The following is a 72,089-nucleotide window of genomic DNA, read 5'->3' as shown; positions in this document are numbered from 1 at the left end:
TCGGAGTATAGCCACGTACGGTGCTCCCGTTTGGGCTGATCGCCCGATGAGCCGCGGGGTCAAGGCCCTTCTGCGCTCCGCGCAAAGGGCGCCCGCGGTGAGGGTGGTTAGGGGGTACCGTACGGTCTCCTGGGCCGCAGCGACGGCTCTTGCCGGCGATCCGCCTTGGGATCTTGTGGCGTCGGTTCTCGCCGAGGTGTTCTCTTACGTCTCGGGTAGGAGGGCTCTCGGAGAGAACCCTTCGACAGAGGAGATCCGGGCGGTTCGCCGGCAGGGGGAGTCGCGCCTTATGCGGGAGTGGGGGGAGGACCTGGCGGGGCAGCCGTACGGTAAACGTACAACGGCTGCGCTCCGTCCGGTCCTAGAGCGTTGGATGAGGCGGAAACGCAAGCCTCTCACTTTCCGTCTGACGCAGGTTTTCACCGGGCACGGCTGCTTCGGTGACTACTTGTGTCGGGTGGCCAGGAGAGAGCCGGAAGGAGGCTGCCATGAGTGCGGCGCTGCGGTGGACACAGCCCAGCACACCCTCGAGGTGTGCCCGAGATGGGCTGCGCAGCGCCAAGACCTTGTGGCGGCACTCGGCGGAGTGGACTTGTCGCTTTCGAGTGTCGCGGAGAAGATGCTCGAGAGTGACAGGTCCTGGATGGCGGTGTCCTCCTTCTGTGAGACGGTCATGTCCACGAAGGAGGCATCTGAGCGGGAACGGGAGGTTGCGGCTGATGCACCCTCCCTCCGCAGACGACGGACGGGGGCGCGCCGGGGGCGATATCAACGCCTCCTCCAATAGCGCCCCTGCGCCCCGGGCTGGGGTCGGGCTGGTAACCCGGCTCCTGTGAAAGCCCGGCGTCGTCGGGGCGGTCCTAATTGCCGGGATCGCCCCGTTTCTCCGAGGGAGTAAGTCCGGTCTTTGCCAGGACCGGCCAGTCGCTGGTGTGCCCTGTCGCTGACAGATCCGGGGTGCACCAACATAGCGGCCGATGGCTTTCGCAGTGGTTTTAGTGAGTAGGGACCTGCCCAGGTCGAGTCTCACACATCCTCTCCGGCCCCACCAAGGCCGGTGAGACGGCTCGTAAAAAGAGTTTCCCTGCGTCATCAAAAAAAAAAAAAAAAAAGGGAGACAGTTAGACCTTAATAACTTTTTACGTAGAACTGACACTAACGTACAACTTTTTAAAAGCAAATTTTTAATACTTTTTTATTTGATTTCTGCATTTTCTCAATCTATGTAAACACAATCAGCCAGTCAGATGGGGTATCTTGAATTTTATTCTGTCAGCGGAAGTTATTCTTGTGAATCTTTTTCATCTCGTATCCCCAATAGGTTGGTAAGGTAAGGGTTGGGAGACTATGCCGTTTCAATCTGGAGTGAGTGATGTTTGTTGGGCCAACTAGGTTGGAAGCCATTTCATTGACGTGAAGTGATATTCTCATCTGATAACTTTCACTCTATCGAGCGATCTTCTGTTTGGTGGTAGCAATATTGAGGTCTTCGTGCATTTATTTGTTGCTAACAAAGAAGGGTATGTCTAGCATGGGTCTTGTGTCTTGATTTGAAATCTTTCGAGATTCTTTACGTTGTTACGCTAGCAGTACCCCATAGCTGGATTCCGTAAGTGCAGAATGGTTTAAGAATGTCTTGTAAATAGCTATCTTGCGTTCATGTGAGAGGTTCCACTTGGTTTTCGTGTCCTGTTGTTTACGCTTGCTCCAGATATGCTTCCTCCAAGTGAGTTTTTTATCAAGATGTATTTTCAAATTTCTGATATCTTCAGCCTAAGGAATTTCCTCATTATATAGTTTTATTGGGGGGCCGGTCTGCCTTCTCAGGGTGAAGGTGACATGTGTAGATTTTGCTAATACGCCATCTATCCATCCATTTTTCAACCTTTTAGATGTGGGGTTATATATTGGCTGACGCCATGTTGGGATCCTCGTGAACTGACAGAAGGGCTGTGTCATCTGCATAGGTGGCAGTTATTGTGTCGGGATGTGTTGGAAGATCCGTAGTGAAAAGTAAGAACAGAACTAGTCCCAGTATACTCCCTTGTGGTACTCCTGAGATTATTTTATTTAGACGTGTAACTTCACTGTTAAATTTTACCTCAAGGCATCTACCGTTTAAGTATTACCAAAGGATTGGAAAGAAGGAGTAAGGCCGCAGCTTTTCAGTTTGAAAAAGAGTCGTTTATGGCACGCTCTGTCGAATGCGTGACTGATATCCAGGAAGACAGCAGAGCAGAATTTTTTAAATTCCATTGCACGATTTATAGTATTCGTAATACGGTGGATCCATCCAATGGTTCCGTGTTCCTCTCGGGTACCAAACTAGTGAAGAGCAATAGCTTCCGGTAGATAGAGGCGCATTCTGATTAGCAATATTTTTTTGAAAAGTTTTTTCAGTACAGGGTGTAAGCTTAATGGTACGTACAAGCTAGTTTCGTGAAAGGGTTTGCATAGTTTTGGTGTCATAATAACTTGCGCAATTTTCCACTGAGCAAAATAATAAAAAACTTCTAATCTTGTTACGACTAGTGCTTTTTAGTGATAGACTCATTAGCAGTGGGGCTTCTAGATATTCAGAGATTTCTTTATCGTGTTCTAGATCTTTGCTTGTTAGGGGGCTGTCGATGGTTTTTAGTGCTCTGCGAACACTTGAACTTCTTCAAGTTCTATTTTTGCCCATTTTCCTTCAGAAGCTTTTGCATAGGTGGAATATGTTCTTCCGGTCTTTTAAGTCTTTTTGTTATTTTACATAGTGAGTAGTTAATATCTTTATTAGGAGTTAGTTCAAACAGTTGTTTTTGTAGGTGCCCGTTTGCTTTCTGGGAGATCATGTGTTACAATTCTTCGGAGGTATTGTTGAAAGCTTTTTTGTCGCAGAGATATTATGTACAGTGCCATTTTTTTTTAAGTCTTCCTTTATAAATTTATCGTCCATGAGTTTGGGTGAGTGGGGTTTTTATGTTGTTTTCAGTCTAAAAAAAGTTGTACAGTCTTTGACAGCTGTGTGTATCAGCTTATTGTGAGTTTAGATGGCTGTTTCAACCTTACCTGTTACTAAATGGTAATTTAAATTTGATAAATTCTGATATTATGGTTCTGTACTTGTCCTAGTCTGTTTTGTATTTGTGGTTATACAAGTTATACTTGTTTATACTCAGAATGGCCCTACATATTTATAATTACTGGTGTGTGGTCTGATAATAGGTCTGCAGTTTCTTCTATGATTATTTTTCTGAACGGGATATTTTTAACGATAATGAGATCCAAGAAATCTGCTATATTTTCTGGGTCTAGGCCAATATGTGGGAACATCATGTAAAGAGCAATTAGGATTAAAATCATTCGTGATTGCATAAAGATGCTGACCTATGTCGAGGTTAGCTTGTAGCCTCTGAAACTTGTTTTGCATTTCAATCTCCACCGCAAATCTATCTGCGTCCTAGTGTGTTAAACTAAGCCTTGACAGAAGTTAGTAACTAGCAGAATATGTTGTTTCCGTCTTGTATTATAATCTAAATTGCCTGTATCTGTATAGTTTTACTTTCCCCAAAAAAAAAAAAAAAAATAATTTTTGACATGTAAATTACCCGAAGGGGTTTTTTATGTCAAATGGGGCAAACGAGCAGACGGCCTACCTGATAGAAGTAGTACCGTCACCTATGGACATCCGTAACAAAATTGCGGATGCGTCGACACCCTTTTTTAGGGAAATGGGAGTGGAAAGCGTGGGAAAAGGGAAAGGGCAACCGGCTCTCTCACTCTTCCGACGAAACGCAGCCTTATAAGACTATTTCACACCGATCTTCTGTGAGAAGGTGGTACTTCCCCGGTCGAGCGAGCCCATGTTCGAGGTGCAGTAATTTGACCACCAGGCTCTACCACCTACAGACCTATAAAAACATAGAGTGGTTCACGGTGTAAAATAATAATTTTTAAATTGCTATGTCAACTCTTTCGAGTATCAGGAAAAGTTCAAGCTCCTGTCGACGTTCTGTCAGTCCATTGGCATTCCAGGTATCCGACTTGTGATTAATTGGATCATAGGATCCATCATGTTGGCTAACATAATGCTTATTATGTCTTAAAATTTGTTGAAAATGATGTCCAATATTTGCCGAAATTATTTACGTCATTCATATCGGTTGGCAATTCTACCATGTTTATCGGTTTCGTTGCTTATGCATATGTACATAAGTACGTCAAAAATTTCGCGGAATAGTTCGCGGAATGGAGGGAAAAAAGTCACTTTTTTACTTGTACTACTTGTCACACTCATTAAGGGTAAAAATACCAAGTAACATAAATATAAGGTTGTTATTCAGTAATATACAATTTAGGAGGAAGTCCGTTTAAAGAAGAAACAACTTGGAAAAAATGATAGGAGTGCCACTTACAACCATTGGAAACAAACAGTCTAAACAGGACACCAGGTTGTGTCGCAAAATGCGCAAACCACCCCCAAAGAAATTCAAAGTATCTCCGTCAGCTGGAAAAGTCATGGCCATTTTTTTCTGGGATACAGAAAAAAATGGCCATGGGAGAGAAGTCTTCTTATTGACTACAAAGAAAAGGGCACCTCTATAACTAGAGAGTATTACGCTACACTATAAGAATGTCTGAGATTCTGTGAGTTTGTATTGGTTGTATTTTGTGCAGCCTTTGTAGCTTGCTGGGTACCTTTCTTGGCACTTGGCGGAAGTTGCCTGGATTTCCGGTCTTTTTAAACAACTTATTAGCGAGTGTTCTTCCCCCCATTCATTATATTATTTTTATTGACATTAATAAAGATGAAGCAAATTTACATTCAAAATATATTTAAAAATGCATAATTTATAACGAATACGAATGATTCAATAATTTAACGTTATTTGAATTGAATAAATTTTGCGGTTATTTAAATAGTTGTGGTATGATATTGATTTAAATATGTATGTAAATGTGCCGACGTTACAACAGCTATCATTATATTTTTATTGCGCATATTAAACTTTACCAACACATTTAACATACATATATACAGATAAAATAAATTTTGTTTATTAAAGCATCGGGTGCGACAAGAAGTCTCATTTAAGATCTTGTACACAGTACAACATTTTCATTCTTTGACCCAAATCTCCCTCAACACAAATTCTTATGTTTTAGTCACACTTTCTATTTTGTCAATTGGTAATAAAAATGCGTTTCATATAATAATTTCAGGGTCAGACGAAAAAAAGTTAAACGGTTCTATAACTTAAGTTTCTAATGCGCACGTAACTTGTTTGAATCTCAATGTGACTCAATGGTTTGTCTAAGAAATATTTTACTGTAATTCCTACACTATCGGCATTGAATCGATATAGCAGTTATTAAAAAGTTATTTACATGTATACGCCATTCAGTATATAGAAAATAGGTTCATTACTATAATTCTTCATTGTATGCCACCAATTTCTTTTGATGTATTTTAAAATTTCTTTTGTATCGCTGAATTGGAAGTTGATGAAAATTTACATTTGATAACTATTGCGTACAAATGTAATTACTTTTGATAAACTGTAACCTATTTTAATCTTACAAATGGACACAATTTTAATCAGGGAGGAGTGACAATTTAACATTTAATATAAAACTCACATTAAGGTCTCTATAATGAATATTACGTTTCAAGTATTTTCATATAATTTGACAAGTCTTTCATTCAAATAAACATTATTGGCTTTTTTTTAAAACAAAAATAGCTAGAACTTATTTAAAACGTTACTTAGAGTGATAGACGATTATGAAATATTTAACTATACTATATAATTATTATTATTAAGGTAAAAAAGTATTTTATACAATTTTAGAAAACGAATCTTAAAATTAACACCGACTTATTTTTATTAACAGTAATTATTTTAATAAAAACAAAAACAAACCAAGAAGATCTCCCAATATTTCAACACTAAAAAATTTGTTTTATATATTATCCTAGAAAACATCTGTATCACATAATAAAAACTAATTACGTAAAAATATAGTAGACTGCAAATCATTCCACAACTGTACAAATAATAATCTTTGAAACTGTTTAATTAAAACAAAAAGCAACACAATCGGTGTTGCCTAAATGTTAAGTAAATTATAACGTGGTTAAATCTCGGCTGGAATTCCTTTCCAGATTGTCAAGAATGTGAGCCTTTGAGCACGACGGCGGTATGCAAGCTTTGATAATGTAGGCAAGGAGTTAAGGTTTTTTATTGGAAATATTTTGTGTAAGTTAGGTGTTTCAGAAAACTGGTTTCTTTTAAACTTAATATTTAACATTTGCAACAAACATGTAGAAGAAGGATGTTCCTTACAATTGTGGTATTTATATTCCATGATAATACTCCTAAGTCTATTCGTGTGCTTACATTTTTAAAAGGTCAAGTAATACTTTTATACAAATAGAAACAAAAGAAGAAATGATATTATAACAATAAATTCAATCCCGACCTACCCGTCACTTATTATCCTGAAGGTCACACGATACAAGAGTCGTGTTCGCACGTACGCCGCTTTTTTATTGTTTCGCATTGTTCCTTTTGAAAATAAATCGAAACTGAGGGGTTGCGTGCTCGGTATATGTATTTTGCATGAGAAAGCGCTACTTTGCTAGGAGTCGGCGCAAAAAGGTGCGTGATTTTTGTTGTATAGAGAGAAATTTATGACCATAGTAGGCTATAACTATTAGATACTTTGGAATAAGAATTTTCATATAAGTATCTTTTATAGAGAAAGTGCAGTAGAACTTTATTGAAGGCTATTGTAATAAACAATTGATTTGGTCGCTACTGCATTCATTTGCTATCTCTTTTAAGTCAACTGATGTTACTTTACTAGCAAACACTAATTTGCTTCATTAATAAGCGTAAATAATTACTTTATATTAGTTAATAAAATAAAAAAAAACGTCACCTAATAATTATCGGCCAAACAAAGGTTTCATTTTTTAGCTAATTTAATTAAAGGTTATATTGAGAACAGTGTTTTGCTTCGTTTGTTTTCCATTCCGTACTTGATGATCTACAAAACATTAGTCATCACTTCTTGACTTTCTTCCTATTATAAGCCTAATGTACACTTTTTTTATTAGAATTTGACTATTGGGCTATTAGAGATTTATTCATAAAATAAATGGTCTTGATAAAAATCCTAACAATAAGAAAGTAAATAAACCTCATAAGTCGTCGTTAATACATCAATAAAAAAATATTTACAAGTAAAGCGATATGGAGTCCTAATAATTTACATACCGTATCTTATTTACTTTCTTATATCTCTGAAGTGAAGACTAGGTACTCTTTGTGGACGCCATATGTTGCTTCAACTATCACTTACGTTTACCCAAGTTTTTGCTTTACTGGTAATGGTGTCCATTATTTCCGTTTCAGAGTACAATGAATTTAAGAATAATAATTATTTTTTTATCTAATTACCAACCAAACAACAGTTAGTTTTTCTAACAATATTATTATCTTTATTATAACAGATTGCTAAGTTAGATTTGAAACAATTTAATTAGGCCTACAAGTTCAACAAGCGAATATCCAACAATTTCAATGGCTCAAGTATCTGTTAAATCATCACGGACAAACGGTTCCCAATTGCTCTGTCCCATTAAAAGGTTCGTTTTATTGCTGAAATCACCGCAGCCCGTGTAATGTTCATCGAATACACCGAAATTGCTTTCGAGAATTGGGACATTTGAGCAAAGTCGAGTGTACCGTGATAATTCCAGTCTGTTCCGTAAAATTCATGATGAAGAAGCAAAATCGTTATCAAAAATTATTTTGTCCTGGAGAGATAACGGTTTATTATAATATATAATAAGCACTATTTAGCACGGTTTATCATAATAAAGAGGATCTGAACGAATTAATAAAAATAAAAACCGATTACCATTTGCTTCGTTTTACAAAAAAGCGTAATTTGTTATTAGAAACAATATACCAATAAACTTTTTTGGACTGAGACAGCGAGAAGAGATGTAAACAAAAAATAAAGTTTATGAACTTTTAATACCCTTCCTTAATATTTCGTAGTAGAATTTATTTCAAAGCAGGAATATAAATTAAAAAGCTGATATGTTGTAGTACAACATATTGCAAAATAGGTATTGTGAGTCATCGCTATTGTTTCATTCATCAACGTATACATGTATTTGCTTTAGAAGCAATTACTAACGTTTGTTTAAAAAAAAATGTTAGGCGCATTTCCAATCTTCTATGTTACAGCTGCAACAGTTTTATTTGAAATCCGGTCATCGCTGTTAGTTTTGATAGCAACAGTACTATTATTTATTTGTTGGTAAATATTTATTTGTCACATTGTCGATATTTTTTACAATGTTTAGTATTGTAATAAAAGGTGACATATTTAAAAAAAAATCAAAACTTTAAATTTTGTACCAATATTATTTTTAATATTCAATTTTAATTGTTTCACTTTTGATGATTAGCGAAGATAATTTTAAAACATTTTTTTTTCTAAATATTTGTCTGTTATAACAAAATAGTAATATAGTGAAATAGTATATAATGGTAACAGGCGAGTCAGATTTGTTTCTCGATAATTACATGCAATTTCGGAGAGAATCTCTCCGTCTCACGGCTATGAATCCGATACGAATCTTGATGAACGAAACCGCAATTGGAATCAAATGAAAGTACAAAATAGAGAAAACATTTATCATAGATCCTCTAAAATTATAAATATTGAGCATTACTGCTTATTATCGATTTTAATAAGTTTTTACAATTATATTTTTTATACTCAAACAAAATTTATTTGTATTTAGACAAAATATAATTATTAATTTGAGTTTTAATGTAGATATAATTATTGTCTGTATAACTCAACTTCTTAGTGGGTACGATAATTTAATCGCTAAAGCGACTTGAAAGGGACTTCCTGGAAACTGAAAAATCAAATTTGACTTGATTTATTTGTAATGCTTTATAATTGTTTAACTTTACAAGCTTTCATTTCACTTGCAACACGGTTTTATGTATGTCTGTATGTGTGTTTGCACGTATGTATGTATGTTTATAATTCATTCATAGTATAGCTGGCAACTCAATTTTGGAGCAGATATCTTCAACCGATTGTGCTGAAATTTTGTATACAAATCAGGTTTGGATGGTTTTGTTCGTGACGTCATGCCTAATCCAACATGGCGACGTATCCAAGATGGCGGTCTAGTTATTTTTAACGCACTTCTACTATGTGGTTATCAAATAAAAGGGTTTTGCTAAAATTTAATCAAAATATCTTAAAAATATTTTTTTCTTTTAAATATATTAACTTTCTTTTTAAGTTTGTTCACACTTGATTGATTTATTGAAGTGGTAAATATGTAAAACGCATGCCTTTTTATATTTGCAATGAATTTTTCTGTTAGTTAGATATACATATACAATATTTTTTTATGATATCTTGGCGCGATAACAAATTGAAAAAAAATTAAAAGCAATTAGACGGGACAATAGTGACAAAACTTTAGCAAACAATTTTGTTATATAATTCTTGCGATGAAATTTGAGTACTTTTAGCATTCGTTGCGTAAAGCATTTCGGAATCAATTAGAAGTTGCGGTAATAGTGATTGTACTGTGTGACAAATTAACCTTCTCCTTTTGTTATTTACAGATTTAGTTTTAGTAACTCCCTTGTAGTGAATATGATGCTAAATAAAATATACCTTATATTTCATTTATTGTATTACTTCGTACTAGGTTTTTAGAATCACGCTTCGTCTTTTTAAAAGAAACCAGAAATCGTTTGAAGATCTCTTGTACTTTTAAAAATATATATTTATTTGACCATATAGAGTTGGTAAATGTCACAATTTAATAAAAAAATAATTTTATTTTATGCTTTGGTAAGTTTCATAATCGAGAATATATATGAGGTATAATTTTGAAGTGGAATATCATGAAATCGGTACCTTTTAATGTTTCTTTTCTTTGTAGTTTTCTTTTCCAGACAGACTTCATCTGCAGTTGTTTCTCTCGACTGTGCAGTTTTGTGTCGCGAATGTTCAAAAGTACACATATTCAAAGGGTGAATTAGCCATTTAACTTTGCATACACATATTGTTTGAGAAATTTTTGGTCCACGTTGTTCTCAGGCTTTGTTCGTTTTTTTTTTTAAACTTCACTTAAAGTCTTTTTTAGGAATTTAACATTTATAGAACATTATAAGCCTATAAGTTTCTTCTTGCAACACTTCTTTTAGAATTTAAATAGTACATATGTTAAAGTTGACATATCTTTCGTTTTAATTTTATGTCCTAATATAATGTCTTTTGCAGTATAACTCTTATACTAATCCAGGCGACTAACATAAAAAAATAAAGAACAAAAATTATCATTAAATATATTCGAAATTTAGAATTAAAATAAAGTTTTAATCACTTTATTTAATTTTATATGGCTTACAACAAAAACCTGTTGTGTTGACCGTATTTCAATTACGAGCATGTGTTAAACTTGTCAGCATAAATTCACTGGCATCAAAGACGTTAAATAAACTTATCACTGCCTACTGTCAAACGGCCCCAAGCAAAGCAACTTGGTACAATATAATTACTCAAAAGCGACGGGTGCAATGGTGTTTATATTCCACCCTATCTCTATGTAAGTACCAAGAGCCTATTGAAAAACTTTTCGACACTTTGACATCCTAAGCCCATAGTTTCTAGTGGAAAATTTGCTTTACACACAGATTGTCATACCAATTATTTTGCATAATATAATGTATTACAATGTTCAATGGAAGTATTATGTTTATTACAAGAAATTATTTGAATACGATCAGATAAATCATTAATTTTTTGTTTTGTAAAGAGAAATTATAAAATATTATAACAGATAATCTTCAGCCTATAAATATTATAGTTTTCATTACATACACAGTTTTGAAAAGGTATTAAATCTCAAATTTTAATAAATTTTTGAGAGGGTTGCGTTAATTCTCGTTGAATTGACATTTTAAGAAAAAAAATTTAAGATAAAAAAGTAATACAATATAAAATGTTTTTCTTTGTATAGCGAATTAAATGGCAGGTTCATCAATGAGGAAAAAAATTCCGAACTTTTAAATTTAGACACTAATTTTTTTTTTTTCACAATAGTCAATTTGACTGTAAAATTATTTTTGGTTCTAGCACTTTTTTTGATATTTGGAATATTTAAGTTTTGTAGAACGAAATTAAGCAAGTTAATATATTAACTACAATACGAAATATGTATCAATGCTATTTACAATAATAGGTATAAAAGTATATTAAAAAATAATTAAATTTTATTGTATTATTTTGAGATTTCGGTATTAAGTGGAACTTTTTCATAAGTATTCGTACAACGAAATATTTCAAACTAAAAATATTTGCAACAGTGAAATAAATACAATGTATTTACTAATTTTTTTTTGTGAAAATTAGCAAACGAGCAGACGGCCTACTTGGTGGGCAGTAGCCACCGTCGTCCATGGACAACCGCAACATTTCTGTTGCGGATGTATTGCTAACCTTGGTTCTTTAGGAATAGGGAGGGGTGAGCAAAAAGGAAATGACAGGAAAAGGTGGGAATAGGGAAAGGGCATCCGGCTCACTCATTAGGACGAAACGCAGCCTTTAAAGGCTACTTCACGCCGATCTTCTGTGAGAGGGTGGTACTTCCCCGGTCGAGCCAGCCCATGTTAGATCTGTAGTTACATGACTACAGCTAGGCTCTATCACCCAATTGTAATTGCATTGAATTATGATGAATTTGATGCAATAAATTGGCTTCGCCCAAAACAGATGTTATTTCTAAATGAATTTAAGTGCCTGTGCTTACAATATGAAATTTATTCTCAATATTTCATATTACCTTTTCAGCTATTAATTTGAGCTTTTGAACAGTAGTTAATTAAAATGGTTGGAACAGGATCCAATTTAAATATATATTTTAAACAAAAATGGCAGTTGTCAATCTTAAAAGATGAGATGCAGAGAACATACTTTGTAATTGAGACTTTACAATTGTTTTTTTTATATGTAATAAATAAAAAAAATTCAAATACTCAACGTCTCCCAGGATGGGCCTTTAAAACCATTAAGGGATTTGTACGCTTGCTCTCTATGAGAAGATTATTACCAATTTTAGTTGAGTGTCCTAGTGTCACTCTTATCGGTGTCATTCGATTTGAGGCTAGATATTTAACAGAGATTGAATTAAAGAAATAATGTTTGATTACCTCAAAGGGAAAAAAATTAATCTCAAAAGACATCCATAGCGCCTTTCAATTCAATAATTTCCTTATTGATTTTAGTTCAATCAAAGTAATAATAACAAAAATATGCAAAACAAATTTATATCTCATATAAAACATTAAACACGAAATAACAGTTGTTCTTGTTAGAGTTTAGTTTTATATTACAATCATTTATTTTGGTAAGGGAACTTTGTATTGATTTAATTATATAGGCGCTGTCTCGGATCTAAGTAATTACCTTTCCGATATATCTTGAATCCTACAGTCTGTTTAATAATTATTTTGTGTTATGTCGAATATCAATAACAAACTACGCAGACTACAAAAAGTTGTGTAATTATAATTAACTACGCACTTCCTCCGTGAACATTTATTTAGCGAACCTTGACGTGATGTTAATTGGATGAAAAGTTTTCGTCATAATAATTTAATATTTTTATTTTTAATACCACAGAAACTTACGGTCATATTTTTTTTTTCTACTAGTGGAATAGTAAAAAATGTTATTGATTTTTATTTCATAACAAATAAATTCTCATTAAAGTTGGACGACATCTACCTCAGACATTATGAGATATTTTAAATTTCTTCATAGGAATTTCCAACTACAATGAATCATATTTTATTAGATTTATCAGTTATATAATTCAAGATTTCTATAAAGTTTATATAGTTGCCAGTCGATTCAACGTTTCGCAATGGAAAGTTTGACAGGCTTCCCTTATTTAAACGCTCTAGAGAAACAGTTTCTAGAAACAATGAATTTTTCATGAATCACTGATGTACTGTTCAGTTTTAATCCCACTTTTAATATATTTAACCGAAATATTTAATTCTTTTGACTCTTTTTATTCTTTATTATTAATGACGGATGAAATTTTTGCTGAAAGGTAAGTGCTGCTAGCAATAGTACATACATTTTTTGGATTACTTTGTATGCAATAAGAATAACTTATTAAATGGAGGACTTTTTTTAATCTATAAGACTAATTACATTTTATTCAAAATAATGTTTCAAAAGGTTATTGTTCTTTTGGACGAATTTAAGGAAAATTAATTAAGAAGACTAGATAATATTAATTGAAAAAAAAGAGAATTGAATTTTGAATTGAAACTAAGAGGATTGTGAGGGAAAAAATATTTTACAAATTTTATATGAAATTTTAAACTGAAGTATATTCTATAATAGATTTCAAATTTATTAAATTATAAAGAATAACCATATTAGATCGAAAAACACAAAGTGTCATCATTATTGTCAGTGTAGATTGAATTAGAAAAAATAATTTGGACTTTAGTGATTGATACCGCAATAATGTGAGCGACAATAATAAATTGAGACAACAACTATGTAAACATGCCTCTCAAACCGCATCAACTAACTTCAAAACAATTCGTCAATTAAGCCCTCCCTCTGCAAAGCAAGCATATACACAATTTAGGTTCACAATATAATATGAGACACATTGTTTACATTTGAGACAGTTTCTGAGATAATATTTAAAACATTTCTGAAGTTAAACCTACTATATGAGAAGGATTCCTTATAATTTATTGCTCATTGATGGCCAGAGTATCAAATCTGGAACTTCTAAATTATTAAGATACGTACTCAAAATGCTTTAGAATTTGCTGCCAAAGTTATTTAATAAATATAGATATATAATAAATAACTTTGTTCATACACATGACTAACCACAATGTTTCTTCTACAAATTTGTTTCAGAAAACCTTTTATACTGAAGTTCATACTTCATTTTAATATATACCACCCTTGAACAGTACTAACAATATTAAATATCGATCGATCCACAAAAATTATATCCACTACTCATATCGTAAATGTTTAATTATATTAAAGTTTACGTTTAAAACTGAAGGTGACACATAGTTATTTAGAATAATTTGTTATAGCTTTAGAGGAAGTTCTCAAATAGAGACAAGAATTCCAAGTCGGTGTAGAATGTCAAATGCGATCAAACTTGTCGGAGTTGTGGCGTGCACTAACAATTCGAGTAATTGCATTGAATTATACGTTTGTATCGATCTCACTGCACCCCGTCTTTTACAATGGGTATTTATTGAGTTATTAAAGAGAACCTTTATGATGTTTTCACAGCGGTTTATCACTTTATTTTATCGTGCATGCAATATCATGATGCCTCATTATTACGGAAAAAGCTTTAGTGAATATAAGCCAAGTTAAATGATTATAAACTAAGGTGTAAAAATCGGGTATAGTAATCATTTATTCCATTGAAAACATCGATTTTTTTTTTCAAGTTCGTTCAATTATTGGATAACAATAGGTAGAAATTTTGGAGTATTATTGTTCAAGCAATATAGAGTATACGATGTTCTCATTCACAGAAGTCACGAAATCCCTAAAATTTACATTTCCAGATTGAGTCGTCTTACAATCTGCGTTTCGTGTTCCGTATACCTAAGCCTTTAAAGCTTTCACCTTGGAAGTAAGGTAAGCTTGTCCGTGGAAGCTTCGAAAGTAAATGTAGTATTTAAATACATAGATTATTTTATATTAGAAATGTTGAAGAAAAAGGATAAAATAAATGGAGGGATTAGTATTAGTATGGGGATAAAATTAGTAGAGTAAAAAAAACATATTTTAAATTCCATATTTCTTAAATTCAAATAATAAAATTTAATTCAATTTAAAAATATGTAGGCTGTTATAAATTTTATATTTTAAAAAGCCTATATAAAATTAAGAAATGACAAACATACATACCTGTTGTTACATATATATATATACACATAAAAAGCCTGATGATTGTAACGGCTATTATTTTTAAAACGTTAATTACTGCCCTTTCATGAGAACCGATTTATACATAGCTATTATAATACCCTTGTAGACCTATCCTTTGTTCCATTTGTGACAATTTTTAAAAAGAACATTAATGCTCTCGGTTGAAACAATGAAATCTTTATATTGTTTTTAATCTTTCAATATGGGTTCCTTTGACATTAATTGTTTTTTTATTTCTTTCTTAATTTTTTTAACATCATAACTTATAATGACGTTATTGGAAGTTAATTCATAAATAAACTCTTTGTATAATAAAAAGATTGAGGTTGACTTTTTCGATGACCTGAGTGTGTTGTGGAAAGTTAAGTTTGAGTCGGAAATTTCAACTAAATACTGTCTACTCTTCTCTAAGTTATATTTTTTATTACGTTGTATTATCTATATATTATTGAATTTGATTTAGATTAGTTATACTTGTTATTCTGGTTAAAATATGACAAGACTGTTTAAAAAAAAAATATCCTTTATTCAATTCGACAAAATCCGTCGTATTTTCTTCACTTAGTACTCAAGATTATAAAATTCGTCTAACAAATAAAAGCGTTTACATTGCCAAAATATACCACAATTCCAGTGCTAATGAAGCTATGGCATAAAAAAAAAACTATACATAATATATAATTGGCAACGAATTTGTTGTTCTATTTACTAATATAAACAGTTTTATTACTTATTATTTTCCTGACTAATATCTAAAATGTGGTGATTTCATTAAAACAGCTTCATTATACATGATTATTGTATGGGTCTGACGACTTAATCATGGTACTAAATTACAATATATAATATAAGTTTTTAATACTATATGTGAGAGCGAGGGGATCCTCGTGGAACCTTGGCCAAGACCCTAGTCCTTTAAAAGACTTTCGAGTCTGGGCGTTAAGTACCGATGACGATGGACAGGCTTCCATTTTGAAGCAAAGATAGTCTTTACTCAAAATGATACTTGTTTATTGCTAACAAATTCTTACAATGAATGTCAAGAATTGTATAGCGGAGATTCTACCACTGTGACTCCTAAGAGCGACCAATGTAGAATGAATTCAGTACGATTATGCTTTGACTTTTATATGGTAAATTCTGTATTACAATTGTGGGTACTTGGAAAAAACTAATCACCTGATGTATTAATAAAATTATTAACATCGATGAAGTGGGTAATTTGAAAACAATTATAATGAACGAAAACACGAAAAGGAATATTTTCGATACGAGAAGGCTGTCGGCGCGACACGGCCATACTGACGGTTGGTGCGTGCTCAGCGCCAACGTCTAGTTCTCATAATATATTGTGACTTCGAAATCAAATCTAAATATTTCTAGAAATTTCTTTCGATTTTCGATGTAAGGATGCGACTAGAATTTTGGAGAGGTCTATATGTGCATACACTACACGTGTTATGCCATCGGTTTGTAGAATTTTGTAGATGTGATGTGCATACACTACACGTGTCATGCTATCGGTTTGTAGAATCTTGTAGGTGTGATGTGCATACACTACACGTGTCATGCCATCGGTTTGTAGAATTTTGTAGATGTGATGTGCATGCACTATGTGTCATGACATCGGTTTGTAGAATTTTGTAGATGTGATGTGCATACACTACACGTGTCATGCCATCGGTTTGTAGAATTTTGTAGATGTGATGTGCATACACTACACGTGTTATGCCATCGGTTTGTAGAATTTTGTAGATATGATGTGCATACACTACACGTGTCATGCTATCGGTTTGTAGAATTTTGTAGATATGATGTGCATGCACTACGTGTCATGACATCGGTTTGTAGAATCTTGTAGGTGTGATGTGCATACACTACACGTGTCATGCCATCGGTTTGTAGAATTTTGTAGATGTGATGTGCATGCACTATGTGTCATGACATCGGTTTGTAGAATTTTGTAGATATGATGTGCATACACTACACGTGTCATGCTATCGGTTTGTAGAATTTTGTAGATATGATGTGCATGCACTACGTGTCATGACATCGGCTTGTAGAATCTTGTAGGTGTGATGTGCATACACTACACGTGTCATGCCATCGGTTTGTAGAATTTTGTAGATGTGATGTGCATGCACTATGTGTCATGACATCGGTTTGTAGAATTTTGTAGATGTGATGTGCATACACTACACGTGTCATGCCATCGTTTTGTAGATGTGATGTGCATACACTACACGTGTCATGCCATCGTTTTGTAGAAGTTTGTAGATTCAGATGCGCATATCCTGTACGTGTCAGAGAACCTGTAAAGTTTTGGAGAATTTGGTAGATGTTGTTTCAGTTGATATTCGTAAGCTTGTTGTCATCAAACTCATCAATCTGCGACACTGCCATCCGTTCGTGTGGGTTAGTTGCTTTTTGCAAATTTTCGTGGTTTTCCTCTTCCTGTAACATGCTTAGAAAAATAACGGTTATTATTAAATCTCTTAGGGTTCGCCAAGACCTAGGTCTAATGTTATATTCCCATCTATGTTTATAAAATTTAGATATTCTAATGGAGCAGTGATGATAATGGAGCAATGATGACGTCGTGTCAGTAAAGTTAATGGAGAAATGCTAATGTTTTATGACTTGTAAAATTTTAACGTTAGCTAAAGTACAATGCAATATGCCATTCAGAAGTTACCAATTTCTTGATCAACACGAAACAATTTTTCAAGATGGATTGAAGCACTTTACTGATCCATTTGCTCGGCTAATACCTGGCTATACGGAGTAAATACTAATTCCAAAACGATCACAGAAAGTTTTAACCTCTCCTAACAACTTACTACCCCTGTCAACGATTATATTTCTTTTGGTATACCAAGTTTACTAGCAACGTACACGCGGATGACTTCAAATGCCGAAGAGTGATTTGGTATGGAAAGCAATCTGAGTTGTCTTGATACTGACAAACTTAAACATTTTCATCCATATTATGACCCGAGGGTAATAATATTCACCAGTGATTCTTTAAAATGGACAAGATTCGGACTGAATTCAGCATTCTGTAGTCTATCACATTTCTTATATTCAACACCAAAATCAAAATTATGAAGGAAATCTCACCAACGGTGAATACGTGAAAGAAGAGCATCAGTAGTTCGTATTCTCCTATAACCGACAGCGTGCTGTCTTTTGTTTTAGGACTTGAATGAGTACTGCCCTATAACCAAGAGAGCTTGCCACGACATATGTTTCTATAGAAGGGTTTTCTTAAAATATGGAGACAACAGGCTCAGCCGTTAGGAATTATATTATCATATTACGAGTCATCTCTTGTTCGTGAATCGAATTCCAACTATACTTTTCTTGGTTAAGGCGTTATGATGTATACAGAAATTGGGAATAGACTTTCTAAAACTCCTTGCAAGACCGTTGAATTGTATTTCTTGGTTAATGGTTCTGGAAATATTTTTTTTTTCGGCTGGGACGCACTTTTCCTTTTGAAATTACGTTACAGAGTTATTCAACACACTTTTTAGATGAAAGAGCACTCAATATTAATCGAAAAACTACCGAAGCCATCGGCGAACATATGTTCAAAAAGAGCAAGCAGATGATTTATTTTCGTCTAAGGTATTAACTATTTTTATTACGTCTATAAGTCTGAATCAATATCAACATTTATGAATGACTACGTTGAAGTTTTTAAATGGATCATTTTTAAGAACGAAACAAATACCAACCCCATATGTAACAATAATTGTGAGGCCGGTTTTTTTTTTTTCTAAAAATTTGTTCCCAAGAACATCTCAACAGAAAGGTCATGAGCTGACAAAACATAAATAAACCGATTATAGTATTATCCGAAAGGAATATGACCAGAACCGAACCGACTCCATCTAGTTCGTTAGTAAATGACGACCAAGGATTTTTTTTTTTTTTTTTTAAAGAAGCTCTAATAACGGCACAACCAGTACCACTATCAAAAAGGGCAGTAAGAGATAAATTTTGAACTTATTTTACCATAGTGGTGAATGTAGGACTGCTATGTTCACTTATTGCGAGGAAATAACTTTAGTAATTGACATTACTGTTGCAGTAGCATCCTAAGGGTGACGTTGTTTTGCATCTATAGCAAAATAAGCCCGATCCGATGATAAAATGATAAGATCTAATAATAGTTTGAAGTGAAACGGGAGGTTTCTTGTGATAACCATCGTTAACTCGACTTTTTAATCTTGCAATGGCAGCTACAAAAATCAGTTTAGGTACGGAATGAGTACTTACGTTCTTAATTTTTGTCACCTGCATTTTCAATAGCAGCTTCCACAAACGGCATTTTTTTTTTTGACTTAATTTGTCGTTGGTAACTCTTCGCCATATGTTTCGAACTTCTTGAAGAAAGGAAATTACTTTCATCCGAACTTCCTACTCGTTCAAAGATTCTGGTTCCTCAATAGGAAATAAGATGCCCCAACGTCTTCATCTCAAAAATTGTGGTGCAACGGTTCTCGAGTCTTCAAAAACGTGCGGAGTTGTATGTTGAACCATGCGATTTCATGTAGACGATCCGGCGGTTGAAAGTGTGGCGTAAGACGTCCCTGCTTCTGATGTGAGAGCGAGGGGATCCTCGTGGAACCTTGACCAAGACCCTAGTCCTTTAAAAGACTTTCGAGTCTGGGCGTTAAGTACCGATGACGATGGACAGGCTTCCATTTTGAAGCAAAGATAGTCTTTACTCAAAATGATACTTGTTTATTGCTAACAAATTCTTACAATGAATGTCAAGAATTGTATAGCGGAGATTCTACCACTGTGACTCCTAAGAGCGACCAATGTAGAATGAATTCAGTACGATTATGCTTTGACTTTTATATGGTAAATTCTGTATTACAATTGTGGGTACTTGGAAAAAACTAATCACCTGATGTATTAATAAAATTATTAACATCGATGAAGTGGGTAATTTGAAAACAATTATAATGAACGAAAACACGAAAAGGAATATTTTCGATACGAGAAGGCTGTCGGCGCGACATATATTTAATTTTTTTTAGGACATCATTTGTAATATGAAGTAATTTTTTATTGTTCCATATTCAACTTTTGACAGATACGGGTTAGGATATCATAAAAGATAATCAAGTTTATACCCGCCCTATACGTTTAAGCATTTGGTAAACTCCATAATGTGTACCGTAAAAAACCATAACAATCTCAAATCCAACGAACTATTCTGTAAACAGGTACGAATTCATTATTCAAAAGCTAAAGCTTAAATTTGCCAAGAGATTTCCAATATATAATAAACAGCATCCCAATTATAAAGACTCGAACGTTTCAAATGCTAATTCCCCGCCTCTCAAATAAATCGAGCATTCACAAATTTGTATTGATTCCAACTTGGGTGGTACTGCTATTTTAATGGTCCTATAATTCAAGTTGTTATCAAATATATACATGATTTTATAAAATCTCAATTATTTAATAATTTTGAATTAGAAATATATTTAAATATGAACCCCAAATTGTACTGGTATTATCAAAGTTGCAAATAATACAACTTAAACATAATTTAGCTTCTACAAACAAAGTCATCAGTCGCTTATAATTGGTAATCATAATATTAGCAAGTATATTGCGAAATATTACGACGACATCGTAACTCCCTAATTCACATAATCTTCTCGCACATCCCTTTTCAAACTCACCCTTTATCTTAACAAGTACAATTACTGTCTTAAGATGTTAAAATCTTACATATTATAGTATAGACTAAATTTAAATGACATTGAACAAAATAATGACAAAGAATAACAAGATATATCTATCTCAAGATTGAAACGTGGCAATTTTATTAAATGTGGTATTTATATAAATAAACATAACTAATATTATTTATGTACATCTATTTATTTATGGAAGAACACTAAAATGAACAAAACAGTATAATATAAAAACAATGAAAAACCATGAATTTTGTTGATGAAAAATGGTAGTGATAATATTCAATAAAAAATATTTTTGTACATAAAAAAATGTTTTTTTTTTGGAATAAACAATTTAAACAACACATTTTTTATCATACATTTACAGAACTTTTATACAAATTTTGTGTTTAGTAACATTAAATACATGAAGCTGGGACAACAAAAAAAAACATAAAGTGTGTTCTAAAATTAATATGGAAGTAGAAATTTTAAGGAATGTTAACACTGAATGTTGATATGTGACCTTTCATTATTATTATTTGTGCTTAGTAACGAAATCAGGAGAAAAATCTTATCGAATACATCCGTTATGTCATTCACTTTAAAAATTTTGCAGTTTCATGCGATAATGGGGCAACGCCTATGATAATCATAAAAGAAAAATGGAATAAATTCTAGCTATACCCATTCGCTTTTGAATTTTTCATTACCACTCAGCAACAATGCACTAAATGACCTATGATTTTTCTCTCTAGCTGCCATCAGAGTCCGTCATTTTCTTTAGCGAATAGTACAAAGGTTAAAATAATTGGACTGAAATAATCGTTTAGACCAATTCCATAATCAAGTCACGTAACGAACTTAGTCGCGAACATCGTCTTCACCCACCCCGTCTTACTGTTTTACTTAAAAATATTCTAATTAGTTAAATTCTTGTAACCGTCTTATCTTATCGTGGTTACAATTTGATTTATGTAACTTGATATTCGTAAATGAAATTTTAAGATTTTTAGTAACCACAGAAAAAAGAACTAAACGTTGATTTGTATCACTTTGTTTCCGCCCCGATTAATTTGAACAAGGTAGATTTATACTTCTATATCTGAACTAGATAGAATTTCTATTTTATTTTAACAATATTACACCTCATGTCCATGATCTGTGCATTACACCATAGGAAATGTGTTTTATATATCTTAAAATTTAAAAAATATACGAAATTATTAAGAAAAAAATCAAAAGACAAGCAGTTTTCATTTGCAATTACTTAAAATTATAAATTTTAACATTAATCGCATTAAGGTAATGAAATTTTTTTAGGGATATAAGACGCCATTTATAGTTTTATTGAATTTGGGATCGTCAATTGTCATAATATAGGAATATCCTTGTATGTAACTGATAACTGACGATGGCACTTGATAACCTTGTATGTGGAACTACCAGTTATTTTATGTTCTTAAATATAATAAACTTTATAATATGGACAGCAAAACCAATTATTTTATATTTTGTGATTTCAAAAAAAAAAAAAAATTACGAAACAGAACTTGATCATTTCTACCTACTTAATAAGTAACTGTAATATAATCAGAATATGCACATTTTTGAAGCCAAAGAAATATTGACTATGGATTATTGGACATCTTTTGACTCGTTTTTCCCATTTTTAAAATTTTGTTAGTTTTTTGTCTAGCTAATGAAGTAGATACAATATAAGATAGGACATATATATAATGGGCACATTTACTGTTTGCGTGTATTCAAATGTATGTGTTTAAATGTACAGAACTTACTTACTAATATTATTTTTTATAGTTAAGCTTTTTTAAATGCTTACATTAATTAATTATTAATATTATATTGCAAAAATACTGACACATTTCCTAAATTTACTTACTACTTCACTGCTACTTTTGACCTTTTTCAATTACTATCATGAAAAACATAAACACACATACTCGTAACAATTAAAATATAAATATAAATTCTGTAAGTAATTATAGGTTACATATTGAAGGTTCGAGAATCTAGAGGCTTCAGGTTTATTTTAAGCGATAAATTTGAATTTCCTGTTTCTTTTCCACGCTTTTACAAATGAATTATAATACTACTTCATTTAACTATGTTAAAAACTTAGATTACTTGTTTTTTTTTCAATTCTATTTATTTCAGTTCATTCTTTCTAAACAAAAACCATGAAACTTTTAAGTTACCAACTGTGATTTTTAATATACTGTAATACTTGAAGTAAATAGAAACTAAGCTGGGTAGGTTCCATTTTGTATTATGAAAGTGCAAGTACTAAATGTACTTATTAGCACAAAGCAGCCGGTAACACATCGCTGAAATACACGGGGTATAAGCGTGCCCTGAGGTTACATTTAATAAGCTGAAAGCGAGATAACAATATATTGGTATATAAACATATCCAATTACTGCAAAACTCAGTTTAGTAAATATATATTTTCATGACAACTACTATAAATATGTAGTCTTTAAGTAATTGAATGTTTGGAGTTTACATGCAAAAATAATATTTTTATTTATATAAATATTTATTTTAATTTGTTTTCATCAAGGCTTTTTTCTAAAGCAATCCTAAATTATTTGCAATAAAATCAATTGTTAACGTTTTGCCTTGTTTATCGCTTAGTAAAAGGGTAGTAGTCACTTTGGCAGTGTCTTACTAACACCGTTTTCACCTCGAAGTTAAAATTGTAAGTAGTTAGGTTACCTTAGAGATGTAAGCAAACTGGCTTAATGTTTTGAGAACATGAAGAAGGAGGAAGATGCGAGTGGTTGCGATGAGGTTGTACTAGCAAAAAAATTAGGCCAATACTTATGTTCGCTCTAGCCAATAGTACAAAAAGAGCGTTGGAATTAAAGAGTACAATTCCTTTTCATAATGTAATCTATAGAATGCCGAGAGCCTGGATACTTTGCTCCTGTCTGAAGACTGACTCTATTTGCTTAAACCCAATAGTAGTCACAAATAAATATTATTATACTTGTTTTCACGGAGACCAAAATCGTGAGATGTCATTTGGCAACATCTGGCCAAATATGAAAAGTATGCCACGCAAGACAGGATGTGATCTGTTTTTTCTAGAAAAAAATAAGCTACCACAGAGTAAAGTATCCCCGGAGTTTTGTTAAGATACTAGTTTGTTCTCTCTTGGAATCATTGCACTGCCCAAAGCTAAGGTGAAAAAATCATTGAATTAAACGATCGAAATCGAAACTCGATCGAAGACGGTCGATTTATTCCCAGAATACACTCTGAAAAGTATGAATCTCTGAAAATGTTGTAAAGTGTAAAGACATTCTTGAGTATTGAAGTCAAAATTCACAAGATTGACATCGTCTCCCTCAGAGACTATGCATTCCATTTACTTTTATAAAAATTCAGGAAAAAAGTTTCTAATATATAAAGCTGATGGCCAGTCATTTTCCTCTGACGCTTAGTCATTTTAGTGTTAAGGAGGGAAAGAACAAAGGATCTAGTAAGTGATCCTGTTTCTATAAAACAACAAACAAAAACATTATCTTTTTTTTTGTTAGTGTAACTTGTGAGTCGTAGGGCTTATTACTTATTAACTAACTTATTTTGAACTCAATCTCAAAAATGCATTCAATTTTTGAGGTGCCTGAACACTGTTTATTTCTGATTTTGTCTCTATAGTAAACATTTTAGACGAAGTTCTGTCACATGGTTATTATATTGTTCATTCGATTTGGGTTGCTGAAATATATTGCGCGTTTCTACTTTTGCATTTCTTTAACTTATATTGTCGACACATAATTTTAAGGTCAAATACTTTTTTGTCTCTAAAAAGGTCTCGATGGGCGCTATTACGTATAATGGACTTCAGTACTAAAAGTTATTATTATACAAGAACGTTTTAAAAAGATTCAACCGAAATTTGAACAGATGAATACTGTTAGTCAACGGTCCTCGCCGAGAGCATAGATATAATATGCGTTAATTTTATATGAAGAGGCCACCCTAACCGTATTAAAAATATATACGCGAAAGGCGTAGGACAGACAAAAATTATGGGAGGGCGAAGACTATTCGAACTCCTTACATAATAGCATGTGGATCTTAGTTACTCTGTATTAATTTTACAGACTGTCCTCTCGACAAACAAAGAGAAGAAAACAAAAAATGTAAAACTAAATCATATCGATGTTTTGACTATTCAATTGGAATAAATTATTTCATTTCAAAAATTAAAAGAATTGTCAAATAGAGTATATGAAACCTGATGTAAAACTTAGTGGGACTTATGTTCACATTCAATTAGAATGATTTTAAAAAAGTAAAACGAGAAAAGTCCACATACTAATTTCTACCTTTTGGGTAGAGTTTAGTTTTCGGATTTTCGGATAAGTTCAGGTTATATATATATAACAATAAGAATTTTTAACCTGACTTAGCTTTTCACTTGGTCAACAGGGAAGCGTTTATACTGGGACATTAACGTACCCGCGTATACTGCTCCGTCATGAATATTCATATCAACGTCGCATCAATGTTCTCTGATATTTAAATCGTACACTACGTGACAAAAAGCACTTAGTATTCGTCATTATCTAATCCTTGTTATTGCTTCACGACTGTTTTGATAAAAATCGTTGATTATTATGATAAACACAATGAATTATTGTAAGTAGGTTACACGTAACAGATTTTAACGATATTTTCACTGATAATTTCACCAAATCCAGAATTTCATTTCAAAGGTCGAATCCCTAAGTATGAAAAATATATTCTTTGAGAAATAAAAAAAATTGTGCTATAATTTAACACATCTTCAATCTTTTTTTTTATTAAAGATAATTAATTAATGAACAAATAATATAATTTCTCGATAAAATTATTAAGTTAACCAATTATGCCAGAGTGGAATTAAGTACAATGTAAAAGCAAAAATAGAATAATCTTTCATTTAAATCAATTTCGAAATCTATTTCATAAATAAATTTCTGTTACATAAAAGCTTTAATAAAAATTTGATTATGTATTGAACAGTTTTGTAAAACATTTCCTTATATCTTAGATACTAAAAGGTAGTTTCATAGAAAATATATATATGCTTGTTCGTTTACTTGGAACTTGGTAAACTTTAAAAGAATATTTGACAAAATAAAAAATAATAAAGTTTTATAATGATAATGACCGCATTATACACCAGGAAGAAAATTAAGTGATAAAATGTTTCATAACATATTAAACAGAAATACATAAAATATATAATAAATAAAATTAAAATAGGAAACAAGGATGTACTTTATGGAAAAATATACTTAAAACAAGAAGAAATTCATTAATACTAAAATTGTAATTTTTATTATAATATTTGTTATCAAAATAATTGTGTATTTTGATTGCCTGCTTAATGCCTTCTATTGATATTGACCAGGTTGGTCAAGCTATTCATTATGTGAATTCAAGTAACGCGATCCTCGGGTGGTTAGGTGCGGATTCATTAATACCAGGTAATTGTTTTGATTTTTATTTATTAAAATCCTACTTTTAATTGTTAACATTCATTGCCTGAATGAGAATTCCGTTTGTATTGTGCTTTATGTAAACATAAGATACACTGTCTCAGTTGTGTTTGTTTACATTTGCGGATTGCAAGATTAATTAATGTTGTAATATAATGAAGAACTTGGCCACTTTCTTCTTTTTTTTTTACAGAAGCCTTAACAAATCTAGCAAGGTAATGAATAAATTTTGTAATGACAATAATAAAATTAATGTTTATTTAAGCTAAGTGAATAAAAAAAAGTTTCATTCCTCATCCCTTATTTATTTCCCGTGTAAGGTTTTAAAAATTTGTCTCTTACGATGGTTTGACTAACAATAATTTAATTGTTAATAACAGTCAAAGCTTACATAATAATTAAAATACATCGACGTATTGTATTGTAATAACATAGTATTCAAGATTGAATGCTTGTAATAAATTGATAACAGGGCGTAAAATATACATCGACAGTCATGTTTGCGGTGTCACAAGCTGTGGAAGTGTTAGTTATTGAAACACGATCTACACAAATGTTTAATGTTTATTGCAACCCCACGATTATAATGATTGGTCAAAGTTTATTTTGCTAAAAAGAATAAAATCACCCAAAATGTTCTCTAACATTCGTATTCATCCTGCACTTAATTTATTGAAATATTGATATTTATTACTACATTGTAGGATAAATGACAAAATATAAATTTATAAAATGACAAAATCTAATTCTCTCCAATTATACTTCAACAGTCGTCCGATTTACAGATCGCTATGCTGCATAATCATTTTCACCAACAGTGAGGATTGTGTCACACAGAAAGTGCTTAATGCCCTGAGCGTGCAATCACAGTGAAATAGCACAGACTAGTTTGAAAACTCCCAGATAGATGACAGAGTAAAAAAATTCGCTAGCGATTTGAGTCCTCAGGGAGTAAAGAGAAGTTAATAGATTTCATTAATTAACTCGTTCACTGAGCCGAGTGATTGCAGTACTGTCCCAAGATAAAAGTAACAATTCGGATCTATCGGGATTTTGGTTATGCACCGTTTTCAGATTTGAGATGTGACAAGACTGTCTCCAACTTGGTTTATGTAGAATAAAACCAAGAAAAGTATTGCCTCACTTCGTTAATCTGAATCAGTAAAAACATATGTTATAAAGAGTATTTAAGGACCAAACTTCTATTATAATATAAATGTATTCTTGTCAATAGTTATTGTTTACTGATATTTTTCCTTATGTCTTTTAACTGTTTTGATTTTATACAAAAAAAGTAGTAATGTTTTTATGTTTTCTTTGAATTCTTCATGTTTTTGTTTCAAATATATAAATTATGGTCACCATAATTAGACATGTAACATTAAGTAGTAAGTTCCATGAAAGCGTTTCTCAGTAATAACATTAATCTTTATCGTGATACATGTGAAACTTTTGATAAAAATGTACTGCAGTTTATTTATTTTTTGAATCTATTTTTATAAACTAGGTGTTTGTCTCTATATGTTTAATAACGTTTCAGTCATTCAAGTATTGATTTGAAACATTATAACACAATGTGTTTTCTTGAAATGGCTCTAAGAAGTTATTCATTATGTTAACGTATGTATGAAAAAGCTATTAAATGTATATGTAACATGTAAGTGAGTTCAAACGTAACTTGTCAATTAATCCATCAGACTACTGAATTATTTCAATTCTATCCTCCTAATGAAAAAACATTTCCAATTTATTTCGGTACAATTCTTTCATTGCATTATGGATAATGAACCTCCTTATATTTAATAAGTTTTTTGCTCTCTGTGTTTATATATTTTTGTGCAGTAAGTGCTGTGTCCTAAAAATACCATCAATGTTACAAATCTAAATTGTAAACCAATAGTATAATATAACAAAATTGACGAGCAAATTTTAGAAAAAAAATAACACTTTTTTATTAATATTACACTAAGGATACGTTTCATAAAAATGTCAAACACCTTACCCACGCAATAAAGCCATTTCAAATACCCTTATGTCATCGATCCGTAACAATTCAAGCGTTACGTGCTCTTCGCAAATTTTCGTAAAGCTTCCGTCACGAATAAAAGGGGAAGAAAAACACGATTTTTGGATGGTATCACACTTTATAAACAGTTTTAACCTAGATAGAAGGAATAATAAGATAGCGAGGATCTTCGACGGTTACACGTTTTGACATCTTTTTACTTATCAAATTACATGATCCCATACAGCTAACTCTTCTCAATACTTAAAATATCTTATTAATGAACACAAAATAAAACTCTTTTAATACCTGAAAATTTTCACGGAATGTTAAATATTTGTTGCGTAAAAATACGTACTTAATATAAAAAGATCCGTTCGGTATGAAGATTTCACTAACACAATACAATCTTTATAAATCTATATTACAATAAGTTTTTTTTTAATACTTTGAATGGAACTAAAGTTTTGCAATAAGTTTTTCAGTGTACATCAATCTAAAAAGATATATGTAAGTATTTTTTGGTTGGTTATAGGTAAATTTTCCAACTGAAACCGGTCCATTGCAGCTTGATTGATAGACGGGCAAGCTTTTAAGTTACAATTTTTTACATGTTCTCTACATTTAAAAAAAATGTGTGTAGATAAATATATATCGTATTTTTTATGAAACGTGTTCGTAATACATAATTTAATAGAATTTGGTTTTCATTTGTATTTCAAAATAAGTTATTATAACATTAAAATTATAGTTCCAGTTCAGTACTGACATGGGATCTGTTTTGGTGAGCCAAAACGGGTATACACAGTTATCTTAGAACAATCATCCATCTATTCCTATCTCGTTGCACCTGCAAACGCAGTTGCTCCCAAATGTTTGCTCGTAAAACTTCCAGTATGTTATACTAATTGCTAAAATGTTTGACTGAATATTTCACGGCTAAAATAAAACGTTTAAAATGCTTAATATTAGACTTGATTTTAGTTGAAACTTAAGTCCTTACTCTAATAAATCGAATATGAAGAAATCGAAAACTGCAGTGTGTTAAAAAAAATTCATTATTTCCTTTTCGTTGCTTATACTCCATTTTCATATTCTGACTACGGTAGAAAATAGCTTGCTCTAAAGCCGTTTCCAAAATCCAAGACAAACATACAAAGGTCAAACTAAATGCCATATTTTGCCAATCTGGATTATTTCAGTAACCTTTTTTTAGAAATTGTTGTTTCAGCTTGAATTTGTATTATATTTCAATGAGGGACTTTATTGTTATAACGTAGGATTTCGTACTAGTTAACCAAAGTTACTTTTTCCAATTACCTGCCTAAAGAAATCTCCCGACTATGTACGTGGGTAATATATATAAAGAGTCAATGATTTATTTGTATTAATCAAATATTTTTAAACTGAATATATTTATAAATATATAAAATTATCAGTATATGAAGCACCAGCTTTGGTTTTGGATAACTAATTTCATCTTCATATAAATTACAAAATATATAATTTGTTAGGAAATTAACTTACTGATCTATATTAATAAATGATAACGTAAATAAGTCAAGAAATAAGGTTATCTCGATATAATTTTGTCTTTTTCTTAACATAGCATGAGTGCGCGAAGACAAAAATCATGCCTTATCAGAATAAATATTAATACATATAACAATTTTATTATAATACGGTATATGAGTATTCCCTACTTTCTAGTAATTCATCAATAAACACCAAATTGCAAAGTCTCGTCAGCGTATAGAAAAATCCTTTGATATATTGGCTCGTTATTCGCGCCATCTCCTTCGTTGGGACTTGGATTGTTAATCGGGCCATTTGTCACGATCACGCTTGGTATTCACTGCAAACGAACGATTCAAATTTCGCGAACAATTTCGCACGAGATCGGAGCGGTTTCTTGGATGGTTGAGGTTATAACCGACCAATGCTAACACCGGCAAACTGTTCGCTTTGATTTTGGTTAACTAGATAACGAACATCGAATTTTTATTCATAATTAAAATAGTTAATTAACCTAGAATACACATTAATACTTGTATAATAATAATAACATAACATATCTAAACAAAATTTTTATCATCATATTAGTGATATTTAAAATTTTCTAATTATTTTTAATATAGAATACTTTAAATTGAATTTATTTATATATAATAATATATATTACTAATTTTCTCTTCTAGCTGTTTTCGCAAGCGTGCTTGGCGACGTTAAATTTTGTAGAACCGCGTAAGCTCTTACTTAACTTTAATTTACGACCAGTGCTAATACTGGTGTATTATCGTGTTGTCCTTATGTTTGCAATTTATAGCAACTATCTTTTTTGTGTCTTCAGGATGTGAAATACATTTCATTCAGTTTGTTACGTTAAATTTTAGTTTCAGGAAGCTGGTTTTCTTTGTAAATCTTTGATATAATATAGTCTTTATTACTATATGATATATATAAGGTGACAACCAGGCACTGTTTCTGAATCAGAAACAGGAGTATTGTCCGACCCATAACGCAAGTAACATTATTAACTTTTATTTTATTATTTTTTTATCCCCACTATAATTCTCTACAAATTGTTGAAACGTAGTATAGTATAGTATAAAACATTCATTTGTATTTTTCTATTACTTGTATATTAATTGAACGTAGTATAAAACATTCATTGGTATTTTTTAATTAATTGTATAGTAATTGATATTTTGAATGTGAGTTACATACAATTAATACTGTAATATTTTCATTATGCATACAATACACATAACAGTAACAGAGTAGGGTTAGGATCAAGTAAGAAAGTCCAAGATACGGATATACTGAAGTCTTTTATACGGCAAGACGAGAATGATAAATATAAGATCCATGCAATAAGTTTAGAAATTCAGAACGAGTGGTTAGACGTGGACGATTTTTGGATCCCATTAGCACTAAAATAGCGCACCTTAATCCATGATTGGTCGCCAGCACTGCTAAAATTGCGTTCCATTCATTCCAAATCTCATTGCGTTCCAGATGACTCTCTCAGATCAGAGTAATTTAGTAAGATGGAGTAAAGGTACCGAAAAGACTTGCTATATCTCTGGGAAGGCAGTTGGAACTGCTAGGCATTTGTTAGTGGGATGTAAGGTACTCCTCGATAGCGGTCAATACTCGCGTCCTCACGATAGGTTTCTGGAAATCAAACGTGAAGCGGTTAGTCACATAAGTTATATTATATGTTAACATAAGTAAATAATATTTTGCCTTCTAAAATCATGGTTTTGGGTTGTGTCACATTGATTTAAATGAAACTAATATTTTTCGGATAAAGCACGCGTAAATCACGCGTAGTTTATCTGAAAATACTAGTTTCATTTAAATGAATAAAACTCGAGAAAATCTTAGATCTCATTATGTGTCACATTGACTTTGATATTATTTCATAAATTGACTGCTCCTTATAAATTACGAATTTCTTAAATTCTCTCGATGGATGAGGTTTATCACATTTTCAAACTTTGTTATTTAATAAGGGAGTTTGTATGTAGCATAAAATTGACTTCATTAATATATAGTTGGTAATTATAAATGAGAAAGATTAGTTTTATGTAACTAAAATTATCTTTGTTATTTTTGCTACTGTGTAGCTTTAAACAAAAGATATGAACTTTCTACAACACTATATTATTATATTAATTTATATAATAACAGTGTAATATTAACTATTACTTTAACGTTAAAGTGATCAGAATTTTTTACTCTGGTCTGGATTTTCATCATTTTTGGAACTTTTTAATTTAAACACGACGATCTTCCAATTTATTTTAGTCTTAATTTAAATCAACAGGTCTAAGGCCAGGGCCGAGCGTGTGGGCGGAGTCACTGGACGCAGTCAATTTGTCAGCGGTGTCAGGCGGAGACACCACACTGCCTTGCGACACTTACTCTCCGCAACCGCCTGATGCACTGCTACTCGTCGTGTGGTATAAAAACGACATACCAATTTACAGGTCAGTTGTAGTCAGAAATTTAAATAAAAATAAATATTTTTTTGTGTATAAATTATAATGAATAAAATAATTAAACATAAATATTTTAAAATGTTACATTCAGTTTTGAATGCCAGTCATTAGAGTGATTTAAAATGTTAGATTCTGATAATAGCTTCAACGGACATTGCGCTAGTTTTATTTATAGCGATTAGTACTGTTATATAGCTTAGATTTAAGTAGGCCAATCATAACATTTGTTAACTTTCACAGTAGCTACTTACTAGATTACATGAAACAGACATGTTACGTTTTCTGTTTTCTGTGATATTTTATGATGAAGGTTTGTATTTTCTGATAAATATATTATTTTTTTATCATAGAAATTTAATGATTACTGTATATATTTTATTTAAGAAAACCTGATATTAAATATTACATTTTTACTCAATATAACTATATTGAGTAGGAAAAAGATAGGAAACTTCCTATTTCAAAAATTTTCTACTCCCGTGTGTTACTGAAAACCCTTATATTATTCAACACATGAAACAAGTATACCCTATTTTCATCACAACATGATTTTCATTTTACATGGTTTTCCTGTTGTTTATTTAAACACATCACATTTGCAGAGAATTGTTTGTTACTAAAAGATAAAATAAATATGCAATTTTATGCTTATTTTTTTGTTCTTTAAGTTTTGATTCGTCACTGTTTACGTTTAATGTTATTTTAACAAGGCTTTTGCTTTTATTCCTACAATATTTAGATCTCTAGTAGGAGAAATACATTGAGAACATTTAGAAATATGCAAACCTTGTGATCCCTGTATCATCTTATATTTATGTAATACCCTTGTTATGATAGTATCAACTGTAATTCATAACGAATCATAGGCTCACGAACCCTGCATATTTCATAGACGCTCAAGCGCACATTTGTTATGCATCACATCTGCTTGATTTCAAAATCAGTTGTAATGAGACCAAGTTTAAAAAAAAATATATAACTTACTATTAACAGGGTTATATAAATATTTTTTGCGTATAACATATTACATACTAACAGAATTATATACTTATAACATTAATTAAAAGTTAATGTTGGATGTTTTTTGATTAAGTTACACCATAAATGTATTGTTTTTATAAAGTCTTTTTCTATGAATTCAATTTAAAATTGTTGAAATACATTTATTTCATGATTTTTGCAAATATGATTTTATATAAATACGACAAACTTTTCATTGAAATGAATATGTCAATAAACTGATCCGTCTTTATTAATATACTATTAATAACTTATGAGATATTAAAAAAAAATTGTTATCAATAAATTTTTAAAGAATAAAATAATGCGACGGAGTAATAAAATAGTGTGGTCTATGAAGTTTTCTCTCTATATTACTGTATAAGCTACGTTTCAATGACGGATTATGACGAATTTACGTTATATTGGGAATTACTCTTGCTCAGTCGAATTTGATTGATGATACTTTAGTAAATAGCTAGTTATTATAAGTACATAAAGTCTTGTATATCACTTGGCCATTACTCATTGGAACGTACTATATATTGTTATATAGTTGATTTAATATCTTCCAAAACAAGGATTTCCCAATTGCAGTATATTTATTTTATAATTTTTCAATATCATAAAGCTTTTTTATACATTGCAAAATATTTTTCTTTTTCGATTCTTTGAAGTTCTTGTCAAATTGATCCTATATAAATTTCCTTAAGGTCGGATAAAAGAGGTAAAGCAAAATGTCCCCCCAGCATTTATACCAGAGATTGTGTGTATTACATATTAACTTCATTTTTTTTTTCAATAAGTTTATTTAAGATAAATTCAGGTCATAGTGAGTTATTTGTGTAAAAACATTCAATACAATATAAAATAATTGTATTATTTTTTTGACCAAACAATATTACCCAAATAGCTGTAAATCTAAGGCAGCGACTTCAAAAGGTAATAAGATATTAAGAAGTTGTATGTATTTGGTGAGGTATTGAATTAGCTTATTGGAAAGTAAACAAAAATAGTGTTTTAATTAGGTTTTTTGTCGATTTTAGTGTGCTATTTAAAATAGGCTAGATGAGGAAATAGTATTTAAGTGTAATTTTTTTTTGCAATTCATCTTTTGAGTTCCTATATCGTCTTTATTCATTTTTTAATAATTTTATTACTTGCTATTTAGTGTCATTATAAAATAGATACTTAGGGCGTTTCCATATGGGGAGACGCTCCATACGTGCATTTCGTATGAGAAAAAGTGGAACTAAGGAAATTAAATTGATGATAATGAAATTGACAAAAGCGTAATAGAGAAAGAAATACAGCAGGACGTCTTCAAGAGTCATCCTAAAAACGTGAAGAAAGACTTTCCCAAATGCGCATTTATATAAAAATAAAATTGTCTAAGGAGACAGAACAACGTGAACATTTAACATCGGTTGTCTTTTAGCCATTAACGACTATCTTACTTGTATGGAAATGCTGAACAATTTAAATCATCAACAATTCTTTTGATTTTCCTATTTTTTTTTTGATTTCCCCCAATTTTAAGAGGAACCCATTATAGAAAACCATTTTGGTGACCTTGAGACTACTAGATCTACTACTAGATCAAAATTTTTCGAAACTTATCAAAATATTAATTCGTATAGAAAACTTATTTTACTAATATTTCTTCACAGTATTATTGTTAAGTTTCTATATAAAAATAAAATGAGAAACATACACATATATATCAGTAATTACGTATATATTTCCACTTTGCAATTCTTATCCTAGGGAATAAAACATTCTTATAAACAGAGCGAAATACATATCGTCATAATTAAAAAAATAATAATAATAAAAAGGGAAATTACAATATTCATATACCTGTTTTCCATGTCACATTTTTATGTTATTAAACAAATAAGAATAACATTATATTGCTTGAATATGACAAAAAGGAGTAAACACCATCAGAATATAAAATTTAGTTCATCAATCGTATTGGAGGTAAATGAAAACCTCAGAGATTCAATCAGATTGTACAATAAAAACATTGATGCATATTGATTTACGCTGTTTAAATGTAAATGAAAGCAAATTGCAATAAAAAGTTATTCTGCACGGTTTATTAGTGTAGTTTTAGATCAATAAGATAGACAATGTGTTGAAAGCATAATGTTTAACCATCTCGAGGACATCTGAACAAAAAATAAAATTAATACACCTATTTCATATATTCCCATTCAGAATCTACGGAACCGATAAAGCTAAATAATTCTCTACACTATTTTATATAAAACATTACACTACTATTGTACTTAAACTTAAAAAAAAAAAAACATTTTTTCTGATTAATCTTGCGGGTATCTATTGAATTTTTCTTTTAATCTAATGTTATGATTACTTTTTTGCATATTCATGGAATGAGGAAATGTCCCGAGCTATTCTCATTTTGTATTTATTGTATACTCTCTCCAATTAGCTAGTTTTAAATTGTTAATGTACGTATGTAGATAGTCATGCCGGCCTGTAAAAAAATATTGTCGAATAGCAGCAGTTTAATTACAAAGATTTTGCTATCAATCTGTACGTTGTAGTTTTGTTTAACAAATGTTTAAATATAATATCATAACAAAATAAACAACTCATTTTCCACTTTAGCATACATTTTTATATAACAGAGACAAAATTTTAGAAAACATTATTAATTTCAATTTTATTACCGATCACGGTTGCCTTTATTGCCATTACTTCCTCTGTACTTAGATTTTGTTTCATGAAAGGATATCGAACAATAAATACTGTTTATTTTATAGTAGAAAAACGTTTTCAAAGATTCCCGAGTCTCTTTGTCCATTGAAATTTCTAACAAGGCTTTCGTTTCAATTCGAATTTATCTGAGAGTGTATTGAGTTCCATTCAAAGGAAATATAGGTTACCTTGCAATTGCCATTTCGTTTTGATCTTTTGTCAGTTTGAATAACTTGTCGTTGAGTAAAATAATATACATTGAAAGATGATGAATTCATTTTCATAATTTTTTATGACAGAGATTAGATTTTTTAAGGACAGAACTCACAATTATGGCATGACTCAGCATACTAAGCATTTAAAATTTATTTTAATTTCTTTTACAATTGGAGTTTTTAAATTTATATATCTTTGGTGTCTTTTTGTTATTGCAGTTACGACGGCCGTGTAAAAGGACCTTCTGCACACTGGGCGGATGCAACGCTGGTGGGTCGGGCCAGGTGGCACCTTTCACCGCACTCTGTGCTTCGCATCCGAAATATAGTTCCATCAGATCGGGCCCTTTATCGTTGCAGAGTTGACTTTAAAGTATCTCCAACAAGAAACTATAAGTACATGCTACACGTGATCGGTAAGAACTTCGATTTATGTAGTTTATAAGATCACTTTGAGACACAACTTTAAGAAGTACTTAAAACACGTATCCAACAAATACGTTCCCAACGAAATTGAGTTTTAACTTAGCTAGGGTCCAGGATACAGGTAGAATTATAACTTTGCCACGATAGCTGTAAGTATAATAAAACCTTACGCTATCTCTCTTAATATGTTTTTTGGACACTATAAAATGATGCTACCAAGTAAATATCTCATCGCTAATATTCTCGGTTTCACCGGAATTCAGCTTACAAGAATTCGTGATGTTCAACTTGATAAATAACCTTTTAGTTAAAAACGAATCAATCACTCGTTGAAGAGCTGACGACGAGCGGGAAGATTTTATTCTGGATTCACCAATCACTGTTCCATTAGTTTTTTTTTTGTTGTAAAAGTTCTTTATTTCATTCAGGCCGAAGGGATCGATGTCACCATATGTCCGTACATATGAACAAATAAGATAAATTGTTAATATTTTTTTAATACAGTATATACATATATATTAAGATCGAATGGTTTCTTTCTTAAAACCTATTTCAATCTAATAATTATTAAAGTAACCTTTGAAGAACTTCAAAGTGACAGCGTTTTATTATTTAGTCTTGTAACAGGTTTAATACATGAATAGAAATATATAACATTTTATATTCTCATTTGGACGTTGTCTTCCGGGAGCTAACTTGAATCTTGGAAACGTTAATGAGTTCGATAAAATAAAGTTAGTATTTGAGCATTCTCTATTATTATTTTTTATTATCACAATCACTATAACCTTATTTTCCACAACACCCGTTTACAAAATATGCTAAGCAAAATGAATTTATAAACTTTTCTGTTTATCAGCATTCTGATTGGGGTACTACCATTTATTTTATAAATCCCACACGTAGACAGTAGTCAAGTGTTTATATGCCATCAGCAATAAAAAGGGATAGACAGTAAAATGTTCTATTATTGTTGGAGATAAAAGGAAGCTTAATGGGTTTTTTATTACCCAAGAGAAATTTAAATTGTTAGTTTTGTATAAAATAATGGGGTAATTTATGTATACAACAGTAAATACTCAAAAATCCTTATGGTATCGTATTCTAGTAACAAGTAAGTATTTTTTCAGTTCTAGTCTAGTCAAATTAATTGCTGCTATGGACACTTTCTTAGTGACTGAATAAATATCGTCGGATTTTACTGACAAACAATATTAATAATTTATATTAATTTTGTTGCAAATACTGGCAAACACGTTATCATCGACAAACAGGTGAAGCATATTGTTTAGCATATGAAGCTTCTAACTTTGTCTATTAGATAAATTCTTAGATACATTCATCTCCTACCATTTTATAGCAAGTCAACTGTCGTTCAGTTCATTATTAGGTTAAATTAGTATTAAATTATTTAAGACTTTTGCGAGTTTAAATAAAATTATGTTTTTCGGATTTACTTTTTGTATTTAATTATTCCAATGTTTATTAATGTTTTTAAAAAGCAATTACTTACTTATAAATAGGTCCGAACCCTGACTGTGTATTTATAAGAATTAATCTGCGTTTTATGTCAAGTGTATTAAATTTTTTTTATTGCATCAGTAATATTTTTAAATTGATTAAATTCCTGCATCAGTTTCATTCATTTGGATTAAATTCAAAAGTAAACTTTAGAAATCAAATCTTTGTTTGACTTAACGAGTCATAAAAATAAACAATTGAATTAACATTATACATAATTTTCTACTTTAGTAAATACAATTACGAAGTTAGTCAGTGTAAATAGTAACCAAATCGTTCGTAATATATACCATAAAATATATTCGGTAGTTTAAATTATTGTTAAAATATTATTATATTTGTAGATGAATGGTCTTAAATTTTAATTTTAACATTATGGTTATCAATTATTTGACACCCTACAAAGGATATCCGGAGCAATTTTAATAAATTTTCAATATTATGCGATTACTTAAAATCACTCGAAAATATTAAAATTGCCATTTATTTAAAGCTTTTTGGCCTTTTCCAATAAATCGGGTCATTGCACTGTAATTTATGTTGCTGAAATATTTATGTCGAACAGAAAAGAAACAAAGATAATTCCAATAATCGTTTCTGTAGTTTTGTATTTTATTTCGATATTATGAAATAAAATAAATTATAATTATATTTTATTTTATTTCATAAACGATAACAGAAATTATAAATATGTATATGCTTTAACTTAAAATATTAGTTACTCAACAGACAGTATATAAACTACCGGCATGTTCAGTACCAGCTGCTTTACCAACGTCACCTGGGCCAGATGTACTACGAATTTATGTTTGGGAATATAGGAACGAAGCCAAACGATAGCGGTTTATATATCTTGCCAATTACATCATAGAAACTCCATTTCTATAGTTAACGTTTCAAATGATCACATAAGTGTTATTATCTCATATAAGAAACAAATCTAGCAAGAGAGCCGTTTTTAATAAAATATAATTTAAATTTTCATTGGCTTGCTTCTTAATCAAAAATTCTTGAACAAAATTAACTTAGTTATGTTTATTTAGAGTCTACGTAAACATCGAATTTCATACTAATCGATACAATAGGTATTGGGTATTTGGCAACATACGTTCTGACAATCCATAAGATAGCTTGAGATAAAACGACGTACTTTTTTTATTTCGATATCTTTATATTTATTGTCTTGATTGAGCATTACGACCACAAAATCTAACCTAACGCCTAATATATTTTAATCCTTCTATTCACTGATCTAAATCGATACTTGTGTGTCAACATGCGTAGTAATTTGAATGCTTTGATAGATTTGTTATTAGAATTCTCTAATATATTACTATCTAATTAAAATAGCAAATTAATTGATCTTGATTAAGTCCTATATAAGTCTAAGGTCTTGTTTCAGTCATGGCATATACAAAGTAATTTGAATTTACCACTGAAGATAAATATATACTTTCATATCACTTTAATATGTTAATGTTATTGTTGTTTTGCAAATGTGCTTGGAAATGTGTCGTTATTCGGTTTTAACTAAAAACCACAGGCATATATCACATGAATAGAATATAATTTGTTGTAGCAGCTTTACAGTTTTAATAAATTTAACGATATAAAGCTTTTGTTTATAAAACAGTATTCATTAATTTTATTGTAAGTTTTACAAAACATACATTTAAATATTAGCAACTATTTCTTAATTAGTTTTGTTATGTAATAAAGTCATATCATATTACAAATACAGTGTCAAACAATTTCTTTTATGTTATTCGTATAACGTTCAAAGCCTTTGTCCTTTTAATATCACAATATACACAATCTTTGTGGAACATGTAAATCAAGGACGAATAAAGTAATTAGTTACTTAAAAGTGAATTTTTACACTAAATAATACATCATTACAACTATATCAAATGTTTAAAACAAGTATTGTATTGTGAATGTTATTTTCGATGTGAATTTAAAGAAAATATTATAATTGAAATTAAGAACTTGAACTATTATAATAATTAAAAGCAAATCGGTTTTGTATATAATTGGTAGCACAGATTAAAACGCTAAGCATGTTTTGAGTAGCAAATAATAATGTACATATAACTTAAAACTGAAAACATGTTATCAACTTTAATTTTGATAAAAAAAATAGATATAAATTGACACTCGACAAATTAATCAATATTATTAAATTCTAAAAACTGATAACAACTGAACTCATTTAAAGCAACCCAAGTATATGTGCGGAAAAAATTAACATCACTCCGTTATGAGCCTCAATGAGTACAATTATAAAGTTTTGAATGAAAATTTACAAAATATGTTCTAGCATTTTTTTAATGAGAGAGTTGGCAGAGGCTTTCAAATTATCTTTCAAATTATCTTTCAAATCATATTTAAAATTCTAATTAAACATTGTTTTAATTAAAAAAATGTAAGAGTGACTATCATTTGAATAACAAATATGAGCCCAATAGAATAAAAAAGTTTTGTGTTTATGTACAATGTGCATTTTATTTATTAAATAATACATATAATATGAATTTTATCGTCTTCAATTTCTATAATTACGCTTATGAGATAGGTTGTCTCATTAATAACATATTAAGTTACATTTGAATATCATTACTTCGTAGTCAAATTGTGTTGTATCTAATAAATTTCGGTGCAGACATTGAACAGGACAATGGGAGGGAATTAAATATTTATAAACTCGATTCAACTAAATTTCATAGTAAAAAATTTAATTTGATTGAGTTGCAACCAGACGGCCGGTCGGGATCAAAAAAGAAATTTAACATCAGTTATTCAATTAAACTGAGTATATTAAGGCATGGACAGAGTTATCCCGGTAGTGTCTAGTGTTTTTGGTTCAAATTTGTGTATTTTCATCTAAACAATATAGTACTATTAAACTTACGGGGTTAATGATTATGTTCTATATCGCCAAAACTGGTCAAACACGTAATTGGTTCATGTCAATTTTGATCTAATCAAAGCAAGACACCATAATTTAGTCACAATCCAATATCATCCGGTAATTATGCAATTAATTCCATTAATTGTATAACAATTTTTTACATTTATTTGAATTATATTATCAATAAATAAAACAAAATTTTGTTATTAATATACACAATTAAATGATAAATTAATTAAACTTTTCGAAGTTATGCAGAATACTAAAATTCCCGTATATTAAGTCCTTTGCCTTGCTTGTGCTCTTTGTCTGCGTTCATATTCACAATCAGCTCAAGAAGTAGATATCTTTCTACGAAGTACTCTCTATATCTACATTTATTTCGATTAACTCTGGTTTAGCCACAAGAGACAGCAAAAGTCAATTTCTTATAAATAATATAAATATGAGATTTCATGTAACAATTTGAATGGTCACATTAAAAAAAATGAGATAGAAATCATTCTTCTTCACTTAGAATTTTGGATCAAAGAACATAATGTCATGACTTTTTTTCATGAAATACAGGGTCCCACAACATAACGATGTAGATAAAATACGGCCACATAATCTGGCGTTCAGCCAATTTGTGCTTTATTATTTGGTATCTATGTCAATACCTCATATACTTATCTCTATTTATACTAATGTCTAAAAGTTACCTTAAACTCAATAGTTTTATTATAAAAATATAAAAATATAAAAATAATATTATTGAAATATACAAAAATAAATTGTACATATAATATGGACCATATTTGCTTATGAATTTTATATCTGCTCTATAGAAGGCTTTTCCATTTGTTTGTGTGCTTCAGCGACGATAGAATAAATGGTTTATAACTCACTACATAGTAGCAAATGAAAAGTTCTTACTTTTGAATATTGAATCGTATTTCACTTAAATATTAGACGTGAATAGAAATTGTAAATTTAGACATTTTACACCTAGTTATTATGAGTAGTCGAAGGATCATTTTACTGATAGCATTACACAAAGGAAAATTATTTTACTAATGTTATAAATGTGAAAGTAATCTAAGGATGTACGGATGTACGTAATTACGGATGTACAAATGTACTGATGTCCGGATGTTTGGATATATAAACGCGACGACGTCTAGATTTTTGCTATTTCAGGCAAAGAATACCCGAATAATCATAGCAAAACAGTTGTATTTTATATAGAATCACGTGACTCATACAATACATATTGCTGCCAAGTAGTTTATATTAATGGTTTAAATCTATTGTTTTAAAACACTAAATACTTATATCACTAACACCAATACTAATGTTCACACAGACAAAATCGCAGGAATAAACTAGTTTTAAAAATTTTCATTTTTCTAATATTATATTGTTATTGGAAAACGCAGGTATTGTTTTGGATTTCGCAGGAAAAAAAGAATTTTAAAAATTTTCATTGTTCTAATAATATAGGTATTGCTTTTGGAAAACACTAGCGTCATGTGCGATTTTTCATTGAAGAATTTTTTTTCTCATCATGAGAAAAAACGTTCTTGTTTACAAAGATAACATTTAATAATTTTTCTTTCTAAATATGTTTCAATCTAGCTCGTGTCAATAATTTTTTCGTTTTATATATTATATTCGAATATAAATTAAGTTTAAGCTCAATATTAATTCAATACTAAGAAACATAATTATACTAATAAAATATATATATATATATATCATTTATCACTAATCTATATGAAACTGAAACCGTTGTGACAAAATTCTAAGAATAATTTTGTATTTTAACCTTTTGACCTTCTGAGACCCTGATTTTTTATTAAAATTTGACAATTTACTTTTTACTTTATTATGTAAATTAGGTCATTATCACACTACGTTAAGTTGAAATCTATTTTTATTTTCACAATAATCTACTAATAATATGAGACGATATAATCAAGCTATCTGTGATACTACAGATATTCAGCTAAATAGTGATAAAGCTGGACACATCACGCAACTACCTCCAATAATTTCACCAGACGTACAGGTTGTGTTCTTGCGGAAGAAAACCCTATAACTATGTGTAATTATAGGCATGTAACTTCGACCTCAAATTCCTATATTTCTTAAGTGTAAGTTTATTTCTAAAGCCTTCTAGTACCTATTTCATTATAGTAACTATTATCACTTGGTCATTCTTTCTTTATTCCTTGTGAGCTGGAATTTGTAAATATCATTGATGTTAATTATATAAAATTTGAATTGTCTGGTGGTCCCTTTCCCTTGTAAGAGCGTTTCTTCCCCCACCCCGCAGGAGAGGACTCAGATTCGTGGTTTCTCTATAGTGATCAAAGTATAGGTTCTCTTTTTAATTTAGCTGAATCAAAATTTGCAAGCGAATTTAAAAATTTTACGAATTCCTTTAAAAACACTCAGTTGCTTCTTAACACTTAAATTTTACTAAAAAAGAGATTGTTTAGGAAGTTGCATAGAAATAATGCCATCTATAATTTTATGTGATTTTATGTGATATATGTGAAGTTTTTGGACGGCAAGTATCGTCCAAAAACTTGTCACAGGTATTGTAATTCAATTACGTTCGAACGTGTAGTGCGAAATATAAAATTTTCAACCAATTTAATCTTATTCATTCCAAATTAAGGCAACAACGAACACATATTGCATAAACAGAGAGAAGATAAATATTTTCAACCGATTACTTTATACAGGTTGATCATAACTACGGTTGGTATATGATATCTATCGAAAAATTTTTTAAGAAAAAAACTATTGCGTATTTTTCGCTTAAAAACTTATGTCATAAAGAATTGGAAATAAATTAATGACATTAGATAAAATTAATTCCACCGTTACATAACCTCAAATATTTATTTTGTGCAGTTATATACGAGTAAAAAGAATCTTACCAATAATATTATAGGCAACCGAAGGTATCAAATCAAAAATTAAGAAAATGTTGTGATATCCTTAATAATTAACATGTAATTACATAACACACATCCAATGTGTATTTATGTAATTTAAAACGAAAACAACATTGTGTATTTTAATATTTCAACAAAATTACCGATTTCAACGTAAGAAAATCGATGGAATATTTATTTGCTTTGTAATTTTTAATGTCTGGAATAGTAGATATAGTAACGAAGAACAACAACAGAAAACAAGAAATACTAAAACCAAATTTATTTGATTTCCCTAGGAGATAGAAAAATCATATGACCTAATCGTCAAAAAAGCTGTTCTGGTAAACACCGAACAAGTTTATAGACTTCAACCTAATGTCATGATACAAAATCAATTACATGGGTTTGAAGTAATAATAAACAAATACATATGTGTAATATACTGGTCTGGGCTAATCACAAAATAGGGACATTGTAATATGTAATATTAATAATCTAATATTTCTTATGTATATTTATTTTAACCATGGCACGTCGCATAACTTTTTTATACCTAAATAAGAGATTACGAGCATAATATAATATATTGCATTTAAGTTAATTTTAATTTTAAAATAATCTTCACAAATTTTACGACTAATACCACCCAGCCCGGCCCGTGACATATATCAATTGTGTTGTTTATTCGCTACTTAATAACAAAGACGTTGTCTGGAATAGTAGAGTTGGGTGTTTGGAGATGAAAAAAAAATCCATTTAAAATCCAGACACTCTGAGATTGAAGAGATTTTTCAAAACAGCTATTACTGCATATATAACATAGAGGGAGATCACAATAAACTAGACATTCAGTAGAGGGTGTTCAAAATTCAAAAAAATTGTACAAGGGAACATTGAATACCTTATCGTACAATACCACACTCATAGAGTGTGTGAATTTTTTGAACCCCTTTTACTTTAATGAGGACCCCAACTTCCGTGTTCAGTGATTTCGTGAAGTACTGTCACAAATAAATGGGGAGTTATGAAGTGTGTGTTGTATAGGGAAATATGATAGAGATACGTAATATTTTATAAACTGGTACATGTTATTTAAATTTACATCTCCAAGGATAATGTCAACAGAGTACTTAAATTACACCTAAATAAACCATATAATGTTTTTTTTTGAGATTAATATATCTCAGAAGTAGCAATAAAATATTTCAATATTTGTTAACTTTATATTTTAATCTAAATAAAAGGCAAATCAGAAACAAGTACAAAACAACATTTATAACTCAAAGTTTGTAAGCTCCATTCATGTACTTCAAATCTGTGTGAAAACGAAAACATTTTAAAACATAATTCATAATTTCCCAAGTGAAAATGCTATCTCAAAAATCACAATAACGATGATGAGATTGCTTTGGGTCGAAAGTAATTTGTGTCTGGGAGGACTCTAGAAGGCTTTTATTTTAGCGATATACGGTCCGGGGAAAAAAGTTTAATGTAGGGTAACTCAATTATGGAGTCCCCACCTTGTGTGTCCCAAATTTATCACCGAAGATCTTTTCTTCAACAAAAGCAGAATTTTATATTTATTAAAGCATATCGACTATTATATACATAATATATACTTTGATAGTATTTCATATTCTTTAACTTAAAGACGATAAATCGACTTCAAGAATTCAGCCAAGTTGATATTATTCATTGAAAAGTTTCCCTTTTCTTCTTCAAAGGTTTTCGTGAAAACTTAATGTAATATAAATTTAAAACTGATAAAAAAAGGTACGTCCGAATTGTGTTGGTGATTAACATGTTTATAAAAATACGGTTGTTGGTTATCAACTATTTTTTATTTAGAAGATTGGGGATATAAGAACAAAATACTTTTATTAGTTTTAAATTTCAAGTTCGGCTAACGAAGAAACTTATATACATTTTTTTTACCTTGTATTAACCGAAAATTATCAGCAATTTAAAACACAAACATATATTGATTTGCTTACAAAAATAATTTAAGGAAAGATTTAATTAATGTTCCTATATAAAATAATAAATAATTGAATCTTTTTTTATGTGGACGCTGTGGAAATCACCATGCAACTATTCAAGCAACCCTACAAGACAATACATTTTTAATAAATGTATACTTAAAACAGACAAATCACTTTGAAACTAATTTTATTTGTTTTACAAGGTTATTTACAAAAACGAGGTTAAGTTGATTAGAACATTATTTTATGTAAAAGCACTTTTCTATGTAGTATAATATATATTGAACTGGTGGTACAAGCCGCATTTTATAAACATTAAATACAAATTTGAAGCTTATTTACTAAGAGCTAAAAGTGTAATTGTAAAATCTTAATCTATTGAGATTTTGCACTCGACTTCATTTTGTTGTCTCCGAGTTAGGGTCAGTATTTTATTCCGTACAAAACGATACACGAAAAGTATATTTAAAACCTGGAGAACATAAAATATAAATATGAAATAATATATTTTAAAATATGTGTAATTTGAATTTGAAAATTTATAAAAAATGTCATTAAATATGAGAGAACATGATATATTTTTACTCTCTTGAAATATGATATTGTCAGGTTACAGAAAAAAATAATTGTTTCTAGACCCAGAAAGAATCATCTTTTAATTTCTACAGTTGGTAGTGGATATTTAAATGTGTCATGACCTCACTTCACACTTTGAATATAAAGCTCTAAGTAGAGCAGAAGAAGGTCAGACGTTTGTTGATTTTTCAATGTCTTATTACAGTTTTGTATAATCCCAGCAATTCATCACTACAACCATAAGCCATAAGTCGACCACAGAAATGTAAACAAATGAGCAAAACTTTGAAATGTGTTTTGAATTGAAAAAAATACAAACATATATTTATAACGACCAAATTAGTAAATATTTTATTGTAAAAAATATATATTTTTTTGCAGAACTTCCAGAAAAACCAAAAATATTTGATGAAAAGGATAAAGAGGTTATAGGAACGGCCGGACCATACGTAGAAGATTCCAGTCTCAAGCTCACCTGTGTTGTAAGTGGAGGTAAACTAGATTACAGATAAATTTTGTGGTTCCATACTTACCAAGTCATCCCTTATTCTTAGTTATTTGCTCTATGTTACTTAAAAATTAATTAAATAACTTATCGTATATTTTATACTTTTATCGAGCATTATATGAAATTTCAAATAAGAATAATAAGAAAAATCTCAGTTTGTTGCAATCATAAAGTTAGACACTGCAGAATTATGTAACAGTATAAACAGCTAAGCCAGACTTTTTTATTCTAAACTTGAAGTTAGAGTTTTCCTAAACAACATAACTATTTAATATTTTAAAAAGTTACAGTAAGAATCTTTATTAATACTGTGTTTTATATCTACATATAGATTTATTTAGATTACCCTATTTTTGAACTAATATAATGCAAGTAAAGATGTTGAACTATTGAAGAGTTATAATATTTTATGTTGTGTCTATAGGTAGACCAATGCCACGCATACGATGGTGGAAAGAGGACAAAGTTATCGCTAAACTGGATCCAGTCGAGGATGAGACACGGCTCAGTCTCCTGGAACTAAGGATTCCCTCTCTAAAGAGGGATCACTTCGAAGCGGTTTACAGTTGTACAGCGGATAATAATGCGATAGTGCCACCTTTACGAGTCAACGTGCAAATACAATTGTACCGTAAGTCTGATTTTATTTATAGGAACATATTTAAAATACATGTCTAGTATGTAAGTAAAAATGAATTTTTTTTTTCAAGTGAAGTGTGTACTAGAATAAGTACAAAAATGCAACAGCAATGAAATATAAACTTTTCCTTACTGACCTAGATGAAAGAGATATAACAATAATTCGTTTTATAGCACCATCAACAGTCAGATAAAACATTCCGATTTTTTTCTCTGACTAAACAGAAAACATTGGTGTGACCTAAAAACAGTATATTGAAGATATATAGAGAAACTTTTCATAGAAATCTTAACTTGACTCCCCTGGGTCAGTCATTGTGGGATGGTGTAGACAGTAGGGTATGTAGTTCCAAAAGTGACAACGAAGTGTCGTAAACCATACGCTATACTACACACTAAACGTGTAATAATAATAAAAATAAAGAGATAAGGTTATGTAAATGTTTAAAATTACGTCGAAGTAAAATAAAAATAAACCATAAATTTTTTCCTTTATGTATATAGAAGATTATTAATTATTTATACAAATTTTCATACGGATATTTATTAGTTTGTCGTGTAACATTTTTTTTAGTTTTAAATTATTTTACCTTCAAACATTAGACATGGAATGGAAGAGCAAAATAATTATAAAAAATGTACTTTCATTGACCATTTACGTTTCCTCAGATACATAGTTAATGATGGTGCGTTAAATTTTCACACATACTTTATTTTACTGCGGATTGAGATGATCTGACAGTTACCTTGGAATCCGCTTATGTTGAAACATCGTGTATATCAGGTCATAAGAACGAAATGAATGCGAGTAAATTTGAAAGTATGAAATTGGATGCTCAATGCCTCAGAGATTTCTGACAGTTTTGTTGAAAATTACAATCTCATTTGCCGCAAAAGGCATTATTGTTGTTGTCAGGTTGACAACACGTATGTATGATATAATTTATTCTTTTGTTTTACATGGAATTGACATTAATTTTGTTCGTAAGTTTGGCGAGAATAGTATGATGCTCTTTTATTTAGTTGTTCAGCTGTTACAATTCATTTACCCAAAAATATTTTTGGCAGCTCTAATACGTGCATATGTGATACACAACATTATTCTTTTTCCTGCCTCAACTTATAATTAGTGTTTGCAAGATGCAACAACAGGTATTACAATGTCAAAATATTGACTAAACAAAATAATTATAATAATTACGAGTAATTGACCCTACAAACCAAAATTACCAACAGACGATAATTTCTCAAACTAAAGACGAGAAGTTTTTTTTTATGAATTTTTTAGCCTATTAATTTCAAACTTCAGCAGTTTTCTATAATAACAAGCTTCTGAAATTGAACGCCACTAAAACACGGGCTCTCTTATGACCGCCAATAATAATAAGTTTTAAAAGGTATCCGTGGAATACTCGTACATCGATTGTCTTCGACGGTTTACCGATGTGTCCTTAACTTTGTTAAAGTGGCTCAGTAATTCCGAAGAGAAGGTAGCTGGGCCTCCTTATAAATTTATTACAGTTATCTACACCGACACAGCTTCTTTGTCTTTAAAAGCCACAAGTCCGGTGGTGTATGGAATACTGCCTAAGTCGCTTCACGGATTCTGATCAAAAAGTTAGTGTCATATTGATATTTTCACACTCCTATCTCATCTATAGAGTAGTTGTGATTGTAGTAAGTCCGAAAACGATAGTTTTATAAAAATTTGTGCTCCCGAAAAGTTAAGATATTACTGGATTGACTTATTGCATCTATAAGACTGAAAAAAATGATTTTTTTTTTTTATCATATGCGACATTATACCAGGTTGCGTCCACGATATTACTTTTATTGCCGCTAGATTAATTAAATCGTACTTCATTAATGCTATCATTTAATGCAGTTTTAAGATTGACTAACATATACCTATGTCATACTATATAGTTTAGAGCTTTAATTGTAAGTGTCCAATTAAAGATTTTGTAGCAGCCGTTGTAGTAATTATACCGCGCTATGACAAGCCGTATTGGAAGATGAAGAAGAGCGTTTTTACGATTGTTTTCATGTATTGCAGTACAGTTTGACTCTAACCACTTTTTCTGTTGCACAATATGCATATAGGTGGTAATGTTATTTCTCTCAATTACCTGTCTAACGTTATTTTTAGCGATCATGATTTGGTGATCGGGACATTATATGAGATTTCATATTTATTTCTAAGCACTCATTATGTAGCTTTGTGAGAATTACTTGGTAATGGTATAATGGTACCATAACTTAATAACACTTAGAACCTCTTTGAGTTCTTTTCTACTTCGTTTTGAAGTTTCTACATAAATTTCTTTGCAAAAGCTTTTTAATGGTATTTAGATTTTTTAATAAAATTATATTGTTTTGTTTCCGTTCTCGGATATCATTTGTTCAACTCTTGTTTTATCTATTTAAGATTGATAGGATAAAAGATAAAAAAGTGAGTTAAAAAAAATATGATTCAAATTTGTTTATGTTAAATAGAAACAAGGAAGTGATAACTACATCTGTCTTCTATCACTTCTATACGATCATATTTAAAACTCAAAAAAATTATAAAACTATTTCACTTATTTTAAATATATATTTATTAAATTTACTACATCATAAAAATAAATTTCAGCGAATTTTTTTATTTTCGGCTGCAAAAGCTAAAAATTTAGAAACGTCCTAAACTATAAAATAACAAAATTTTAGAATACAGGACACATTCAAGGTAAAATTACATTTGCTCGTTACGTGGCCCACAAAAAGCAATGCAATTTCCTGAATTTTTCGTCCAGTGGAATTACATTCTCACACGTGACTGCAATCTTACTTAGCTACATCTAATATTTTGGTCTTATTTAAACAGTACTAATACTACTCCAGAAATTATCGTGAAAATTTACAATTGTTAAATATTTGGTACAATTTTAAACATTTATAGTCATTTATACAACTACATACTATTATCGCCTAATAGATTTCTCGAACGAACTCCGTCACTTACAAATTAAAATTGCCAAATTTATTTATTACTATGTATACTTTGTTTTATGTATTTTAATTAAACAATTATGTTAAATATGAATAGTATTTTCTTAATGTCATTCATAAAAACGGTCACTATTAACCTACATATATTAAATGGCATGTCAAGTTCTCTGTATTACCACAGGTATGATATCAGCTTATGGATTAGTTTGTGTCCTTTTCAGACAAACCATTAGTTTTTATTTGTAGTCCCCTTTGTTTTGCTTTAACACCATTACCTCACAATAATAGGAAATTATGCTCCATTATCGTTATTTCAACCGTAATGTCACCTATTTGTAATATAAATTATAAAGAATTGCAATGTGTCTTATTTTTATTAATTTTCAATAAAAATAAGCAAACTGATTTTGTGATAACAAAAATAGATGCTGTGTTTCGAGGAAAGTAAAATTTTTGCATTATGCAGTATTTTTGATTTATGACGATTTATTATCTATGAATGTATGTTAGGTTTCATTGTTTGAGGCTATATATAGGATATATTGAATTTTACTTTATCCGGCAAGACGAGAATGCTAAATATAAGATCCATGCAATGGATTTAGAAATGCAGAACGGGTGGTTAGACATAGGAGATTTTTGCATCCCTTTAGCATCTAAATGGCGCTCCTTCATTCAGGTGGTTTAATCATCATCATCAGTCATGCGTGGTTCAATTTAAAGGTGGTAGAAAATAGCTGTGTTCAGTTTCTACAGCTTGAACATGGGGTGGCTTGACAGGGGAAATACCACCGTCTTACAGAAAATCGGCTTGAAGAAGCCTTTCATGGGTGCGTTTCGTCGGATGAGTGAGAGAGTCGGATGCCCTTTCCCTGTCCTCACCCTTTCCTGCCTGTTTTAGATTTCGCGTTAGAAGTGAGAGCGTGAGGTATAACAGCTAAATCTCTCTACAACATAATAAAGACTTGGGCCTGTATAGAATTAACATAAATTCATTCTGGGAAGGTACTTCGATTTCAGCCCTAGTAGGTTCTGTTCAAATTTGTTCAGGTAGGGAGAGGAGCTTGGACGGTGGAGGTGAGCATTTAATTAGCGTTAGATAGGGGCTCCTTAAACCTACACCTGGGTCCTAAGTCCCAAGCACCGTTGAAGCTCCTTTCCCTGCAATGCGATGGACCCGACACTCGTAAGGTGAATCCATTGAATGCTAAGAAGTATCGTCTCTTACTTTTTAATAAGATCCGATTGCACTTTATTATATCAAACCTTTTATAATAACACAAAGGCAAGGCTTATACATCACTAAAACTATACCAAGAATCACAAATGGAGTTGTTAAATTAAAAAACATATATGCAGGAAGCATTTTTAATAAAAACTAAATTCACGTCTGTTAAAAAGTTTGGGAAATTCAAAATATTCACGTTTCGTGCAATGTAGTATTGGTTTTGTGTAGCGTGATATGGCATTAAATATGACGATATATAAAGGAACGAATGCACAAAATTAAATAAGAGACATAAATTAGTTTAGACAAATATGAAAGTATATTATTATCTTTACAAATATATGGGATTCTTTCTTTATTCTTTAGTTATTTTTTTCATATATTAAGGGAACGAAGTCATTTACGGATATTTTTTTGCAGTGAGGCCATTATCAGTCGAAATCTTGGAAAGAGAGCAACCTTTGTCTGTGGGCCAAGAAACGGATATCGCTTGTAAAGCAGTTGGTGCTAGACCACCTGCAACCATCACTTGGTGGCTTGGTGATAAAAAGATGGTTGTGAATACTCCACAAACGGTATTTTTTTAGAAAAAAAACATATTTTTGCATTTTTATGTTCCACAATTAATAAAAAAAATTCGTTGTTAAAAGGACAAATTAAATTCCCTCTAAGCTAGTTCAATATATGTTTTCTTAGTAATATATTTAATGTCTGAGAGAGAAGAGTCAGCAACTGATGACGTATGTTACTATTTGTTATTTTTTCCCACAACCTCCCAGTTTCCTTATGGTTAACTAAAATGTTCAGCAAATAAATCAATAATTTCCAAACAGTTTGGAACACGTTTTATTTTTTTAGAACTCGGAAGACCGTAATGAGACGATATCGTTCCTACGGTGGACTCCGCGAATGGAAAACGACGGCGGAGTACTCATCTGCAGGGCATCCCATCCAAAACTAGAACACGCCACTTTGGAAACTACTATGACACTTGATTTGCACTGTAATTTCTTTTTATTTTAATATAAATTTCGTATTAAATAACAAAAATCGAAAAAATCAGTATCATCAATATCTTGAATACCAAAAGTGTTAAAACTTGGAAGAGTATTTGCAAATATGTTCATAAGAATTTTACAGGAATGTGACGTAAATTTTGATGAAACGTATGAATGTACTGAGTTATCTAACAACTTTTAAATATGCACTTGTTCTTGCAAATTATTGCTATTTTATATTTTAAAGGAGTATATTATTTTATTTACCTAAAAGCATGTTTTTATTTATATATTTTATATTCATTTTGAAAAGCGTTACATAATAACGATTTCTAATAAAAAATACCATTTCATTTGGCTACACAATTTCCAATGAAATCATTAGTAGGGTTACAGGGGTAAGGGACCTTTGAGTGCTTCTTGATTCTTGTACGAAATTATTTCTAAAGCTAGTATATTATGTTGGGTCTCATATTTGATTAGGGAAATAACTTCAAAAATATTATTTGTGTATTTTCTATTGTGTCATTTATAATTACGATCTTATTTCGAATTTGCTTTAATCATCTAGAATCTACACAACAGCAATCGAAAAATACGGAATCTATAAAGGGTTAATGGTTTTGAGGCATTTCTGTCAATAAATTAAGAATATTGATGCGTATAAAATACGGTGATAAAAATGTCTTTAAATATCGATTTCGTTGATTCAATATCTAAATCAAATTTCCACAGGTAGCAACTTGTCACCTTTAAAATTTAAGAGGATAGTATGATACTGTATATCATGGCAATAATAAATTTAAAAACCTGTTACTTTATCAGATGTTAACAAAATTGAAATGGATTAAAATTGATAATAATGACTATAGAATTATTCATAAAACTTATGCTGTAAACGGAACACGACGAAGATAATTTAATTAAACGACTCATACTTTATTTTTCAACTACATCTATTAAGATCATCAAGTTAAATATCTTTAAACTTTTGTTCTTTTTTACGAAATAAAATATTGTTGAACTTTTTCTTAAAGGCTTTTTATTTTATGAACATTAATTTAGTGCTAGTAGTATAAATATAAAAATGGCTATATAAAGATTAATTATGGTTTTGTTTGTGAAACTAAATAGTTTTTTTGGTATTATAGATATAAAAGGTTAATTTATCGGTAAAGCTTATTCCTTATTTCAGCATAGTAATTCTATGTTAATTTTCAGATGTTCCCATAGTTGAACTACAATTAGGTTCAAAATTGAACCCTAATGATATTGAAGAGGGCGATGATGTTTACTTCGAATGCATAGTGCGGGCAAATCCACCGTCTTACAAAGTTGTTTGGGAGCACAATGTAAGTGAAATGGCTTAATGCACACATCAACTGGGCGGTTTTATAGTAAAGTGATCAAAAAAGTGGATTGCAGTTAACTATGTAGTTGAAATAAAAAGACTTGGAACTTTGAATTATTTTATTTTAATTAGGAGTTTGTACATAAACACTAATAAAAAGTACAAAATGCGAAAGTATACTTTTACTTATTACTCTATTACTCGAAATATTTTCGCTGTTTTTATATTAGATTTGCATATGTATGTAGCTCTGCAAATCTTTTATACTCCCACGCTATGTTAGAATGCAAACTTGGCATTTTTTCTTCTAATGAAATTTTATTTCAACAGAATTTATAAATGTACAAAAAACACGTGTTAATAATTTAATAATACTGCAACAATGAAAAGTGTATTTACATACCTGATACATTTGAGAACAATATAATGTTCCTTATCAATAAACTACACATGTTACTAACACTGTAATAACTGACAGGGTCAGGTAATGACACACAACCAACGTGCTGGAGTAATAGCTGGGTCGGCGCACCTCGCTCTACAGGGAGTGTCGCGGGATCAGGCCGGCCAGTATGTCTGCGTTGCTAGCAACGTGGAAGGCGATGGACGATCACTTCCTGTGTCTCTGCAAGTTATTTGTAAGTGTTGATTTATTATAATCTGCTAACTATAAATAATAAAAACCAATTGTGCTCAACATATCGTGTGCATGGTATTTATTCTATGTTCGTATGTACTCATACTAACCAACGTGTTTAGTAGTTTAGTTACCTGAATTCCACTATCGAAAGCAAAATTTACCATTTCGATATGAACAAATAAAAATAATATTATACAACGTGTTTTTTATTATTTTTAATAACTACAAACTTGTCGGGAGTTCGAAAATATTAGTTTTATTTAAATAGATACTCGCGAAAGTCTTGATATTAATACATTGAATAAATATACAAAATTAAGAATTTTCAGCAATTAACAATATCTACAAAAAAATTGTTTAAATGAGTTTTTAATTAGTATAATTCATAAACCACTTGTAATAAAACAAACGGTACATTTTACTCGAAGCCTACCCTATGCTATGAGACAGGCTAGTCTTCACAACTCGACACTTTCACACCTACTTTGGGATCTAAAAATGTGGAACGGCTCTACTTTACTCGACCTCCCCCCACTCCCCGCAGTCAGCAAACGACGCTCAACGTTAGTCATCACTTCTTCTGTGCCCTTGGAACTCTACGATACTCAGCATTATAAGGAGCCATTACAGTGCAATAAGTGCAGTGCGTATATACGTAGGAGGTCGTTTTGTGTGCTTTCCTGCATACTCTGAACAAAGATTTGGACAGATATATGTTTCTTAAAAGTATTTTTCAATGCTACTATGACTACTCTGAACTGCTTATTACTCAAACGCAGTAGAATTTGTCTAAGTCTATTGCATCAGGGCTCCGTAAATTACTTTAATGATGATATAATTAGGCACAACCACTGTTTTGGAATAGGAGAATTCAATTTCTTCTTAAGAAAGGTGCCTAGTGCCGCTACAAGCAGAGTATGTGGATATAATAGCCATATACTCTGCTTGTAAGGAAAAATTATAAACCATTTCTCGTGTCTGGTCGCCTGAGAAGATTCCAGATCGAAATTTTAATTTACCATGGAATATTCTCAGTTTATTCAAATTTAATACTTTAAATTCTTTTTGTTGAATAAAAATTAAAAGATATCCTATAAGGACGTACTTATCAATTTTATCTGGCTTATATAATGAGTATGGGTATGAAAAACCTCACGGGTCATCCAAAAAAACGCACATAAAAAAGACTTAAATATTAACAATCAATGTTTTGGTTTCTTTTGGGTGGATAGTTCCACTACAAAGATTTTCTTACATTCTATTTGTACAAAAAGCTTTAGGCAAACCAAGCTACAACCAAGTAATCCTCGCATCTCCCTGAGGCCTCGCAACATAACCACGGGAGAGGACTCTGTTACATGGTTTGCTTTATCGTTTAGTTTTTAATTCAATGTATTTATCATTATACAGAATTAAATACTTACTGATATACGTCATGATATTTGTTTAAAATTCTTTCTAGTTACTTACATATTTGCCCGTCTTCACATATACCGTAGTATTGCCTAAAAGGTTTTATTTTTCAAGAATAAATTGCATTGGAGTTGAATGTGTAATTGTTAAAAAAAGAAATAATTATCATAAAGAAATAAAGCCGATATATATCAGAAATATGATAGTTGAATCAGTTTAATTAAATTAAAAAATAATTATTATGTCTTGTTAGCTCTTCATATATCATTTGAAGTGCCTGAAACGGTCTAAATGTACAATAGAGCAAAACATTTTTTTTTATCTCTAATAAATGCAAAGCCTCATTGGTGATACTGACAGTGTAAGAATTCGTAAAAATTACAATAAATTAATTCAGTGTTACTTATATTTTTACTGAACCAACAACTTATGAGCCCGTAAATTTTCATATCATTATAAAAGTTGACTATTCTCGTTATTAAATTACTGCTATCTTTGATACAAAGTTTTTATAAAAAAACTTAATTCTAATATTATACTTAAAATGATCAGCCTTATTAGTCTAAATGCTGAGAAAAAGTCTTGACAGAACCGACATTGGAATAATGGTAAGAATAACGTTTTCTTTTTCTTTTATGACGTCTTAAATGTAAGTCTTATGGGGTAATAAAAGTACCATTAGTAGTTGAAAGCACAACGGAAAAAATGTAGGGCAAAAAAACCTCTGTTAACCTGATATCATAGAATCGGCGAAAATTACCGATATAAAATTAAAAAATGAAAATGATTATGCTTTTATTCATGCAATTCGATGAAAACAGGGTTACATATGAATGGTAGTGGAAATTACTGAGTATTTTTTTTATAACTTTATAAAACTATAAGCTGTTTAACAATTTTGAGAATTCGATGTTACATATTTTAGAAATGTACAATTTTAGTTACTAAAAATATAAACAGTATATCCTGTGTCGCTAATACTAGACCATTTGTTAGGTGTACATTATCACAGCAGTTAGAATTAGTGAGATTACTCCATACCTGAAGACAAATTTCTGTGATAACGTCTAATGTTTGCTTACTAATTATGCGCTTACACTATAACGCTCCACTACGAACGTAAGTTTATTTCGTTAAAGTATCTATAACAATTTATAGCTGGTGTTTCGTATAATCATTCAACGGGTCATTGAATACGATCTAAAAACTTTAGGAAAACAGATCGGAAAATAGAAACTCTCTAAGACCTTTTTCTTTTGGTAATTTAACTTCATCGGTATAGGATCCAATGGTAAATTGTAATGTTAGCTGTTTATTATTATGTGAAATCGTGAAATTTTAAAGCTATAAGTTCAACGAGTAATGAAATTTATAGGCCCTTGATACGAATCCATACTATAAAATGTTTTGCGTAAAATATAACTTTTATTATTTTTAAATGTATGTATTGTAAATGGATATAGAAATAATCACATACTAATTATTTGCAAATAATTATTTATTTATTTGCTACTAAGTAAGTGACATAAATTATTATTTCCAACAAATAATAATTTTATTAAATTGATATTTATATAAAAACATATTTTAATTTGTACTAGCAACGTTATCAAATTAAAGACCTTTTGATAAACGCTGTAATTATTTAAGCAGAAATTTATGATAAATGCGTTAATCCTTCATTATTGAAATTCAAAATTATGTTTTTCGACTAATTTATGCGATATTTTACTAAATAAATTTTAGGTTATTATTGATAATTATTGTTAATATACAATGAAAAATATTTTTTATAATTATTAAATCAAATAATTAAATTATAATATTATATATTACTAAATATGTAATTACAAAATATTATGGCAAGCCTTTCGATAAAAAAAATCATTTAAGGATGGTACCGTTTCTGAGTATTTAATTAATATATTATAGTTTTCAAATAAAACAAATCATTTATATTTAATTTTTTTTGTATAACCCTTATACATAGGTTAATAAATTTTTGATATTCATTAGCAGTAATCTTTATAAAGAACTATTTAATACCCGGTCTAATAAGCAAAGCTATTAAAATTAACAAGGCGTGATTGAAATCTTCCAAGTGAAAATCATTTATCGCAGAAAAATTATTTCTATAAAAGTTCAACCAGGAAGAAAGGCTTCCAATTTATTTTATTCATATATTTTTTTTTATATCGGGGCTTATTTAATATTCCTAAGAGACAAAATTTAATCATATGAAATAATAAGGTTTTACTGATCTATCATTTTTAGGTTTTTTGATGGGGTATATAAAGTGTAACCTTGGAGATAAAATTATAAAATTCTTATAAACAGATAAACCTATATGCAAGAACACCGTGACAGCAATAGTAGGAGCAGCTATCAATGAAGCAGCTAGAGTCGCTTGTGAAGTCGACGCTTTCCCACTACCGAAGAACTTTCAATGGACACTCAATAACACGTTGGGAACTACTGAGTTAGATGCGGTGAGTACTTTTTTTCATCTGTGTGTTAATTAAAACGGATGTTTATTAATTTCCCGTTCATAATTACATATTACATTATCTTGTATTAAATTCATACGAAACGTCGTTATCATGTGATTTGATGAATATGGAATTGGAAGGTCTGATATTTTTTTTATTGGAAATTCGTTCATCGCAAGATTAACTTATCTTGTCTATTACAATTTCGTCTGATTGAACCTTGTAATATTATGAAAATAAATCAAAATAATGTTAAATCATTTTTATGATTGCTATATGGCTTTCAATTCATTTTTAATAATGTTTCTCTAGACGTTAATGTGATTTTGATATTAAGGTTTCTGAAGTTCTGAAAATAATCACTATTTAACTCGTAATAAATTAATGATATCTAAAGCTTTCTCGAATATTCATTGTAATAAAAGTAATATTTTCGGTGTACTACGAGTTACTAACAAGTAGTACATATGAAAATATTAATTTTTACTCGATAAATCTCTTGTAATCAAAAAAGTGTTACCTTAAAGAAATAATCTTTATATATGCTTTTTATTCTATTCTTTGAATAATATTTTTTTAAGAGACTAGGTACGATAAATGTTATACCAACCATTTACACTCTGAGACAACTAAAACTTAATAAAAGCTTCGTAATGTCGGTTATACTTTGTACTAACTCACATCAATCATGTTTGTTGTTTTGCAACTCAAAAATTAAATTTTCCAACAGGGAAAGTTCACGATAGAAAAATCGGGTCGATCAATTCTCACGTACATACCAACTTCTGACATGGACTATGGGTCGTTGGCCTGTCGAGCTACAAACTTGGCTGGACAACAAATAGAGCCTTGCAGATACACCCTGCTACCGGCCGTCAAGCCTGACCCGCCTGGCAACTGTTCGACCTTGAACTTGACTGATGACTCAGCCGAAATAAAATGTGTTGCTGGTAAGCGAGACGTTCTTCTTGATATAATTCTTTGTTCTTTTATTGATGAATAATACCTATATCATATACAAACGTTGAAAGTTGAAAATATATTTTTTTAAATTAATTCATAGAAAGCTTTGTAATAAAGTTAGAAATACTGTAACTTTAAAGCTAATAACTATTTCTTATACTAGGCTATGATGGAGGTCTCCAAACTACGTATTTTGTGGAGGCATGGGAAGTGGATGAATTAATAGCAAATGTGTCAACAATACTTCCCGTTTGGAAGTTACAAGGGCTTGGATCTGGGAAGGCATTACAACTCGTGTTTTATGCTAGCAATGCGAGGGGGAGATCTGAAATAACAACGCTTAGAATACACACGTTGTCAAGATTAGCTTTACATACAGGTAACTTTTTAAAGACATAAAACGAATTTATTTCATTTAATGTTCCTAACATTTTGAACTTTTGTACTAATAAAAATAAAAATATTCAATTTAACAACACAGAAGCGAAGAATAATTATATGATAATTGACACAAACTGGGCCCTGGGTATTGTAGCGGGTGCTTTGGGTACGCTTGCTGCTGTTGCTGTAATTGCCGTCTTAGCTCGAAGGCGACAGAGGCCTATGGAATATGATGGTAAATGTTTAAAATTATCTTCTTTTTATAAAAAAAAAACTTTTTGTTATTCATTTTATAATTATGGTAAAAATACACTTCAGACTCTTCAAAATGTCAATATGGTTTGTTAGGCATAGGACCATCAGGATTAAATTAAAATGACATACAAATTTACTATTTCATTATTATTAATCCAAGACCTCCCTTTTCCATTGATATTCAACTAAAAATTCAATTTTCGTTTCACCAAAACGCAATATTTAAGTTTTGCAAAAACGTTTACCCAATCCGTTTCAAAACAGCATTATCTCATAGTGAAGCTTTAGTGGTTTCATTGTGGTAACATACATTATCGCATCGCGTGCAGAATATCTACAGGATAACTTGTAAATGGTAAAAGTTTGAATTTTTATGACACCATTATCGCCCGCAGTGACAAAACATTTCAAATTTGATTTATAGTGCATTATGATTCGATTTCTTTAATGTGGTTTATGTTTTGTTATATTTTGATAAAGCAATGAAGAGTTTTGTGGGGGGAAATTAATGTCGTAAAATACATTTTTCAAAAAATATGTTTTTTGAAATGTGTATTAGCCACGCACAGGTTGGTAATAAAAATAAATTGGCTGACTGATATTACCTTGGGAGATAATGATGTAATAATAAAATCAAGACTGAGACCTAACACTGAAAATGTCACATCTAAAGACTTCTTTGTACAAAAGATTAGGAACTGTTGAATTTTTTAAAACTATATTGACATACTTTATGACATGAGATGAAAAGTAATAACGGTTTTAATACCTTATACCTTATATATTGAAAATTTTTTTTGGCTGCTACTTTTACCATATGAAATGTTTTATACTACGTTCATACTTTCTATTAAACCAAATCTGCTCATAAGAAGTGTTTCTGCTAAAAAATTTCTTTGGTTTACAATCATAATTTTAATTATAAAAGAAAACTGAGAAAAATACATTTACAAAAACACTAACAATAACGCTTTAGAAAACTGTAAACCACAAAATATATTGAAATTGTTTGCTGTAGTTAAGTAAGGGATGAAGAAGATTACTCGTGTGTCGAATTTTCAAACGCCTTTCTAAGTTAGAAACTCCTTTTACTGCATTTCAAATGTGATTTATGTCCTTCTACATTTCAACAGATATTGCAGATGTTTCGTCATTCAGTTGCCGACATTTTTATTAAGTTTCCTCTACACTAGCGGGACCGCAAAAAATAAAATCGTGTTATGATTTCCAATATTCAGAATGCAATATTAAATTCCACGATCTGTTTTAAATTTAATACAGTTCTCACAAACTATTTAGCACATTTTTTATATAAAAAAAAATCTTCAACTTTTTATAAAATTCTGTTGCAGCCTTTCGTTACATTATTGTATATTATTTTGGCATAATCTGTATACTTTATTGTTAATTATAATAATTAAATCTGTACCAGGATAGTACCAGCCGTCGACAAATTCTTGTTCCTAAATGTGTTTTAGCATGTCAGACTACAATCTTATTATATCGACACGGAATATCGATCTCATTGTTTCATTTTAGAATAATTTAGATAAATAATTCTATGAAAATTAAATAAAAATCCCTACTGAATATGCAAACTTATAAATAATATTTACTTTTTAAATTACATATTGATTAACATACATCACAAACTCGCTTGTAGCTTCAGGTATAAAATTTTTAAAATTATTCTCAGTAGGAACTGTCGACAGATAGTGACAACAATGTTTTATATGAAAAGCTCTTACGAATATCAGGAGTTATACGATATTGCCTTCAAATTTAACTCTTACGAATTTAAAATGAAGAAATTTGATGTGACTTTCAAGCTAGTGTCTGAATGAAATGTCAAGAGGGTATAAGGCTTATAAGAATATGTGAAGAGTTTTTATTTTTTGATTTATTTCCTTATATATGTAAAATTTTCAGTGATAATAGAAGTAATTTATTATAAAAAATTACATGTTTCTTATATGAAGTATTTTTTAGTTCCATTACAAACTATGAAAGCGTCTAAGGGTGCAATGCATAGTTCCAACAATTCCCCTATACAAGACGACAAGAACCCAGACGTAGTACCTCTTGGAAAAGGTGAGTGTGTTTGTGTATTTTATGCGAGCCTACCATTCACATTGTTTGCTTTCATTTCAATAAACAACGTTAAAATAATTTAACTTAAAAATACAACATTAAAATAATAAACATTGCAGTATATTTTAATTGAAATTATTATTACAAATATTATATTGTTCATGTACATTTTAACAGTTTTAACATTTATCGATAGTATTTATTTTTACTCTATCTAATTCATTTAGTTGTTATATTAATAAGAATCTAAACTTTAATTATTTATTAATACAACAGGGGTGTATAAAATTTGTCCTTAAGTTGTTTTCATTATTCGAATTGTACCTACAACTTTAGTTTTGAATCTTTGGTTCCTAAACTGAATAAAAGTTAAATTTATTTGTAAGAAGATTATACAGAAGCTTGTTTTTGTTTGCACAGACTTCAACTGTACAAGGGATTCTGAGCTCCCTCCGGAACCGCCGCCTTACGGGATAGCCCTATCGAATATTCAACCGGTGGGTGCGTCCAAAAGCGCGCACAGTCTCCACGATCGAGCGAACACGCCGCATACTCTTAATACGCCTGGATCCGATGGACAGGTTAGTTAAGTACAGAACATATTGTAATTTGTATATTTCATTCAATACTATATTTGACTTAAATATCATAGTTTCAACACAGTTATAATAAGGTAATTTTTATATTTTAATTTAAAATCCATAAAGATAAATAAAAATGTTGATAGCAAAAATGCATTGAACTAAGTTTCTATTTATAAAGAGAATACTTTTTTATTTTCTTCATCTTATAGAGCATCAGTACACTGACTGAGGATCGGAGGAGTTTGACGAGTGGAACACTATCGCGGAGGAGAGAGGTCGTCACGACTAGGACCACACTCTTAACCAACGCCAGAGAGAGTTGTGTGTAAGATAGTATAAATTGTCTTTCATATTGAAGGAAACATAAATATTTCTATGTGTAAATGTTATTTTTGTACAGTCAAGTGTTTGTGTAACTTTTGTTAACAATATAGAAGGTTATAATTAAGTAGTAAATGTTTTGATATCTTTAATTTCGACAACTATATGGTTGGGCCTTTTACTGATTTCAGTTATGAAAAAAGTGATGTTTGAAATGTCACTACCTACACTTATTAATATATAAGGTATTTTTTTTCTACATCTAATAAAAATGATATTAAAACCATAAAAGCTATTAATATATTCAGTAATTCATACTTTCAGAAAAGAGGGGAACTTTCCTTTAATATACATTTATTACATTTTTAATGATCTGAGGTCTTGTGACTTTCGTGCTTTATTCTTGAGGCTATCTAAGTAAAAATCGGCTTAGGAATTTAATGAACTGAAATCGTTTTTATCATATTGTCAGATGGTATTATGTTTTCCCCTTTTAACCATAGAATTCTCTTATAATATTATTAATTAAGTACAAAAACAAAAAGAAAACAAATTTGGACTTAATAAAACATGTACCGAAGTTATATTAAGTTAAATGAGAAAAGTTTTGTTATTTACGATTTTTCATGATATAGAATTATCGATTCTAACAATCTGATTGTGTAAATAAAGCGAAGGTAAAAGTGAGCAGGATAAAAAAAAGTTGCATTTTAAAAGTTTTAATCAAAATTTTACTTGAACTTTTTCCATCTTTTTTAGACGGATAGTTGAAAATTGTAAAACAGTTGCTCAAAGCGTTTGTAATTCTTTGAGCAATAAAGAAAAGGCTTCTACAAAGGTTGGACGGCATGCGCCAGTTTGGATTCAAATAACAAAAAATTAAATTGAATCCATCCATATACAATCTAAACTAGGGTTAAAGAAATGCAATACATCGATGAACATTGAGTACATAAAGCTTAGAACCGATTATATAACGATACTCTTTATGAAAAATAATTTACTATACAGTGTTTACGTATTTACAATCAATAAAGTACCTCTAGGTTTGTAAAGTTATATTCGATATTTTCTCTACCTTTAATTTTATAACCCATTCGATATTTCAAATAAAAGGCATTTCATTTTTATCATTCAATAAATAAAAACCGACCAACCGACTAAAAAAAATTTTCAATAAACCCTTAAATTTATGCAGTGGAAAAAATGGGGCTCTAGTTCTAAAAATTTTATTTCAAAATGTCAAGAGCACTTGCATCGTTGCTGCGGACAACGGGCTTGAAGCGCAGGACGTGAATAAAACATGTCGTCGCAGTGACGCGACGGTTTTAAACTCACTTGTTTCCTATGCATGCTTCCTTTGTTTGTTCTTGCTCAAATAATCTAGATATATCATTTATTCCTAAACTAATAACGTTTATGTTAATTACTTCATCAACATAACATAAATAAGAGTATGTCATTATTTGATTGTAAGAGTAACATGTATGACATGTTTTTCTTGTAGATATTCGTTTTAATTTGATCCATTATGATCCAGCTACCTACCTACTATAGATTTTAAATTCAATGTGAAACTGTAAATAAATCATAAATTGTAAGAATAAAAAAAAACAAATAAAAGTTTTCGATCAGATCAGATTTATGAGTGACAAAACTTGATCCAAAAGCAAGATTTCAATATTTGATAATATTGAAAATTACGTGTATACTTTGTACTTTAGATCGTTATCGATTCCACCTTTATATTTCGTATGTAATAAAGAAGATAGTTACTAAGAAATTCTCTTTAAGACTGTTGTTAAGGAATAGTGTTTCCTTCAACATAGAGATTGTAAACATGTACCTAATTTTGTAAAAATAGTAAATAATAGATAAATATTCTCAATTCTAAAAATAAATTGTCAGGTTATTAAAGTTGTGCCCATTTGTATTATAATGAATACTATGATGAGGAAAACATGACTAATACAAAAGAAATTGAAATAAAATAATCATATTTTTTATTTTATAATACCGAAGTCGTGATTCGGAAAAGAAACAGACAATAAAGATATATATAAAAAAATAATGATTTCCGTTATATTTCTTTGTATATAAAACATATTTTCTGTTGTTTAAAAAATTTAAAATAAATTATATAATTTTGAAATTAAAAAAAAAACCTTGACACAAAATTAATTAAGTAATTGAATTTATTGCACTAATGTGTAATTTTATAATATCTATTATTGTATTAAATATGAATTCACTGTGATGCTATAAAGTTTATATATATATTGTCTAAGGTAAATGTAAATAATAAAATTAATTTGTTCTATTCTAATATCTCATGTGACTTGAGAAATATTACAGTTTTTAAAAATATATGTAAATATTACAATCTATATGTGAACGATTCTATTGAAAATATATAAATAAATGTTAATGAGATTATAATCTTGTATTTATTTTGCAATTAGCAATTTGTTTTTGTATAATTTTAATGTATATAGGTACTGTACTATCTATTTCACCGACAGTATGGTTCTGTAAAATTACTTGCATTTGTTATTACGTTCGGTGATTTTCTAAAGACTTCTTGACATATCGTAAGATTAAGCAGATATGTGTAACGATTCTTAAGTAATAAATTTGCTTATTAGAAATCCTGTTATTTTATTTATTAGCACCATATTCTGATTTCATGACATTTTAACCTTCGAAAGCACCCACAAAATTACAGATATGGAAGAGGATTTACGCGAAAGCCAAAAAAAAAAATATAATTAAATTAATGGCATCTTTAACAATGAATTTTAACTTGATGCGAAAAGTTGAAAATGAGAATTTTCTTAGATGATTGCGTTAAGTTTAACGCCGATTCCTTTTAAACGTGATATTTATTTTTCCTGATGTCAAATATTTTACAAAAGTGTTATTAAATTACTCCTTTGAAAAGTTTCGTCCTTATAGTATATGTGTTATTAAGTAATGTCACATTACTTTTCAGTTAATCAATTATTTTCAACAATCTCTATGGAATATTCGTCAAATTTAACATTGAAAATGAAAACTCAAAAGCTTCTCTATTTAAATAATTATTTGTACTGCAATATCACGATATAAATTGCAAAAATTATTTTAATTGGCATACTTTTCCATATGCTAAGTGCATAGAAAAATTATTTCACTTAATTTTTTCAATATTGCTGTACTAGTATTGACTTGAAATATTTTAAACTATGTGGTGACTGCACAATATTACACTGCTAAAGCAAGGTAGACGTCTCTAGGTAGATTTAAACGCGCAATACCGTTTGCGATAAGAATTTTATCTTCGCCTTTTCGAGACTCTTAAAAGGTGGGGTCTTAATGGACATCATAGACTGTGATGAGTTTCTTGTTTATGTCTTTGTTTATAGGGTCTCTGAATAGAATAATCTCGAGAACAAAGGAAAAAAAGATGCCTCCAGCGTTTTTTTGTTCGTAAATCTGTGACGATAACCCCGAAATCTCATATTTATAGTCTCAGGAAAATATTATTATCCGTTGACAAACAAAGCAACTAGTTTACGTAGCCCGGTTCATAGATTATAAAAAATAAATTGGTAGGTTCATAAGTTTTTAAATTTAATTTTTTTATATAAAAAAAAAAAAACGGTAGTACAATTAATACTTAAATAACAATATTTATTAATTCATTGCTTTAGATAGACATTTTATTTTAGAAATGTCACTATTGAGAAAAATACGAATATATATATACAACATTTTATAGTGTCATTTATTTATTTTATTATTATTCCATAATGAATTCAAGAGGATTTCTAAAATTGAAACTGAAATCTTGTAATAAGCAGTTTCATCCAGTAATATCTCACTTCAACCAGTTTCACTCGAATTAGCCGATGGTTTGAGAGGTTAGTTGCGTGCCTCGACCTACCGGTCTGTGTGCATATGTAATTGATGGCCTCTTCCCATCAATTTACTCCAGCAATAACACATTTTACCAATATATTTCACGGTGGCTTATTTTAGTGTGTGACTAAAGATGATATGCAAATCTTAGGAATTTATAATCTTTAAAATGTTTGTGTTTAGAAAGATATTGCTTAACATTTGTCTAAATTGTATTGTTTTTCACTTAGAATTGTGATAAAAAAGTATACATTACTTTTATATATGATTACTATAACATACACATGAAAATTATAAACAGCTATTAACATTAAAATAATAGCGGGGACTGTCGCAAGTTATCATAATACATTCATTCCGCACATTCCCAAGAGCTATGATATAGAATTTCGTACCAACAAAAGGGTCAAGTAAAATAATTTAAATACAAATTATTTTTGTTTTAATGGAAATCCTATATGATGTATTTTTTATGTGCATATAGATTTAATATATCAGTAAAATCAAATCATGTATTATATGAAAGTAATCATGGGTAACTTTACATTGTCCTGAAAATCTCATATTATTAATATTTCACCCATACATATATTTTTAATATTTTATTATTCTAATCTTAAGGTATAGTTTTACTTCTACATATATCTGGTAATTGATAAATCTCGTCAATTCGACAACGCCAGTTTGCTCAACACTCGAGGAGGGAGAAAATTGTTGACATAGTTCGCTCGTTTTTGATGTTGGTACTCGCATTTTGATCTCACTGATGACAATTTTACTTCGTTCAGGGATTTTTTTCTGTTAAGTTTGATACAAATTTTTAAAAATAGTCTAATTTAAATAACTTTCTATTTTGCTGCAGTCAGGAACCGAGTGTTCCAATTAGTGATTGTTTTCGGTGTATATTATGTACATGTACTATAGGTACACATTATAATAATTTTTAGAAAGATCTTATTTCATATTACAATATCTATCTTTCATAAATCCAATGAATTCTCGAAGCTATCATTTCAGGCTTTTTCAATTGTTTGTTAAGACAAAAGGATTGTCTCTGCTTTCGTTGTTTGAGCCATTGTGTAATCTTATCGACAGTTGTGACCAGAAACAGTATTCATTCATTGTTAGTTTTGTTTGTATTTTTACGTGACTTGTCATACCATATTAAAAACTGTGATGAACACTGCCAACTTCAGACACCTAATGCAATTAAAGAAGGGCAATAAGAGCCGTAAAATTGTTATTTAGCTAAAAAAATTAAAAGTAAATGACTAATATACGTCAAGTTTTGTATTGTTTAATAGAAGCGTATAATCTAGCAGATGTCACCTTAAGTATGCCTTTCTTATAAAACTCTTTCAACATCTAATAAACTTAAATGGCGTCATCCTGATAATCAACAGCAAAGCAAGATATCAATTTAATTAATATAAGTAGTTTCATTAAGTTTGTGACAACGTAACGAACAATATTTTTTTAGTGGAATGGAGTGTTATTCCCATTAATAATCCCATTTAATTGGTCATTGCAAATAGCATTCTAAGTTTTTAAATGTATTAACATCCTGGGAAACCGATTTAAGAGACTATTACTGCAGATTACTTTGGAGCTAAGCTATCACTCAACCAAATGAATGTTGACGGAAGGCATGCAACTGTGAACGTAGCCAGCACAATTAAAACGGTTTGTAATCGTCCGTATGTGGAAGATTTTAATTCACTCCCTCTTTAGAATTCGAGTCTATTCTTATTTGCAATGAAAATAGTGAATTTACATTCTATTTTAATGGAATGTGCTAAAAGAAAAAGATGTGATATTTAGTTATAAATTTAACAATACCCAGCAAGGGTAGACGTTTTTATTTATTTAACAGTTAAATTAGGCCGGTTGATAAAATACGTTGTTTGAATAAAGCATGAAGTGCAAAATGATAATTTTGCCGTAAGGTATACGCTTCAATCAGTTACAGTTGCTGTGATTGGATGTTAGCTGTGAGCTCGTTGTCCAAACATCGTTTTATCCGGACACCCTCGGGGCTGCCCTGTAATGGTGAAAAATCGTTTTATATCTTTTTGTTGCTGTTAAAATTTTGGACAGACTATTTTTTAGAAGCTTAGATTTAAATTGGATTCTGTAACATAACCTACATTATTGATTGCTTAAAACAAATCTTTTGTAGTTATTATATCATATGAGAATCTGTGCTAAAAACCATTAAAATATATTAAACATTATGTTAGAGATAAGTCTAATGGAATGTTATTTTAATTAATTATGAGTTGTAAAATATTTACTCTTTAAGTTTCGAAATATAAAAACATATATTAAGTTTTTCTGCATAAAATATAAAAGTATTATAAGCATGTCACATATTGTTTTGTATAAAATATTCAAATTATTGAGATATAACCACGATAAAAATAATAGTTCAATAAACACGTAAGCAATAATGGATGAATAAATGTATTCATGCTGCGACTTGTAAATGCAAGGTCAAAGTATAATAGAATATATTTTTCGGTAATGCTTATATAAATCACGAATAAGGAATCTTCTAGATTTCATATTATGTTGGATATGTATGCTACTAACGAAGCCCTATAGCGTGAAATATCACTTTCGTTCTTGATTTGGTTCGTGCAATAATAAATAGCAGAACAAAAAATGATACAGTATACATTCATAACTGTTTTATTTTTATTTCGCTAGCGCTTACATGAAAGTAATTGATTTTAACTCAAAACATTAAGTTTTAGGACAAATATCACTACTATACGATACATTATTATATTTTTAACAAAATTTTTAATCATAACACCATAATACTTTACAGCTTTGTAAAACATATTTGGTACACATGTTTCTTAAAAGATACAATGTACATATTAGAGAAAACTTCAGAAGGATCAATCGATAAGTTACACGTGGGTGTTAGAAGAGGGGAGACTGTGTTCATTTTTATAGAGTGTGCTCGTATTCAGATGAAGATGATGATAGTATTTACCCCTACAGTTTACCCCTTTTTTTAGTAAGTCCACTTGAACATTACCTCTTATACAAACGATAAATAGCAAAATAAAAAGGGCTATTTTGATCACCTGTTTGTTTTAATTATTGACGATTCAAATAGACCGAGGTTCTAATGAATGCAGCTGAGGTCGAGAAGTGTCCGTCAGAGATGGGTACAATAGTGTATGTGGAGATAATCTATACTTTATAAAGATTTGCTTTTATAATATTTAGGTTATAAATAACAATCCATGTCATAAGTTACTTACCAGTTTATAAGTATTAATGACCTTGGATTTCTAAATGTCTCCGACCTAAAATAAAACTTTATTAATGTAAATGTGGGCCTTTTTAGCAAAAAAATAATATATTGTGATTTTTATAGTCATATGTACTTTCTAACAGTATTTGAGGCCACTGACGGAAGGTGAAGGAAAACATCGTGACTAAACCTGGACTTATAAGTTATAATTTCAAATTATAAGTTTGATATCGCAAACCCGTCTTGAGCAACCGTGGCGATTAATGTTCAAACCTTCTCCATCCGAGAAGAGGCTTATGCTCAGCAGTGGGCTTCCGATAGGCTGATGATGATGATGTTGAGATGCCAAGTGAAAAGACTTTTGTTGATGGTAAAAAACGCGCTTGCATTTTTGAGGCGTTAACTTTAAAAAATTTAAGAAAACCCCATATAGAAACCCCTGTCTTGATCGATGTTGTCTCAGACGAGCATCCATTAACCATTACTCTTACAACATGGTCCCTCAGAAATTCAGAAATCCAGACTCAGTTAAAAAACTTACCGAAAAGATTATCATATCATACCCTGTTGAGAGATTTAGAAATGTCAAGTAAAAGTGTTAGTGTTTCACCTTTATTCTTTAGAGCTTTCCACCATAAATATATGGTGTGTATCAAAAGATTCGCGTTAACAGAGCCTGAACAGCTTCCTTTCTTCGGCACGGATACGACGTTGGCAAGCTCCCAAGATTTAGGCACCACCTAAATCTATGGAACTTTAAAGAATATTGGAATGACCTTCTGATTATATTCTAATTAGTAATGTTAACGGATAACTGTCTAGGAGTATAGTAAACGAGAAATAGTAAAGAAAAAATATGGTTTTCAACGTCAGTATTATATTTAATTCTAAAACCTTGTTGATAATTTAAGTGGTTCTTCCTAGGTTGGGAAAACCACCTGAATTTTCAACAATTGTGAGTGTAATAGACTTTGGAAACATATTTGAAATCGTTAATAACAAGGAGTTTATGAAAATGTATTTCTTATTTCGTAGAACGCACCGTTAGCAGAATACAAGGGAATTAGTGTGAAATTTTTGAACTAACTACTTTTAAACACACAATAAATTTAAAATATACAAATATTTACTGTTTACTTTGGAACTCTACATTTATTACTTCACTTCCTTTTTATTACGAAGGTTGAAAAATTATTAAATATTTTTTAATTAATAACATTTAAGCAAAGAGAGACATTCAAATTTAAAAATTGTACGACAAAGAAAACGGTAGTTAAGATAACCAGTATAAAGAAATATTGAATATAAAGAAAAGTTAATTAAGGCATTATATAAATAAAGTGCCGCCTGAAGAACTCAGATAACAGCAAAGCTAAAGAAGAGTGTTGCTTAATAAAGCAATACTAAAGTTTGAAAAATAAAAGTTATAGTTATGATATTTCAGAAAAATGGTTTATAATTAAATAAAAATGATAATAGTTAGAAATTGAATACAAGAAAGAA

The 72,089-nt window shown here is 30.3% G+C and overlaps 1 protein-coding gene across 1 annotated transcript; it reads left to right on the top strand.

Moving 5' to 3' along the window:
• The first annotated feature begins 46,673 nt into the window (after window positions 1-46,673).
• Window positions 46,674-65,582, top strand: LOC116766342 (synaptogenesis protein syg-2-like). The gene is made up of 14 exons (XM_061522894.1): window positions 46,674-46,731; window positions 46,945-47,055; window positions 47,496-47,702; window positions 52,350-52,504; window positions 52,788-52,932; window positions 54,149-54,279; window positions 54,757-54,916; window positions 58,669-58,820; window positions 59,551-59,770; window positions 59,947-60,162; window positions 60,265-60,399; window positions 62,409-62,510; window positions 62,931-63,091; window positions 63,304-65,582. The coding sequence occupies exons 1-14, from the start codon at window positions 46,674-46,676 to the stop codon at window positions 63,421-63,423; spliced, it is 2,073 nt and encodes a 690-aa protein (XP_061378878.1). The 3' UTR covers window positions 63,424-65,582.
• Window positions 65,583-72,089: the final 6,507 nt, after the last annotated feature.

Source organism: Danaus plexippus, chromosome 15, assembly GCF_018135715.1.
Source record: "Danaus plexippus chromosome 15, MEX_DaPlex, whole genome shotgun sequence".
NCBI lineage: Eukaryota > Metazoa > Arthropoda > Insecta > Lepidoptera > Nymphalidae > Danaus > Danaus plexippus.
Note: the sequence above shows the minus strand (reverse complement) of the source record. Positions and strands in the feature narration are given on the sequence as shown.

Bases quoted from the DNA above. Each gene is read 5' to 3' on its own strand.
- LOC116766342 (XM_061522894.1), top strand. From the start codon at position 46,674: ATGTGTCATGACCTCACTTCACACTTTGAATATAAAGCTCTAAGTAGA. The intron at 46,732-46,944 runs GTCAGACGTTTG...ATTTTTTTGCAG, and splicing joins TCTAAGTAGAGCAGAAGAAG to AACTTCCAGAAAAACCAAAA. The intron at 47,056-47,495 runs GTAAACTAGATT...TTGTGTCTATAG, and splicing joins CACCTGTGTTGTAAGTGGAG to GTAGACCAATGCCACGCATA.